General features: G+C 35.4%; 1 protein-coding gene and 1 long non-coding RNA gene across 2 annotated transcripts; both read left to right on the forward strand.

Annotated features, from left to right (window-relative positions):
• Positions 1 to 31062: 31062 nt before the first annotated feature.
• On the forward strand, positions 31063 to 32673 carry LOC102804225 (neuropeptide FF receptor 2-like). The gene has a single exon (XM_006812122.3). The coding sequence runs from the start codon at positions 31063 to 31065 to the stop codon at positions 32224 to 32226; it is 1164 nt and encodes a 387-aa protein (XP_006812185.1). The 3' UTR covers positions 32227 to 32673.
• A 20868-nt stretch (positions 32674 to 53541) lies between these two features.
• On the forward strand, positions 53542 to 57459 carry LOC146745873 (uncharacterized). The gene is made up of 3 exons (XR_014929540.1): positions 53542 to 53583; positions 53864 to 54009; positions 57321 to 57459. It is a non-coding gene; the product is annotated as an uncharacterized LOC146745873 (long non-coding RNA).
• Positions 57460 to 58343: the final 884 nt, after the last annotated feature.

Here is a 58343-nt window from a genome sequence, read left to right on the forward strand (position 1 = left end):
ATTTTCAGATACTTAATTTGTTTGCAAGATATTGTTCTTATGTCAGGTAATATTATATTTCTATTGTAAAAGAGCGAGTTAATAGAAACATCGTATTACGAAATAAGTAATTTACTATGCTGAATGAATGCCAATCTGTTATGTTCTAAAACAGCACAATTTCCTGTTCGTAAAATAAGAATGACTCTGTACTGTAATAGGTGGCAATTAATCATCAACAAATATATACACGGTGTAATTCATGTGTGACTGCCAGCTTTAAAGACATAACTGAATGTCTTGCAAGTCTCCTGACTATGCGTCATTTCACGTCATTGAATACGGAATAAGTGTATTCGACTCAAACGCAGGTGGTGTAAATACAATGATAACATCTGACGCGACTTCGGGTTTTTAGAAGCTGCGTCGACGTAGCAATGGACAACCTAAAGTAAAGGATATGTCGTATGTAAGTTAGCAAATTATAATCAGTATGCGTCCGTCAACATTAAGTGTACGACCATGTAAAACTCTGTGTAACGACTTGCTGATCAATATGTACTAACTAATATCCTTGTGGATGATATTGCATTAAAACGAGCCTATGGTGTGATAGGTAGCTGTGTTTGTATTAGGTGATTGCTGGTTTTCGGCGTATGCTTCACAACAGTCGATGATTTCAATACCACGTGTTCACAATTAATAATGTTCAGCGTTGTTGTTCGTGCATCTAAACACGTTTGTATAAACCTCATGCAGTTAAACTGAGTAGCACGTTTATCGTTATCGCTTGGCGGTCCACATAAAATATGCGTTTGTATTTCTTTTCGTAAATTGCCAAATTGAACCCTGCTAAATATATTGTAAACCTTTTCAAACTCTTCTGGCTTTCAGTTTAAATGACAATGGCGAAAGCCACATTCTTTCATCGTCATTTTCAAATCTTTTAATGCCTGGGAGTTGAATTTGTTAAATTTTGTTGACAGTGTTCGATGTAAGAAATTGTGAAGTACATAAACCTTTTTTCTTTAAATAGACATGCTTGGTAAAAATATATATTAAGGTCTCAGTTTTACTGATTACATTTTTATTGGTGAGCTATTTTCTTTTTTTTTCTTCGTTTGTGCCATTTTTTTAAAATATCGTATAGTCGCCAGATGCAGATAATTTCATGTCAAAAACTCAAATTTGTACAAAGTTGATTTCGAAGTTAATGAGTTGCAATCATGTTTTGTCGTTAGAAGTTACAAAAAATGTTTAATTGAATAATTATGTCAGCGATGGTTGTAGCATGTTGTTTTGTTATAGTCAGTATCATTATTGTCGACACGCTGTGTTGCTCGTTAAAAGGTCCTGAAGGTTTACCCATGTATATTTTTATGAGCTAGGAAAAAATCATTAAAAATATAGTTTTTTCATTGAAACAGATTCAGTTATTTAGTATTTAGGAAGGGGAAGATGAATTCGGAATTTTCTACGAGTTTACTTACATATACGTCAATAGTCGTCGGTTGTTGTGTCTAGGTACATGCCCTGGGCATGCGCAATATAGTCACTTGCCCTATTTCTTATTGGATGATATACACTGCCACTCTCTAGATATGTTATTTGTTCGCTTATCAGTAGCCAAGATTTGTGACGAGCTCATGACTCATAAACAAATTGGCTGACTATTTGCGAGATTGTCTAAGCAACTTAGCTTTATAAATATTTAATAAATATTACTATGAGTATAATTAGTTTTAGAAGATTATATTACTCGTTGCACACCATTGGCGATGATGTGAAGATATATTTATCATACCAGTTGTTACGTCGCCGTAATTACATGCAACGCTTCACAACTCGACAAAATTAAAAGGTTATGGACATAACGACCCTATTATCGCATTTGGTTTCACTGATTTGCTATGGAAAAACTGAAAACGACTTTGGGGAAAATAAAAATAAATAGTTGTAAAAAACGCAATGTTATACACTTTCAACAGTTGTGACTGCCATTATTTCTTCTAATTATGATAGTTTAGTAACACATGTCACGATTTAATTTTATATATGTCTGAAATAATGCTGCACGTACGTCATTTGACATGTACAATCGATGTCTCGTTGAGATCAAGCGATCTGCGAGAATTTATTACAATCTTCACATTCTTTTCTATAATACCCCGTCATCGACTGCTCAAAATACCATGCTTATACAGTTCATGAAAACTGTGAACGCAATGACGACAATGAATGTAACACTAACTCGGTGGAAGTCATGTATCATGACACTCCCGTTCCCAGCGAGATCTTAGCAGCCATTTGCATCCTATGATGAATGAAATGGTAGAAAAATGTGGCTCACTAGATTGAGGTACACCGGCATAAAGTCTGTCAGTAGCCACATATTAGATAAACATTTCAAAACCATATAATGTACAGCGTGTGCAGTGATACTAAATATAATAGTTCCGGACACACAGTTAAATCATCGAGGTATTATACGCAGTGTGAGATCAAGGGAACCGCACGACAATGGGAACGATTCATCTGTGATAAATACGTGGTGTAGGTTAGGGAGCAAAGTCTTTGATGACATATGTTTTGTTCACATCTTTATAGTGTTGTCCTTGACATGTTTTATTGTGATGCATATATGGACTATAATATACAGTAGGATCGATTTCGATAATGATGAAACAATGCTCAGTGAAATGTTGCCGCCTTGCAGACCTATAACAGCACGTAACACAGTGTATATGTTGTATGATAACATTGAAATACAGAAGTGTCCAGCTATTGTACTCGACCCCGCTGACATATGAGTTATCCATAAACGTATGCCAACATGATGTCCTCACTAATGCGATGATGGAGACGTGCTGTAAGTTTCAAAGTGACAGGCGTACTCGAAAGGTGGGGTAAGTGTTATCAAACTCCAAATTCACCGGATGCATGCCAGTTGTTGCATGGAGTCACGGTTAATCATATTTGTCATGTGTCAACACAAGTAGGATGAATAACTGCTCACTTCTATCTCTATTCCACCATCATTAATTGTACAACTATCGGATGATGGAAGTATCAGCATCATTTGGTATGCTACATGCATTCAACTGGACAGGTATTGTGGTTGTTCTCGTTCTCAGTGTGGGATACGCTCGGTTATAGACATTTGTTTGATGGAGGATGTCAATGGCCGATTGGGAGTAGTCACACTGGGCGTGCAGCTAGACGATTTAATTTCGTCGTCGCTAATTCAAAGCACAGATATGGTACTTACTCATATACATACATCATCAGGTTTTCTGTCAGCTATTTACTTTTTTAATTGTAATTACTCTTTGTGTTCTTGGATCGCATTGTTAATAATTGTTTGTCGCTGATGCTAGTGTACCAATATTATACATGCTATGTTTGCTAAGCGTGTGGCGATTGACTTTGTTCAAAGAATAATATATCTAATCAATTTATAATTATTGTCGAAAAAGATTTTTTATCGACAGATGCTGGTCTCACAGAAAATAAACGGTTCATCCAATGACATAAAAATAGTTTTTGGCTAATTGGAACTTTCTATCAAATACCAGGGTATGTTTGTCTAGTCACCCGGACTACGGGCAAAGTCACGGCAGGTATGCATGATAAATACCTTCGAAACTAGTAACATTACTCGACCTGTTTACCATGCCCATCATGCAATCGTTTAACAGTTTGTCTAATAACATGATCAAAAACATCTGGGAAATGCTATTATAAAACAGTCAGTGCTAATCGATTAATGCTAATTAAATTCTCTGAAGAGCTGTTACGATTCTTTTCGCACCATCTGCCACGACCTTAGGTGATTTGTTTTAACGATCCACATAACTCATTGTCGATTGTTTTCCAACGACCAATATGTTATGATCCGACACGTATACTAGGTTATTACGTTGATAACTGCCACTTTGAATGCGAAATTATATACAAAACAATAATACTTACCAAAATATTACTTGAGGGCAATATCAATTTGATTACCTTAAACCAGAGCCGAAACGTATATAACTTACCGTGAAGTAAAAATCAAATCTCACTCAATCGAACTTTCATTACACAAGCCTGGGAATTGCAGTAGAAAATGCAAAAGATACACGTTACTAAACAAAAATAACTATAACAACTACAACTACGGCTTACATCCGTATAATACAGCGTCGTCAAAACAATGCGTGACACGTATATGTAATTGGAGGTCTCATTCAAGAAGTAATTTTAGATCTGTTGAAAACATAATCAAGTAACGTGTCGTCTACGTCAGACACTATTGTCAGTTTTATTGTACTTCTTACAACACAAATGCCTTCATGGGAAACTACGAATGCATGAAAATCGAACATAATTATGAGATTGCGTATGAGTAATTTACAAAAGAATCAGGGTCGACGTTTCAGTAGGAATTGCTTTGACCTTTATTTGATTACTTTTTTTTATTCCAACATCACGTAAATCGCCCGCTCTTTCCCCGGCTTTGAAAATGTAGTTATTACCTAATCACAATAAGTAGGCGTACGTTTTTCTCACACATGCGACTTAATTTTAATTATGCACTAGAATTTTTTTTTTTTGGTCCGCAGATGCGAAAGAAACATTGTAACCACTAACAGTACTAAAATCATGTCAAGTCAGTATGTCGATTGCTCTGTGACTATATGAGAATGTTTTTTTGTTTTTTTTTCAAAATTATTTTTGAATTAATATGGCGTCAACGACTCGCTGGTGATTTAGCATAACCAGCTGTCACCCTGTGATCATGTATAACAATATATGACAGTTTGGTCATTTACACAGGCTCAAAGTGATGGTTTACCACTTCTGTTTCCGGTACTTGATTATGTTGCGAAACTGTTTTACTGACACCAGTGAAGGCCGAACATCTACGGTCGTGGTGGCACTTATATCTGACAACTTAATAGACAGAACGCTGCACTGTCTAATACAGTCGTCTTTCACAACGCGTCGAAAGCTACAGCAATACTTCATGTATCTTACGTAACCGAGTCTTGACGTCATTTATAGCCTGCACATCAAAATACCATCAGCTCCGGGCTTTAACATATATAGAAAATAGTGAATATATAATATACTTATTATTTCTGAATATCTATTATCCAATTTAGGCCGCAAAATATTTCGCCCAACATTCTCATACGATATAAATACATTTATATATCTTTCACTTTTCCCTGAGTTGGAATATTATGGTTCTTGCTAAGAGGGGTTTTGTTTATATTCATCAATCATGACGGAATAATGTTGAAATAATCAAATCAAATAATGTAGTCAAAAAAGAATTATGCAATAATGACGACTAATTAGTTACACACGACTAATTTAAAATGAAAGTGATCCAAAAATAATAAAATAATGACATAGCAATGTCTATATAATGAGATTATGGCAATATTGATGAAATACACGTTACACTGGTTAAATATTAGAAACAAAACATGAACACATTTAATAACTTTAATAATTTGAATAGATAATAATATTATGAATAATGAAAACATATTACTGATGTAACAATGAAATAGAAATGTTCAGTTAATATAAATAAGGCATAATAATGTTGAAATAATAACATAATTGTGAAATACACATATAATATTGGTGAATATTATAATTATGACAAAATAATTACAAAATACATAAAGATGAAACGTAATATAGTAATTATGATGAAATAATAAATATTACTGATGAATATTACAAAAAAACGCATACTAATGATGAAATAAAGACATATTTTAATGAACTTTCAATTTTGGCATTAATTTAAAGCCCTATACCCAGAGCGTTATTAATATTATTTAATGCTAATATTTACGTGAAATAATACTCATTGTATTCGTGTATGAGTTCATAAACGTGCATCTTCGACTTATGCAATTTCCAATTTGAATTACATAATTCGTTCAGTACACATTTCGACATGAATGGCAATGGAAGATATCAATGAAAGCACAACTTTTACTAAAAAAGAGATTTACATTATTCAACCAAATCACATTATCTCATAACAATTTGAAAAAATGTGTACACTTTCTATTTAGCAATTTCAGGCTAGTGCGTTCGTATAATAAACAAATAAATAAAATGAAAAAAAAATAATTGTGTACATGGACTCAAACCAAATCTCATGGTAACGCCGCTAATTTACGTTGTTGAATATTCGAATTTGTCTGCATTTTATTGCAAAAACAGTTTTGTTCACCTCTCACTTCAAGTACAGCAGATCATGGTAAATTGGCAAATTTGAGGCTTGTTATCAAGAAACAAGTTGGATCGAATCACAATCGCAGTTGATTCTTATTTACTTACCATAAGGTAATGTAATGTTGGTTCGTATTGTCACATGGGATTAGAACTGTAAATTAACTCACCCTGTACACACTATATTATCTGCAGACATGTTATTTGTAAATCGATGTAATTAGTTGTTATCTTTACATGCGTACTCTGCTTTGTTCACGTTGCTGCATCCCTGAAAACCAAAGTGGTATTACCACTACCGATATGGAAATGAGCAAAAACCTAAACATAACCCCACACTTTTATTTTAATAGTGTAATGTATTATTCATTGGGATTCCTTCATGTGTGTGTGTTTAAAAACACTTCGGAGTGAATATTATAACACATCAGGAAATGTTTCAAATTAATTTGTTACTCATTCGGAAATTACATCATCCGACACTCTGGATATTTTTTTGTAAAGTAGGACACTACTTTTGCGCGCACGTGTATAGGCCATGGACGCTATTTTAACTCATACTGAGCTATGATTTATTCTGTATTCTCACTCGCCTCGCCCGGGAAAACAGGATTCCTCGTAAAAATATTTCAAACGACTCAAAAACGTCAGCGTCATAGTGTCCTATTATACTATGTAAATCCATTAAAATATTCATGCTATATATCGTTGTGATGAATGACAGTGAATACACTTACATAGTATTAGCGTCCTGTATAATGGGGTGTCTGATCAAGTAATCGATTGTTGTAAACACATTTACAGCCAGAGACCGGGACAATGTTTTAACCTGTAATCAATTGATCACACTACATCTCGTTACGTCAGTCAGTGGGGCGTAGTAATCATGAAATGCATGAGATAATATATGTTGTACCCGAGTAACCTAACTGGGATTTATAAAAAAAAATACATGTGTTGCCATGCTTCTAACAATACGACATCGACATCGACATATAAAGAGATATGATGATACTTACATGCCACACGAGTTATTCATTGTATCTTCATATTTGTCTACAGAACTCAATATCATTTCTTTAGCTCAATTATAAATCAATTATGCCAACTTTGTGAGTACTGTTGCTTTTAAAAAGAAAGTTATCGAGTATAAACTAAGGTGTAATGAATCGCTGTCAAGCACGATGGCCGTTCCGAATGCCATATCTACTTCTCAACACCAATCTTCGAAACAATACTAACAAATAAACATTCTGCCTCGGGGTTGCGAATTCCACAATTGAAGATTCTGTACACAGGAAATAGTAAGATTATAAAATTAATGTCATTATAAACACCAAAGCTATTTTGGTCTGTTGTGGCAAAGCATTGTGGCCCTTCTTCTAATTATATATACTATAAAGTATGTCCTATAGTCAATGCATGTAAAGCATACACTTAATAATAGTCACATGAAGATTTTAATTTTAACTTCATACCCATGTATTACTCATCGCACTTGTGTTCATCCAAACAGAATTAATAGTTGTCACAGTAAAACATGTACTTGAACATCCTTGTATCATGGTCTAAAGAACAGAACAGAACTGATATGAATTGTTTCTTTTTGATGTGTTTCGCTCAATTTGTGAATCATGTTAAACCTTTTAGTTTTTAATTCCCAAAAGGCAAACCGTGAATGGAAGCTAGACGTGTTTTAACTAGATTTGTCTTTCCATATTTACTTGTATGGCCCATTTCATGTATGGCAATCTTATAAATATGTTTTTGTTTCTGTAAAAGTTTCGGAGGGTCAGGGATGGCGTTGTTGAATGTTACGTTTTTTGCAAAATAAATCAATAATCTGTCTGAATTATTTAAGGTAGCGAGACTATTATTTGTGTTGAAAATTACGATTTTCACATTTATTTATTAATTGATGAAATGCACTATAAACTTTCGTGTGATAAAGTCAACATAACATAGAATGTCATGTAAGTTGGTTAAAATGTAGATTTTCTGAAGGGAAGCAAGGCAGCCTCAGTAGTGTTTTCCAAAATCAACAACACAGGTTTAATCTGTGTGCCTATAAGTTTCAAAGATACACTCAAGACAAAGCAATGTTAGGATGTGTTATCAGTAGCTATCTGACACACAATTAGTGTTTCCAAACATTTGAGTGGTTTGTCTCCGCCCCTATTTGTTTCACAGATTAGTCATTTGCATATGAATGTGTCAGACACAAGGTCACACAGCCACTGAAAAAAATCATTGATTTTGGTGTTTTCATCTGCCGATTTTATTCAATTATAGCTATCCCATTCCTTTATTTTTTGGTTTCCAATAGCCTTACACATTTGGATGTCCCTACACATGTTAAAACAGACCTTGATGGGAAAACTAATTGATTGTGCCGATACACAAGCTTGAAAATCTTTGCTGTTACTTCATGGACGTTTTCTAGGAGTTTATGTTTTTTCAAAATACAAGGTCTTTAACAAAAAATAACGTATACTTATTGTCGTCGGATTAACACCAAATTTTCACAGCTTTATGGTGACAGTGAGAGGAACTTGAATGTGTTCAGACAAACTATTTCATAGATTATTTACCAACGAGTTGTGGTTTGAGTTGGGGCAATGCGACTAAAACAGTAATTGAAATTCAGCACACTATTTTTTAAAACGCGTTGCTTGAATAAAACTGACCAAACACATTCAATTTACCAGACTATTGAACAACTAGGAAAAGTGAAAAAAAAATACTTCTTATCGCCAGCATAAATGCGTAATTATTTTTTTTACAGAAAAAGTAATTTTTCACCTTTGGTTGAGTAACGCGTCGTAGAATGCAGATACGGGCATGCAAAATACACTTGTGAAAAGCTTGAAGTCTGGCGATTCTAAAAATATATACTTTCCTGGGTCTATTTGTAGTCATTTAGTCACAATTAGAAGATGAAAACAAGTATGCAAATAATAGTCCCGCTACCTTAACATCACTTTTATTCATGGAACCAATCTGCCAGTATTTCTGTACTTGTACAAATATATCCATTATCCACCCTGTTCGCTTAATATTTTATTATAGAATGTGGCTTTACATTTATTGTGGAAAAAGCCACTTAAATCCTTTTATTATTTACAGGGAAGGCAGCAAGCCTGTTAAACAGATATTGTAGTGCGAGTGTGAACACCAAGTGTAATGAGATATTCTGGTCATGAACCTCCTACTATCTGATTGTAAAATGGATGTCGTTATAGACTTATTTGAGTTCAACAATGCCTAACTTGAAAGCTAAAAAAAAATTAATGACATATAGCTACAGTATGATACTATCAAATTGTGTATAATACACACTAGGCAACAAAATACACTGCATATTTTAAACATCGCACATCAATTGTCAAAAATATAAATTACAAAATACTCTAATGATATTCGGATGCACAGATGTGAAAAGATAATTACAATTGATATTCCTATTTATAGTCAATTAAAAACAATTCTAGTATGTTATTAATAATAAGTTAAACGTATGAATATTTTATAATTGAAAATTTGTTTAAAGAATATCCAGAGCAGTCTCTAAATCATTCGTGTATCATGTTGTAATATAGTGTGTGTTCGTTTTCTTATAACATGATTATAATAATTCAGCTGTTGTCTCTCCTGGTAGACGGAATTGTCTCTCGACGGCAATCGTAGCTGAGTAAGTTTATGCTGAGCCACGAATACATGGCTTTATACGTTGTTTGTAATGTCCAAAGTTCGGTTTGTGGATTACCATTTAGTCACCGTGTAGAGGAGCACACTACACGCCATTTCCCACTGAGTTGTTGGTTCAATGGCAGTTGCTTGGTAGGTAGCGCGTCTGTGATCAGTGGCGAGGCGCTTGTCGTGTTTGCAGTTGTGAAGCGCCTGCTGTAGGCATGACTTCGAATCCCGTGTTTTATATTGTAATACATGTGTGTTTGTTTGTATGCAAGATTATTATATCAGTAACGGTGGCACATATGGTCAGATATTGGTAAACATGATCTATATAAAACACCCATTAGTAGAAACATACGCGAAAATGCGTGATCACTTTCACCAGTAGAGTAACAATAAATCGTTCGCGCATCGTTACAACGCGGGATATTAAGAAATTGCAAACCACATTATCTTGGCAATTTACGATGCACACACTCATTACAATAGTGATTGTGGGACGTCATATATATATTACAATACTATTCAATGGATCTGATAAATTACTTCCTGTTATCTACGTGGGCGTTAAAACATTGCTAGTCGTTGTTGAATATTAGCATAGACAGACCAAACGGATCTCACCCTACGGACTCAAAGAACATCGCAGCTCTTCAATAACAAGGTATGTTATTCATGCAAGTGGTTTTCTGACTGTGTTATGTATTCATTTATTGTGGTACAGAATAAGAGCGATCAGTATTACGTTTCCGTCAAATTAAATCAGCAACGTCTTCATAACAATTTGTATTCAAGCTCAACGCTCTACGGTCCGCATGCGATGCGGTTTACATACTATAAGTACTTTTTTATGTATGTGTTAAAGTGCGCATTTAAATTTTCGGATGTAATTGTTGAGAAAGTTCCCGTTTTATATATACTAAAAACATCAAAGAAATAATGTAAAATGTACATTTCCTAAATTTATGTGACAACATTAACAACGCTGGTGAGGAATAATTATGTTCCTGACGACAAACCTTTTTTGTTTTATAACCTTTGTCTGAGTCCGATATAAACGTATCGTTTGTTAGTTAATACACCCTATGTTGATTATTAACACGACTATTAAAGCGGAGGAGTCGTCACCTGCGCATGCGTCCGATGGCCATAACGTACCATTGTTTACAAATAAGCGTCCACCCATGAGTCTTTGCGTTTTTAGCGTGTGTTGTTATCGTCGCTTGAGACTCAATTCCCGCGCGTGCGCAGGTGACGACCCTCCTGCTTTAAGCAGACGCTCAGCCGTGCGTAATGGTATCGACCACTATATATCGATCTCTGATAATCGTTTGGTTTGTATACGTTGTATCTAAATTAATTAAGTTTTCAAATAATCTGAAGCTTGGGACTTGATGCTAATGAATGGGCCGAATAGACTTTGCCGAGTCACGGCAGTATATTTATATTACAAGATTCTTCCATAGTATAGTAGTGAATTTTACTTTTTCAGGGATAGTGTTACTTACAGAAAATTATCAATTAATTATTCGCCACTATCCCGCGCGTATGACGTATTCAAATTTAAATAGAATTAAAACATTATTTGTGGACACTATAGTCCCGAAATTCTCTTCTAACTCAGTTACCGATATATTATCTGTGATGTTGGCTCTACTATATTTTCAAAGTGTCGTTATGTACCACGACGTATGCGTCTATGTACATGGTGCAACATGTAACGCGATTCCATAAAAACAATATAGTTGCATTGAAATTTATTTGTTTGTTTTTTCAAACCCCTATATCTATTACATATATGTGTCTTCATGTTACAATGCTGTTTTATTGTCTTTAGTATATACATATACATATACGCCGTATTGTTGTTACTTGGCAGGTTGATACCATTGGACATGATTTATAAGATGTATGTAATTCGTACTGATTAACAGTATATTGCTAACAAAATCAGCGACTATTGTAAAAACAGCGAGATGTCTGCTTATAGCTTACTCTCGACAGTATTTTGTAACATATTGTCAATGTACTTTAGTTTCATTTGTATTTTATATTTTTATTCAATTATCTGCGATCAACGGTGTCACTTGCACTTTTCTTCCCATTGGAAACGGTATATCGAATGGTATAAATTAACTCAGACAGCCTTTAGTAAACACATAACTTGATTGACTTTGTCCTTCAGAAACCATGCCATGCGTTCTCGAATTCAATACAGCCAGCGGAATGTGATCGGAATAGACATGCGTAGACTGGTCTGCTCAACAACTATTTGTCGATTCCTATTTCGTAATACTGAAGTTTATCATGTGATAAGATTGGTAGTACACAGTGATATATTCGACTTATTAGAGATATTGTTTTATGTTCTTAAAAGTGTATGTTGTGATATACAAAAATGGGGCTGAACGGAATATTAAATAAAACGTCCGGTACTGATATCTGAAAGCACACACACACACACACACACACCAACACACATTTTGATAAAGGACGTACGTACAGTTCGTTAAAATGGCACACAGCTGTATATGACGCCCGTACCCGCAGTGTAACATGTAACAAATAGGAATTTATACTTTGTCTAAACGAATATCGATTTTTTTATAATTGATAATATCCATTTAGGCAAATACTCGTCGCTACCTGCCGGCGACATGCCAGTACGATCGTGTGTACAGATAAAGCTAATTAATAATGTATATGATTTTTAATTACAGACTTATAGTTTAATAAAGTTATAAAATTAACAATTCTTTAAAATAAGTTTAATACAACAATCTCCGTTTGTGGTTGTCTCTCCTTATTTGCAAAACAAAATCGACCATTGTCAAGTTATTGCGAGACAAATGACTGATGAAAACTATCTATTGTATTTATAAAGGTGATACTATTAGCACATTTGCATTTGACCAGTTACTGTCCCACTCGAGGGAAATATATCCGTTGTGTTTAAATCACGCAAACGACGAACCGAACCCTGGACGATTTCCTGCGATAGATTTATGTTACCAATCAAATAACAGTGTCTATTCTGTGTATAAAATTCACAAACGGAATATAGTGGAATTGCATTTCAGTTTGGTTAAGTACTGAGAAAGTCTTTGTAAGCGGATGTTCATCATGATCGTAATTCATCACCACGACCCGTGGTGTTGAATACACACGACCCGTGGTGTTGAATACACGTATTTTACAGCTGCAGAGCCTATGCCCTAATTACATGCACAATTTTCCAAAAGGATTGCTGCATATACATATCTATGAGTTTTTCGATTAACCGTGTTGTTTTATTTCTCAACTTTCCCCTGCGGCCACAAGAGCAAATACGCATTGGATAAACTACGGAGAGTCTTTCAAGTGTAAAATAAGGGATCAATAATTTATCCGGGTGTTAAACTATTTTTCCGTCGCGGTGATCCAGCAGAGTTCAAAAACATGTACTTGTTCTTATTTTTCGCATCAGGACAAACATCAGATTCATGTTTGTAAGAAATGTACATTGGCAATTTTTTTCGCGTATATTAAACAATATTATATTTCATGATGATTGGAAATGAATAAAAATATAGCCGTACAATGGCATCTTAGTGTTTCTTTTCGGTAGACCTCAAGCGTAGTCTGTGCAGGTTACCGTAGTTTCTACCATACATTGAAAATATCAGCTTTCATGGAGCGATTTCATTAGCTTGACAAACTTCAACTTCTATTCTACTAACCATATTAGTTCTCCACTCACGATTAAGGAACTCGACATGCCACACTACACGGTTAACACCATTTCATGTTTCATTACTTTGCCTTGAACAATACACCTCCATTGAATTTCCAAGTTAGTTAGATGACCATGAGTGCACATATTATCGTTTCCAGTGATTCTAGCCTTAACGAACAATTCTACAAACATTCAATTCACTTTATTTTTACCTAGACTACATCACTGATTCGATGTTAACAATATTCGAAAATACGTCAGGGGAGTGTATATTGGAAACTGTAATTTGCATATTTATAAGTAGACGTCATGACAACATTTAATCAATTAGCTTTGGATATATAACGAGAGCTCAGATTGAGTGGTTAAATCACTTCGATGTGAAACAAGAAACACCCTCCATCATGATTTCAATTGGCTCAAATTTTAATATAATCTACATGGTCAACTGTCAACGTGTAACAGCGATGCGCTCACTAGCTTACGAGCTACTGTGAATAATAACATGTTTTTCCTGGGTACTTGTGCATTCTGTTTGGTAATAGCATTTGCCGCAACAAGACTGTTGTTTATTACGATGATTATTTGGGCCAATGGCAATGCTATTATATGCGACCATTAGTATTCAGTGTTCAGCTTAATACTGTGAGTACGTACTGATTAGTACAGGAATATGTACACTACATGAAATAGTCAGTTGATGAGGTGTTAGGAAATTGTGCGTGGCGCCAATGAAACGACACGATCGCTGTTTGACACGAATTACATTAAAAATGTCAGTGACATTAATTACTTCAAACATCACGTTCTTAGCATGATACTAGACAAATTCCATATCAATCTATTAATCAATCAATTAATCATTAACAAAAATATACTAAAGTACTTGATAATTGAGTATGCCATATAATTACGTTCATGAATCACATAAATCAGAAATGTATTGATTGATTCACGGATGTCTATCAATATTTATTCTAATAATTCCCAGAAAGAGGTTTTCGATCACGTCTGGCAACTGCAATGAACCGTACATAATAACATCGATCTGTCTGTGAAGCCGTGATAAAGTATCATTTATTCTCGATTCCGTGACACATATAAATAATATTAGACTTTCTAGCGGAACCACTTATCAATTGGTCTGACATTCGGGTGTTCAGAATAATAATAACATAGAATTAGACACGTACGCTATTTATTGGTACCAAATTGAATATGTGATACTAGGTTTCAATATCTTTGATGACTTACTGTTTCTTGATAAAACAAATCCGATTGTCAACGCGTGTAAATTATTTTCTAACTTAATTGGTTGACTAGCAAATAGCAATCTGGAAGGCATTTGCTCATGCAAAATAGATAAACACAGACACAATGTTAGACAATTATCTGCTGTTCAACAAGACGAAGCTGCCAATTCTTTTAGTACACAATATGTGTCTACTCATACTATTCATACTATTCAATTATATCGGATGCACATAGAAACGTATTTTACGACAGAAGAGTTGATCTACGGCAGGCTTTGTGCGCGCTCACATAGTGTAAATTTCCTTATTATTCTGTACTCATTGCAATCACGAGTGTACACACAGCGAGTTACAATGACAGTGTGTGCAACCAAGGCTAGACTGTTTTTATGAAAAAAGTCAAAATTAACATGTTTGTGTATGACGGGACACTGATATGAAATAGAATGTTATTGGTAGTGCTTTCTTTCGTGTCAACATAATTCTGTTTTAGTAATGATGCCTTCATTATAGCACTGGCAGTATGTCACTATCTGCAGCATTAGAGTTGTGGATACTACGAAAAACACATGAAACTAATAACAGGTAATTATTATGCGTGGATTTCAACTAACAACTAATTAATATGTAAAATATGTAATTAATATGCACGAATTTCAACTGAAAAAAATGATCAACAAACAAATTATCAGGTCTTATCTTAGAGCATCTATGTGCCAAGCTTCATTAAAATCTGATAATTGGTTTTCAAAATATAAGTAGAAAAGACACACACAGACGATATACACACAAACGCACTAACCGTAAATACGGTTATTTCGAGCCTCGTATGAACAGTCAAATGCGAAACGTGATCCTACAAATGCGAACACAAATGGCATTAAATAGGTTAGTCCGCGTATAATGGTTTAATGGATACTGAAAACAGACCCATCTGTTAGTTGTACCTACATAGAGTGTATACGTATGCATCTGTGCACTCATGCTCAGTGAGTTCGTTAGCGTCGATCGTATCCGGTCCATCAATTATTCTAAAAATCACAGGATCGTAATGGGAACTGTGACTAGAATGAGATAAATAGCGATGAGGTTATAACATTTTGAGAACACGAGTATGCCATAGTTCAATATGTAATACGGTCGCTTTAGTTGAAGTAGCAAGTGCATAATTTGCTCCATCAAAGTGTAGGACTTAAATATCCCGAGGTAGAAACTTTTGGAGTACATTCAACATATAATGACAAATTGATCAAAAACCTTTATATTTATGTTAAGTAGCCCACATAATGGAACTCAGGTTATTCACCGACGACAGTCAATGCGGCATTTAATCCCGTGATTATCACATGAGTAAAGGGAGCATTCCTAAAAAAATGTGTCCTTCAGTGATATGTGAGAAGGCAATGAAAAATGTCTCAACAAACTTCAAAAATATATATAATCTTCATTGTTAAATGAATACAGCTTAAAACAAATATCGACCATTTAAACGGCTTTGTGTCACCAATCCGATTGAAATTGGTCATTAAAGCGCTTCGATACTTGAAGGCTCGATTAACCAGAAAGGTGTATTGTCGCGCAATATGAATGAATAACCTAAAACTAAAATGTAGTAAATTTTATTTATAATTACTCACGCCTGTCTGTCTAAAGAGAGCAAAATAATAAAACACGTTATCGACCTACCTTCAAATCACATCAACCGGATGTGAAGAGAAAGTTTAAGAGATTTATTATCACGGTTTTAAGTTTCAACATAATAAATCACCATTGTATAATATTATGGTCGTACTATTGTACCGTCTCCTTATTCAAACTACCAGGTAGATACTGTTTTCCATATTTTATTGCCCATAAGCGAGATTATGTTGAAAAATTATGACTTGTTATGTCCACTTATGTATTTGAAAAAAAAAATACAAATTACAAAATATCTGAAAGACTGCTAACGTTTCTTACGACTTTAATATTAAGTAAAACTATGTTTAATAACGTTACATTTGGGTCAATTATTCTTATTTTGATCATAAATCAGTGTCGGTAGATGTGTTATTAGCAATAAATGTCAAAGTTATGGGAAAACTGAATAAAATAGAAAGAAACATACATATACTTTCAGATGATAAATGTGGGATTGACACTCGCGCATGGGACAACTCACTTTTATACGAAAACCGACGAAAGAATAGGTAATTTATTCGCAATTAACTATTCAAGTAATTATTTAATTTATTAATTCCACGATAACTAATTATAAAAAAAAATATATTTATTAATTAAATTTGTATCTATCTCATCACGTGTATTTATAATGCACAGAGGTAATTGAAAATATATGTCTTCGATATTATAAAAGTGCATGCCAGGTTCTCTCTATGTTATGCAGCACATGTTATTTATAGTTGGTTGCCAACCAGTATATGCCAGTAAGCTGTACGTGATGCTTTTTTATTCCCCGGGGTATAATGAAGAACAACTACTAGAAAGTTTATGCAATGCTAACATGTAAGTTTTATTCCCATAACTACCTATGTAAAGACGGGAAAGCGCTCAGGTAGAACGTTGCAAAACCTGACCTGAATTTAAGTGCGATCCGTAAAACCTGGATGCAATTACGGATGATAAAGCCAAAGGTTTAGCTCCAAGTGTGTGTTTATGTATGTTCAGTATTGAATGGCAAGGCGAATAGCCAGTGGTTTTTAAACTTGCCATACTTTTTATAGTATTGTCTAGTAATCCTGTATGTATGTTAAAATATAGCTTTGAAAATTGCTACAGCCTTCAAACTAAACACGTATGTTAGGGAAATAGGTCAAAAGTTTCTTCAAGAAAAAAATAAGTACCGCCTATAAACTTTACACACATGCCCCATGTAAAACGTAAGGCCGAGTATTATTTTAACGTCAAAGGAAGTATCACAGTAAGGGTCACTTGTAACAACGTTTCAGCCCAAAACTACACAGGAAACCGTGCGCTGTCAACAGTGTTGTCTAATGTTTTTATTTCACTGTCCAAGCCTTTACTTTGTTTTGTTCTTGTGCGTCCAAGTTGACTTTTCATATTGAATGTTACAGAATAGTAAATTTCTGTTAAGTAGTGTGTAAACTGTACATTTTGCTACATGCAATTTGTTAACTGATTTTTACATTTATATGTATATTCTGTATGACCAATACCGGAAACATTTTAAGATTGCACACACCTTTTTATGCAAAATGCACCATATTTTTTCTTGTTTAGTTTTTTCAGTCAATTTAATGCACTCAATATTATGTATCCCAACTTTTACCTCGAGCCTTAACCGTACAATCCAAAAGGTTAATATAATATGTCTGTATTGCAGTGATACGACATAACCAAGTAGTTACATGCGACTGAACCATTGCACGCGTCAGTCATGAGCATTTATTGAAAGGTTTGTCGTGTTCATGTAAAGAACGCGTTTTGTGCGATTCAATGCTCTCTAGTGAGCAACATATAAGATTACATTCATAATAACTGTTTTCCATTGGCAAAATGAAATATCCTAAAACCATCAATCAAGTAACGTAGACGCTATCAAAGTCCTGACGTCATTTGTTTAACCATTTGGGTAACCCAGGAGAACTTAACATACGTCAGAACCAAGACGTCGAATACATCACAAATTTATGATCCTTAAATGGGCGTAAATTACACGTCAATCCATGAATTAAGAATAAAGTTTTCCATTGACAAAATATTAACGAGGGACGACGTTTACTGTTTAATTCATCTTATATAATGTTAGCGATTAGTGAAGGATACGTTACGTGACCTCACCAACGTTTTTCAAATTAAAAATAGATTTAGGTTAATAGGATAATGGTATCCAGAGATTACAGATATATTTGTGATTACTTGCAAGTTAGATATATTTTATAGGTCTATGTGACATACGTTGTTTGCTTGTTTGATCTGTTATGTCAGTGCTCAAATTTCATCGACATTACAACGACATTTCTTGTTTTCATCGATAACCTCAGTTTTACTATATATGCTAGGCGTATATGTTATAACAGTTACAGGATTACGGCATTAATGGCATACAGAATATTGCCGAAAATGATAAAAATGTTACAGTTTAACAATTCATCGTTATAGTACCATAGTAAGTTATCCCTTGCATCGAGATTTGCTGCTTCGCTGCCAGTTGGTCGACTGGTTGGTGAATATAATAAGCATATCGGTCCTGCAAACTGATGATAACAAGTGCAAATCCCGCACTAGGTGAATTCACTTTTCTTCATTTCATATTTATTAAAATGAAAGTATTTTATCGCAATACGTGAATACAATACTCTCCTTATTGCTAAGAAATTATGATCACTTTTGTGTGTTTTGTAGTTATATGCGATATGTCCTGGGTCATGACGACCAGACATTGGTTCGAGATCAATACATCGCGTTTACTTAATATACTAATCTATTAAGGTTTTAGATCTTAATTGACAGACTAATTTGTGGGTGAACTAATCTTGCGTGATTACCGAATGATTATGTAGTCCTTTGTAATACCTGTTTTGGGAAATCATTTTATTTCAGCAAGGACACTAACGCCATTGCCGCTTTTGTTAGTACAAACTAGTTCAATAGTAACTATGTATTGACTCTTGGGTCCAATGGTCCGATTTCTCCAGTACACACATATTGTCGTTTAGCAATAAACGTGTCAATACAGAGTTTTCAAATTTAATTACGGAAATTTGCTTAAACAAACATTTAAATAAATATAATCCACCATGTTAGTCAATTAAATATATTTTTAGTCGAATTTGAATAGTTTGTGTTGTTTCTGTCATTATGTATGTATTCAATATTATACGGATTACAGCATAGCTTCCTGCAGTTTTGTAGCAGCTAAGAGCTTCCCAAAGCAAGGAAAAAAGACAAAACATACGAATATGTGTACATTGTCGTCGTTTACTGCTTTCCACCCGAGTGATCCCATGTTAAAGTATTGTAATTAAATTTAATTAGTCCCAGGAAGTCCATTCTATAAGTGTGACTGACCTCAGATGTTTAATAATGTAGCTGCATGTTCCCTGACGTTGGCGACCTTTATTACCAATATAGTCGAATCGATGGGATATTTCTAAGCATTACTTCAGTAATACATAGATGAATTCGTGCCAATTGATCTTATTCGCCATTTTTCGCCGAGGTCTTCCTGAGAGAGAGAGAGAGAGAGAGAGAGAGAGAGAGAGAGAGAGAGAGAGAGAGAGAGAGAGAAGAAAGAGTCAGGTGACTTGCATCCACTCCGTATTGCCTTTGTTGGTACAAATACCACGGTTCCAAGACCTTATAATATGTAATAATAATTGGGTCGCAAGTCCCGCGGCGCTCTTGCTCTCGGTGGCCGTTTATGAATAATATAGCATGTCGGGAAATTAAGATTGTTTAATCTATGTATGATAACAATAACAACTACTCGAGCTAGATATATATTTTCTTTTACTTGAATATTTTTTTTAAACCAGGCGCATTGTTTTTGTATGTTTGGAACGAACAAGTCAACCTTACGTGAGATCGATATAATCAATAGCCGCAATGTAAACAAACGAAATAGTGCAGTGTATTTAACCGTATATAAACATTTCTGTCTTAAAAGCGTTTTTTGAATTAATATGTTGTCAGTATGTCACTTTTCAACGCAGTCTTGGGGGGGCTTGTGAGTAGTTTACAGCACAAGTTACGCGTAACTACGTATATCATTGCTTGAGGTGTTAACACCGTTTAGTTTATATTGATGTCGTCAGTTGTTTGGCGTGATTGTGTACCCCCGCATGACTAACAAAATAGGTGTTATTCAACAGAAATAATGTTATTTTAACAACACACAATGTTTGTTTATATGTATGCTAAAAGTGAATCTGGTTAAGGTCACGTACTGCTGTATAATTATTTATCATGGGTGCTAATGTTGAGAACAAACTTAATATTGCGGTGTTATAATTAACATTTTAACTACGCCATGGACTTTTATTATACTTAAAATAAATATATCGGTAGATTTTAAGTTGTCTGTATGCGTGAGTCAACTTCTTAGTCGAATGACAATTTAGTGCATTTGTTTTAATTTTTTTATCTATGTTTTGTAAGTGAAATGTTTTGTTTTTGTTGTTGTTTTTTTCAGAATTGACGCGTGTGTCTGATTATAGTATATATGCTAATTGACCAACAGTACACGCTAACGTCATCGTGTGACTGAATGTGTGAACCAATCAGGCATGTAGCTTTATACATTCCGTTTCCTCGGCAACCACTTACTTATCGTGTTAGTTTATACAAAGGAATGCGAGTCATTCAGAACGCTCCATTGCAACGCGCCGCACCGTAGAGTTGACAAACGATTGAGCATTAGAAAACCTTAACTCAAAAAAAACGGGTAAGTAGACTTATGCTATGATATATATTGATATCGAACAAAGGCTAGAATATCATTAGTAATTTACTTTAATTGATAAAATATTAGGTTCTCGTTTCAAAATATTATACTACGTATATTCGTCTATAAACTATCTAATTTGGATATAAACATTATAAATTAGGCAAAACATTTCCACAAATAAACGAACGTTAACACTCGTACTTGAATGATTCAAAAGACGGTTATTTCACTTGTTATAACGAAAGGTAAAAGACATTCCATATTAAATATGGATGAGGTTTCTCGCAGACGATGCACGGTTATTGAATGCATGGCTTGACGTGTTTTCATTAGTAACAATGTTAGTAATCATCATTTCTGCTCAGCAATAATGAGAAATTGCAAATTAAACCTTCCTCAATCAACATCTAAAATTAACGAGGATATTAAATTATCTACATATTAGGACAAAATAACGACTTTAGCGGAAAGCTATACTGTTGAATTGACATGACTAAACAGTGAAATAACAATTTCAAAAATTTGTTATAATTGCTTAAGAGGGGGATAATAGTACATAGTGGTTTTATCTGTGAAATGCGGATAGATCGGTGTTATCGAGTCAACGAATGTAAATTCGTATATCGCTGAACAAACACTTTACTAATTATGTAAATCCGATATCATCGCTGAACTGGCATGTACACATTATTGAAGCCCATCTGTACAAAACAACCAGTTACACAATTGAACTCTAATGCCATAATAAAAGCACTAAGTGTCGCTACAGTATGCTCTGGTAAAGGCCATAATCCAACTATAAAATAAGAAGTAATATAACAAACAATTGAATGGGAATATATGATATAAGAATCACTATACATTATATTTGCTGAACTAAAAACATCTTTGACCTAATTTGGCTTTGAAATAACCAGATGAACGCGAACTCAACAGCCCCAAATCGAATTTCGCGTAAACATTATATTTGCACGTGTTTTATACGTAGCTTGAGCCCAATATTTACAGTATTGCGACTGTATAGATTGATTACATACGTCATTGTTACAGTCGTAGGTTTGCGCATGTTGTCGGGCATAGTACAACACAGCATGTCATATACATTATCACAAGCCAGGGTTCTTCTGATTCTGGAATGTAACATCCTGTTTTTTCCATAATATAATGTTCTTACGTAGATACCCCCAAAAGCACAAAAGCGACTCAGAGACGCTATCGATCGACGGGCTGCAGTGAATCGATGCGACCGCATACTGCCTAAGACTCATATTACCAACACACGTGTCTTGAATGAATACAATAAATTAGTTCATTTTAAAACTTTTTTAAAATATAAAACTTCAGACGTTTTCAAGTTTTTATTTTCAGAACACATCTTGGAATTTATACGCTTCAACGCGGAGATGAATTGCAGAATTCATATGAAAGTGAAATAATTATTCCTGAATTCGCTTTTTTTTTTCATAGTTGCACACATCTTCCGGTATACATTAAACATCTTCCGGTAAGCAAACCATGACGGGGTAAATTGTTTACAAAGAAAGAATAACTGTTAGCCATTCAAACCTTTTCAGTACGGCTCTAATCTGGAAAAACAAATGCTTCACCCTTCCCGATTTTTTGTTAAAATAAAGTAGCATGAAGGCAGTGGTTTACACAAAACAAAATGAATAGGGAAACTTTGTGTTGTATAGTAGTTCACACTGAGATGTAAATATAATAAATATTTAAGAATAAATATCAAACATATTAACATATTACTGTTCCAACAAAATATTAGTTTTATAGTCACTGGTTCTCATATTTCATTTTACGTAATACTGAGACATGTTAACATTTTGGGAGCAAAATGGATGCACATAGAAAAGTGTGATACGATGTCCAAGTATTAGATATGCAGCTCCTAGACAATATATGATTTTCTATTTAATGCGAGATCCCGCGTTATGCCTAACTCGAGGCAAGAAGAGAAGAAACAAAGGCGTCGAAACAACGCGTGAGATTCGACAATCGCAAAAGTATTTTTCGGGGGCATTTCCATTCTTAATAATTTGCTATATGCATTTGATGATGTTTTATTTTGCTAAAGAAACTTGCGGCAGAACTTCGTTCCGCGCCTCTGACGCAATACGCGAGATCTCGTAGTTAAAGAGAATATCACTTATTGAATATTGAATCAATCAATTTCCCTGCTATTTGAGTGACAATATCATTCCTAGTTTGCTATCACAATGGATAGGGCCAGTGATGCCTATATTATGAAATAAGAACAAATTGGCAATTGACGCAGCCTGGGGTGATGTAAATAAAATTGCAATTGGCGTTTAGCGTGGATGTACACATGAAATGACGTATACATGAATATATATCTTCAACGTCATGCAAACACTTGTCTGATGATTATGGCCAATAGTGTACTACATACGCAATGTAAAATACATGAATTCGATCTAAGATTTAGTGCACGCAACTTCAAGACTTTTTTCCCGAGTTACCTTTGATGAAATTGCCGATTCAATGCGTACCAACATATCTATCAATTCCAGTAACATCTTACATTTGTTTCTTAATTACGTTATTGTCCTAGGCATTTCAGTTCCCAATAACAATCGCCTGCAGTGGTGTAATTATCAAGACAGGCATATTACGTATTTCCGTTCAACATTGTTGATGCTACGTATGTGTTATTGAGAATGAATTAAACGGTGGCCTTGCGACTGAGTGACAACCCACTGTGTGAGAATGGATTTACTTACAGGGCGTATGAATATTTTTCATTAAAGTTCAATAACATCGAAAACAATCGAAAAAATTAAGGAAAGAGAAATTACTAGATACGTTCAAATTAGTTTTCTAACATGGACATAATTGCCAACATTGCTAGAAATTCTAATTCAAATCAGTGTAGCAGTAGTTTATTTGATTTACGATAATTAACGTTAGTAAATTATATTTTAATAAACATGTATTCAGAATCGTGTTATAGGGCATTGTATAATAATTAAATTCTCTGTAACCAAAAAAAGCCTCTGAGATTAATTAACTATCTATTTGAATGCATCATTCAGGCGCCATTATTGCCAACCTTTAATTTTAAAAACCATCTTTACATGTAATAATTGGTTATGCATTGAAATAAATATTCGTGCGTAACGAAACAATTCAATGTATAAAAGTCGATGAAAAATAATTCAGTGATAATAAACAATGTCGTGTAAATTCATCACGAAGCATTCAGGCGTCCATTATTGACAAGATTTAATTTACAAGTCATTGTCACATATGGTAATTGGCTGCGCATAACAATAAATTCTAGCTTAATGAATTGTGTAGAAAAAATCAATACATACTCTTCTTCTAAAATTCTTGAGAAAACAATAACAACCGCTTTTGAAATAAAGAAACATAAAGCCAGTTTCTTTATATATGAAATACACTAGTCACATGCTGCTTATGAGTGATATATATATAATATACGAATATATTAACACATGAGTTCATAATATGTGCGTTGATAAAGTATTCGAAATGCACAGATATGCCTGTCATAACGCTTTTGTAGCACAGATTCATCATATTATCACTTGAACAGGAAGTCAGTCTCTACTGGATCAAGGTATTAATTTCTGAATGTTTCAGAGTTGATGACATAGATCATCCCGTACTGAGAACCTTAAAATTCGAGAACTTGTGGCGACACTGTAACGCAGTCGAGCTTGTAATTCGCCCAAGCATGTTACATCAAGAGCTCAGCAGAACACACAAACCGAAAATGCGCGTCTGAATTATAACCTGAGCTCGATGAATATTGCGAAATCAAAACATTTCGAAATGAATTTACTGATCAATTTATCACTAATCGATTTTTTCTTTTGCAAATCAACAATAATTCGAATGTCAAACGTCGCTAGTTAGATAATTACTAGTAATATTATGTTTGGCAATCTGAATGCTTAACGTACAGCGTACGCTGTTCGGCGTGATTACTTTCTGGGAATGTTGTACTAAGGGAATTCAAGTAGGTAAAATATATTAGTTCGACGACAACTAGACAAATATGTTATACGTATTTGAGGTAAAATGCACCTTAATACAATCAGCGGAAAGAGTTTTGTTTGCGTCTGGTCTTTGCAAAAGGGGCCATGTCTCGAAACATGAGAGCGACTTTCACTCTTGAAATTACAAAGAGCAGGAAGGCATATTCTGTGTGCAAACTGTAGTATTTACCCAAAATGCAACTGCGCAGCGGAGTGTAAAGTAACGCCAGTAACGATTACCCTTGTCTTGTGTACAGGCGTGAAGGAAAAATCCGATTAGTTTACCTCAGTCTGTAATATTGATGAAAAAATAAGATAACACTATAAACTTCGTCCCTTGGTGATTACCCTACTTGTCTATATACTTGGAATGTTGATTCCCGGTGTGATATTACAATTTATGTATGAAAATTATGCTAGCGTTGCCTGGGAAAATCAGACGTGATTGGCATTTTAATTTACTCTCATCGTATGTGTAACGTTTATGTTCATATTTCTCGACAGTGACAATATGTAAGTTTGTTAACAAAATAACACAATGGCAATTATTTGTTTACATCGAATTGAAATATGTTTGCTTATAGACCAAAAGAAATTCATCCATATTGACAATTGAGCCATACTTTCAATGTTATAATATTATATAATGTACATCAATGCGAGATCGATTCATATATATATGTCCATTTCAATATAACGTGAATTGTGTAACCTGCTAAATACACATTTAGTCTTTTATCCAAAAATACATTTATTACATGATGCCGATTATTTTTGTTCAAATTATTCATCCAATATAAAATTATCGTCACAGTGTTTTAATAACCATTGTATGCATGATCAGACTATTATTTTTCAATGTACATAAATTGATTTTATACATTTGTAAATCCCGCATATCTTATGACTTCTCGCGTTTTATTTCTTTTAACGCTACTTTTCATCACGTGAACATTACGTCTTTAACTATTTGAAAAAGAACGCCATATTTTGCGGTGCACTCATTTTTATTCTGAGATATATAACCACAAAAATATAATGTGTACATTGTCGCGTATAATATGGCGCTTTGTTGGTGTTGAAGTTTTTTGAAACTTATTTTTCACCACATTGACACTTATAAAATTGAAAAATAAACAAATGAGTAAATACAAGTTAAATAAGTGTATTATTTAGAATTTTAAATAAATATTGTCAGATATTATATTAACATAAATTACTTATAGTGAGGATCACAGATATAGTTCCCTATAACTAGTCGAGTCTGTGACCCTTAAAAAACAGTAATAATAATATCAATAAATTAAATTGAAATCGGTTCTGTTGAACGAAAGTGTTTTTATAAGTTTGTTTTGATCATATATAGAATTTTATTTTCAACTCGTGTCTCGTATCTAAACATTCACAAGATGTCACCTATAACTATTGGTGTTCTTACCAAACATTGCCGTATTTTTTTTATAAAGCATGTTCTGAACATAGATCCATCTAAATATACTGTGTCCTTGATTTTCCAATGAGGATGTTTCATTCACAGCAATTTGAATGTGAATAGTCACATGGCATACTAAAAAAATGGAATTTGAGTAAAATATATATTGAATTGCCATTTGTTATTCTTTTAAAGCGGCGGGGGTCGTCACCTACGCATGCGCGGGAATTGAGTTCCAAGCAATGATAATAACACACGCTAAAAACAAAAAAGCTCATGGGTAGACGCTTGTATGTAAACAATGGCATTTGGCCAATTGACGCATGCGCAGATGACGACCCACATGCTTTAACTAAGAAAGGAATGCATATTTCAAAGACGAAGTGATATTACCAAGATGGCGGACGTTTCATAACTCTCTCCACTGTTTTACAGACGCCTTGTCCCACCTCAATACTCTGAATGACCTTTTTACACAACTCAATTTGATCGGAAAGATGTCTAGCGATAATAGTATTTACTGATATTACTTCTGAAAGCATGTGGTTGCGTAGGTCGATATCATCGTAATAGCCTCATAATATATACGTAAACGAATTTTCCCTAGCAAAAATCTTGCAACCATAAGATCGAGTGTCTATAACAAAATCAAAGTTTGTACTATTTACACGCCAATAGTCGTTAGTTAGCAGTCAGCTTCATCGAGTACTCCATGTTTACGCATACGTTGCTAGACAGAGTACAGTGAATGATCAAACATTGTTATCAGTTGCATAAACAAGTATTATATACGTTATAATGTAATGTTGACCTCCACATCAGAGCTTAGTATATTTGTGCGCGTAGTGTTGCACAGCATATTATATGTCATTATGAATACATGGATGTAATACTATGAGAACAGGGGTATGCTGTCTACCATAAGAGCGGCGACTTCATAGTACCTTTATTATTGTACTTCTCTGTTAAGTTGCGCATAATATTTCGCGGTGATAAATATAGGATAGTTCTCGCTATGTCCCTTGTTTCGACAGAAATGCCCGTAAATTTACGTAATTTCTAAAAACAAGTGTGGAGCAAAATGCCACAATCTTATTTAGGGCACACTTTAAGTTACAACGACAACCTGGGAAATGATATTTCAAACAAGAAAGGTATGGTTTTGTCATAGCAATGTACAATGTCTGTTCCGAAGTGCATATTGCTGATAAATGCCCGATGACCTTCTAAATAATTTAATTTGTGACCTATGTTTAATTATTGCTTCAGCTTCCACGGAAATGTATTAATAAGTTACTCTGGCTGACGTCTTCTATTACGACTATGGTTATCAGTACTCGCAAATCTGACGTATGTCATATTCACTAAAGCATGGTTATTACGTAAAGAAACACCTAACATTGACTAAAAATAGGAATTGAATATTCGTCATTATCTACAAATTAGTTTATTGTCAGTTCTGTCAGTGTTTTGGGCGATAGGATAATTGAAATTGACAGAGTAATAGGATCATGCATTATTAAACTGAACGAATATTAGTGAAAAGCATCAACGTATCGCATCTGTCATCTAATCAAACAATTGGGTTCAGTCTACGATGCGTCTAATCTTTTGAGCTCAATATGTTAGTCCCTAAGGCCGTCGATCTCGCAAAAAAATGTAATGCGGATAATCACTCATGTGTCATCTTTCTCAAGGTCTGATGCCGTTAAAAAGAAACATGAAATAAATTCTGTACGCAGTATAATATTATGACTTAAAAAGATAGAAACAGTATAATTATTTAAATCCCAAAAAAATGCATAACTATCATAGTAACTGTGCTCGTTCTCTGTGCAAAGAAAACATATCTGTTTACATCTAAGCAATATTCATATTATAACCGGCTTTAGGGTAGAAATAAATCAGCAATTCTATAATCGATGCCATATGTCACGCATTAGATTAAATTATTAAATTCTACTTAACAGATGAGCTAGACGATCCAATCTTTTAGTTAATGATTTCTCGACCTTCAAGCAATTTAAACAGCAGGTTATTTTACTGCTTTTTCTAAGTCTCCATATAAAGATGGAGTGGCTTTTTTTAGCCAGGCGTATTTCCCCGAGCTTGGTACCTCTATAATTTTGAAAACAAAATATGGTTGTTGTGTTTAACAAGTGCTTGTTCATGTTCAGTGGCAGATATTGCGCAACACTGATTTTTATAACACGTTAAATTTTTTTTATATTTAGCTTACAAATATAGATTACAAATTGTAGTAGATAACTAATAGATTTGATTTTGTATACTATTTGTGTAATCTCGCACTGAGTGTCAACTCCCTAACCTCTATTTTGGTGATAGGACTATTGTGATGAATATTTGAAAATTTGATTTCGCGCGAATTGGGAGAACTAGTTTTACTAGACGTTGATATATTATCTTAAATATTATTATTTTTTTTCTGTTCGATTCCATCTAGTTGATTAAATACATTAAGTTGTAATAAATCCGTACAATCACGAATCGGTACTAACACTAATATATATTATTATTATATTTATAATATCAAAAATGTCATTTTATTTTATGTTACACAGTTTATTAATACCTGTTTAGGTCACGTGAAAATGTCCGAATTGAGATTGCACTAGGATAGCATTCGTGCATTAAACTCGATTCACATCGACCTCCTTTAATATATTCGTATATATTATTATGTACCGCGCAGTCAATATGCCAGTGACATTACCATTGTAAGAGTTAAAGATACAGTACAACGTTTAATATCTAAGATTTGTAAAGCTTTACAAAATGTCCATGAATCATTGTTAGTTGCAATCAATGTGTATGTGGCGATGACGAATCATAATCTCGAATTCACCGCGCATGCGCACGTATGATATAAATGAGCTAATATTCTCGTACAATTGCGAGCACGGTATGTTTAACCACCACTTTGAAACCGTGGACGACAATTAGAAAAAAATCACCAGGGTTTTAGATTTATCTTCACGTAGGGACGCGTCTAAAATGTAATTACTTTTAATGGTTTGTAAATCTGCTTTTTCCGGGACAAATCACAAGGGGGTATTTTTTTGTGACACCGAATATATCCAATGTTTGATAGTGGCCTTCGAGTCGGATATTAGGAAAAAACTGTCGGCATCATTAGTGGGTTTATTTAAGTGCACAAAAATGTTCCGATTAGGATTAGCAAAATATATACTTGAATGAAATTCAAAGGTGATGTGTAGTCAAACTATAAAATTGAAAAACTCAGTGAAACCATTGAATTGAATAGTTGCTAACTAACTCACGAAATATACAACACTACATCGGCTGAATGATTAACAAATTAGCGCAAATTACTCAATAGCGTTCAGTATCTGCGATGCCACAACCCACTTGTTTCTAATTGATCACATAAGTAGCGATATGATCAATAGAGGAAAATGTAAACTCTCGTTATAATTAATATGTTTTCAATTCTATTATGAATAATTCTCTCTGAATATAAAATAGCTTCGTTTTTACAGCAGTGAAATTTCGTAACAGCGTGTTTTTCTGTGTATTAGATTATACATTCAGTCACGTTTATCATGACGATGGTATGCCCATAAGCACGGCATTCTCGGATTTCAAACAGTTGTGGGTATATTAACATCCCACATATAACGTCATTATATGCGTGATGCTGCAAATTTACTACGACAAAAACATATCACGTTATTCGGAGACCGTTTGGATTTGATTCTGAAGATCCAATTAGTATTCCGAACGTACACATTGTATAAGTATATGGACTAACGGTGATTATACTCGCCACATCGGTTGGAAAATCATATCTATACATACGTCTGCAATTACGCTGACTACATTCGTGCTATAGACGGTAGTTATCTCTGATTTCTTAATCTTTGGCACTAGCTGAGGGTTTTGAATTCAAACTAAGACGCCTTTCTGAGATAACGGGGAAAACGTCTTTCTGTCGTTTCACTCACGTGTCAGTCATAGACGGCGGTATTATATCATCCACCAATTACCGAAATAATCATTATATTTTCGTTCTCCAAAACATATTATTCATGTAGCCGCTCATAATCTTGCAGGTTGCTGTGATCATAGCTGCTTTTGGAGGTCGTCTATGTGCAGGCATCGTCACAAGATATACAGACAGTGATACACATTTGAGGTAATATTTTTTACATGGAATTTTAGTCACGCGTTCGGTTGTGTGTCACCTTTCAAATGATACTTACTCCCAGCACGTTGTAGTCAGCTAACCAAACACATATTGGCCATTGTCTTGCAGGAAAATGGTGGTATTCAACGCAACTGCCATAAACGTGAGCGACTCAATTGATACAGTGATTAATGAGGGATTTGTCCCCGATGCCGTCATTTACGCGATGTACGGTATCTGCATCTTTTTAATTGTCTTCGGCAACTTACTGGTTATCGTCGCTGTCATTCTTGAACCAAAGCTGCGGGTGTCGTCGACTAATATACTAATCGTGTCGCTAGCATTCTCGGATCTTCTTGTTGGCTCCTACTACATCCCGTCATTAATCATGTGGTCGGAAGCGTTGTACTTGATGGTAAACCCAGTCATATGCAACATAGATGGATTGATTCAACTCACCAGTACGGGATCTAGCGTTTTCACTTTGATAGCTATCGCGGCCGATCGCTTCAGAGCGATCGTCACGCCTTTGAAGCCGAAAATCACACGGACACAGGCTGTTATAATGGTAGCTGTAGCGTGGACTTGCGCGATTACGTACGCGTTGTATATACCAATTACTTGGGAGTATCAAATTTACGTATACCACGTTGGGAACGTAACACACGAGATTCCGTTCTGTTTTTTCCTCAAAAAATACGAACCACTGTTTAAACCGCTCCGTTTATGCGATTTCGTAGTTTTGTTCCTGATTCCTCTGTGTATTCTTATTTGTCTATATGTACCTATGATCTACAAACTATGGTTCGATAAACAACCCACCAGTACAACCGGTGGTAGAAAAAAACGAGCCATAAAGATGCTTTCGATAGTTGTTATCGTGTTCTTTTTATTGTGGTTACCATTCTATAGTCTGTACTTTTATTCTTTCTATGGGAACTTGGACCACCCAACGATCAACATTCGTGCGTTCGGACTGGCCGCTATATGTCTGAATTTCTCAAACAGCTGGGTCAACCCTATAATATACGGATGTTTCAATGAGAATTTCCGAAACGCCTACAAGAATACGGTTCTGTGTCGAATATGGAGCATTTCAAGGAGGATTCATCCAAGCATGGCGGACAATACTGATCGAAGTTCAGACTCCCGATCACGCGGTCACGTGCCTATAGCGACACGAAACACGTTACTAACTGTTGGCAAACAGACGACATCGGCCAATAGTTCCATGGCACCGGCAGCTTCGCAGGTACCCTGCAGTTTTGTCATGCACGCTGGATCGACAAATGCGTAGCCGGCTGTTGTGAACAACGAATCTGGTTGTGTATAATCATTCGTCTGAGGAGTTCATTATGATAAGAAGACTGACTGTAAAACTAAGAATATCAATACACACTTTGAGACTGAGTTAGTGTCAGATGATAATTCAATCCCACCATGCCATGCATCTCATCATTGTGTTCATCCATGTTCACAGCTTGTCGGACGACATGTGTAATAAAAACATTATTAGTTGTAACATGCACACGTGAAACCAACAAATGGTACGTCGTATACAAGTTGGCATGAACGACTCAAAGTCGCCGACAACGGAATTGTAGATTGGGTGGACTGAGTTGTAAACGTGTAATAATAATTGAACACTCACACGAGCAAAGGGCAGAATGCGTGGTACACTGAGAAAATCAATGTATATTAAACAGATGAAAAGCAATTATAGTAATTCATATTTTCATAGTTACTCACCTAGTCGTTGTTTTAACAATTGTGGTTAAGACTAAACTACATGAGTGGTTTTATGTGAGAATACCGCCAAAATTAGCTTGGTGTCATTATTTGAACATTGTTTAGTTGTTTGATCTTTATTTGGAAACTTATTTGGTTATTATTCGGTCATTATTCGGTTATTTGGTCTTTATTTAAACATTATTTTGTGCTTATTCCATTAGTGTGTTATTACTGCAGCATCCTATTGCCATTGTTTCATTATTCCAACTTTATTTCTTAATTATTTCATTATTGTGTAATTGTTACAATATTATTTTGTCATTGTTTCATTCTATTACAATTGTGTCGTTATTTTGACATTATCTTGACAATCAATTGTCATAAGATTCGGTTATTTTCACGTCCAAATGTCTTGACATTCGGTTCGCTTGACTTGTGATTACCTCAACATTCGGTTCGCTTGACTTGCGATTACCTCAACATTCGATTACCTGACCTACATTAGCTGACCCCGCTATACATTCAATCCATAGTCCCGGGCCGCCTCCGATAAAGCGTTGCGCATGATGGCAATGTAGCCTTTGTAAAAGTTAGCGGGAATTTCTGAGGGAACTGACTGAGGTCGTCAGAGCCTGTCGTGACGAAATATCAAATGCCGCAAAACTTGTTATTGACACGACGCACTCCTAGTGAAATTCGCGAGAGATGATCGGACTTGATCATTATGTGATGACCAGAATGTGCTAAGAACCGTTCACAAGACTCGTTACCGTGTCGTGAACTAGCGAAATTTGAAAGAGCAACTAATATTCTTCAAGCTGGTATTTTTTTATAGATTTTAGTTTTCATTCTTTTCGCCTATTTTTTCCAGTTTAAAAATGTGAGCTGACTGGAGCCTTTATCCCTTGTCTATATCTAATACACTAGATACCAGCCGATAACGCCTCCTCCCCTTGCCCATAGGTACCGCGTACAGTTTATTATAGTTCCTGGGCTCCCTGTGGTCTAAGCTGTGAAAAGTGAAATTAACAATTCGTTTCTAATGACGAGGCAGCTTGTTGGAACTGGCGCCGGCATTACTAATGTATTACAATCATGCAGGACTGTGTACAATCAGGTGCAGCCAATGGAGCTGTTCATTGGAAAAGCTGGTCCAAGGGATTTTTGTTGAGGGTAGGGGATTTTTTCTATTTTTTGTAGGTGGCGGGAAATATCAGTACCCCCCCCCAGTGGGCAGGGCAGATTTCTTTAAAAAATGGACAGGGGAACTTTTTTTTAGTGGATAGGATACTTACAGCCAAAACAAGGTCAGCTTGGACGTTCAGTTACGAGACATAACAAAAAAAACGCAGCCAGTGTTACATTTCGAAAATAAAAATACAAAATAAACTCAATCAGAGGCGTCGACCACGCGCGTTGGAAATAAATATTACACATTGTGACACAGTCTCACCAGCCTCTTTCACTCAGGCAATATAATTATGCCATTCCCCAACGCACTTATATTTAATACCTTGACAAAAACACAACAAGAAAAATGTAAATCAGGCTTGTAATTACTTATTAACTCAACTCGAACGCAATATTCATCACTGTAAAAGTGGATAAATTCGAACCAGCAAGCTCATGACAGGAGACGTACAGTCGTCTTCGTTGAAAACTCGCCAATTCACCATAATCGTGGTGGTGAACTGTTTAGCTGATTTTTCAAAAGATCTTATGGATATTCAATTCATATTTATCACAACTTGATTGAATATATCCTTTCGGGAATTTGAGACATTGTTCAAACGATCCTGTGCAGGGTTATGTCTGATGTCAACTAATAATACGCAATTATCCAGACAGTACTAGAAACTATTGCTGATACTAATCATGTTTTGTAAGCTGGGAAGTTGGATACTTGAACGTGTGTAGTCCCCGGGCGTGTATTCCATTCAAAAGATTTAGGGACACGGAAAAAAACACGCAGAAATATGTTTTCCTTGTTTATACTCCACACAAAGTAATTTGTCAGTCGTGGCGAGTATGTGTGACAGTTTATTACTTCTGTGTGAATATAATTAAATTATGTAATTTTCGGTATGGTATCACTCTTTTGGGAAGATAATGGTGGCTCTGAAAAGGATAGTTTAGTTTAGTTTCGTTAGAAAACGATATGAATTAACTCCAATCTATGACCCGCGAATGTGTGTGTGTGTGTGGGGGGGGGTCGATCTTCTTAGCAGTGAAACTGAAACGGGCACGTGAAAATTACAACTCAACCTCGATTTATTCTTCAATAGCATACATACACAGTGGCAGCGGCAGCGGTCGCCCCACGAAGAAAATGTTGGGGCGTCGCCCCTCCAAAATTAATTGGAAACCCTTTGTGTCAGCAAAATTTCCCCCTAATGCAGGAAATAGCGTTTTAGATTGTCTAGATTTCAAATTTGTGCATGCCCCCGGACCCCCTAGATACTAAATAGCAAATTACTAGTCAACTACAGAATTGGGTTTTGTACACCGTCGGAATAAGTTACTTTGGCCAGTAATATATGGGGGAATTTGACGGAGGAGACATTCACAGCAATCGAATCAAAACAAAATTGAAACTGTGAAACTGCTTTGCGAGCGGAAGTCAACATTTACGAAAACCTCGAATACAGCATAACTATGATTACTGCAGATGCGAGGCATGGCTGGCGAAAAACTGTCGTGACACTGACGTGATTGCTATTGGCAATGAAACCCACAAATTCATTGCCAATGAAGTTGTTACCACGAAGACATCCGATTTCGTAGCGCCATGAAATGAATGGCGCGCTACAAATCAGCCGTACAAGTATATCGGCATTTTGACAATAACGGAGTGAAGTTCAACGTAAAAAAAAATCACGCCCATAACAGGAATATGTCTGTCAATAAGTACGTAAGATAAGAGAGGCCGGGGAATGAGAATCAGAATGATACATGGGTCAACTTTTACTAAAAAAAAAGAACCGTGATGGCACTACCAAGTCCGCTGAAATGCCGGTTATTGACCGTGTCATCCGTGTCACGATCTACTGTGTAATAATTCCTCCTCACTTCAGTCATCGCATTTGGAAAAGTAATATTCTCTAACCAACAGGCTCTGACGACCTCAGTTAGTTCCATGGATGTTGGCGAAACGACCATTATTTAGAAATTCCCGCTAATTTTTACAAAGGCCGCATTGCCATCTTGTGCAATGCTTTATCGGAGGCGGCCTGGGACTATGGATTGAATACTACATGTATAGCGGGGTCAGCTAATGTAGGTCAGGTAATCGAATGTTGAGGTAATCGCAAGTCAAGCGAACCGAATGTTGAGGTAATCGCAAGTTAAGCGAACCGAATATCAAGACATTTGGACGTGAAAATAACCGAATCTTATAACAATTGAATGTCAAGATAATGTCTAAATAACGACACAATTGTAAAATTATGAAACAATGACAAAATAATATTGTAACAATTACACAATAATGAAATAATTAAGAAATAAAGTTGAAATAATGAAACAATAGCAATACGATGCTGCAGTAATAACACAATAATGGAATAAGCGCAAAATAATTTTTAAATAAAGACCAAATAACCGAATAATGACTAAATAATAACCAAACAAGTTTCCATATAATGACACCAAGCTAATTTTGGCGGTATTCTCACCCCATATGATTTGTGTACGCGATGCGAAGAAAAGTTATCGAACGCAAGAGACGGATGAAATAAGCTTACCGAGCATGTATTGTAAGTTTATTTGTTGTTTATTTGTGTAAATTTGATTGTAGAACATTTGAAAGTACAAGCAATATAATTAGAGAATGATGTGAAATGCTTTCAACTGTTTAAATTGACAAACTCTAGATATGAAGATAATATCGTTTTGAGTTGAGTATACAAAAATAAGAGATCATCAATATATTCCGGTTTGAGTACGTCAATATTCTAAACATTTTTAATATTAAGTTGTGCGCAATTTTTAATGACATATTCGCCTGGTGACAGTTATAAAGTTATTATACATATAATGATATCATGTTTATGTTTATGTTGTTGTTCTTTTTTGTAGTCTATGTAGTCTATATTACATTTATATTTCAGATATGTAAGTGGGTTTCTGTTCATTTTAGTTTAATTGAATTAACTCAAATTAAATACGAATAGGCATATATGAAAGTAGGGAGTAAATGGAGTGAACGGAAAACATGACATAAGTATATAAAGATATATTACTATTAAATATGCGCGAACGATTTCCTGAATATTATTAACTATTATTTCAAGGACTTACGCACTATTTGGTTACGGCAATTTAAAACGACGGTCTACTTTCTATTCGTTCTGACATTGTAAATACGGCGAAATTACTTTTTATTCTTATTGAAAATAAAAATTGAGGAACGATTTCAGCACGATATAAACGGTGTAATATTATGAAAGATAGGTATTGGGTGCATGTCTAGGTTGAATACATAGTCAGTGACGCAATGCATGAGGTGCTAAGTAAGGTACCGTGTCATTATAAAATATAATACAGTGGCCCCTCGCTAAGTCGCGGGTGTCGGGATCCAAGCAAAATCCGCGACTTATCGAGGGTCTTCGTGAAAGAGGGGGTCGTGCATTGAATTTATAGTGTCGCTGGCGTCAACTGCATGAGATGATATGAGCAGTGATGCTATCAGGCGCTTAGCTGGGCTTGTGGTAATTATACATGCTTATTGAAATGAAAAAAAGTCGAACGTATTAAATATTTACATTATACATATGTTACTATGGTTCGTATTATCAATTCGATATATCGATTTCTTGTAACATCAGAAGGTTATTATTTCTACTTTTATTTTCCAAACGCATTTTTATTGGTTCAATCAAAATACTTTGTTCTACATTATATACTGAAATTACGACCACGTTACCTGCTTGCTTATTAAATATTTGTGTCAAATATTATCTACAATGGTCATCTTGTTTTACTGTACACTTTTCAGAGCTGTCTCAACTGGGTTTATTTCCTGGATGGTATATTTAGTTGTGGCCAATAAACAAAGTGTTTATATATTATCGTACATCTTCTGGTCTGTTCTAAATTAGTTCGAGTGTTGTCGCTTACAATTATTTAAATTACAGTCGTAATTAGTTATGGGAAGCCATTATTAATTCTCTTTTAACTTCCATTCACTGTTTAAAAGTTTAATGATTATTATATTTAATAAAATATATCAACAAACGTTCAAACGTATTTGAAACTTATTTATATGCATTTTTAATAGCGTTAGGAATGGGAATTATGCTAATTGTATCCACGGATACTGTGTTCATACAGGCATTCCGGTTTGACCCTTACAACACATCAATGAATAAAAATACCTGATTTGTGTCTAGTACTTTAATGGAAGCAGTAATTTCAATCTTTCCCTTGTACATCACCCGTATTTATGAAATAACGTAATCTTTAAATTGTTATTACTCTCCACGCTTTGTATCATTAAAATAACACTCCTTGTCACGCTACGTTTAAACGACAACTGGAAGGAACGGATTGTTCAGCCACTACTCTTCCTATAACCCGCTACAACAGCAATGGAATATTTCGAAAAGCAGTTTCAAAATTATTAAATAGTTCAAAAATAAAATTGTGGACATTATTTATTCAGAAAATATTATACGTTTAAAAAAATTATTTTAGACTGTCAAGAAACTGAACACAATGCATGTTTCATCGGTATTGTTATGAAACGTCGATTGCAAATAACTTTGGCAAATGCAACATCCTTATAATCGATTTACAAGCCTACACGTGATAAGAGCATAGTTTCTAATTACCCAAGCAAACACGTGTTTCTAATTGATATGGGCAACCAAAGCCCATGTGTGCAGTTTTATGTTTGCATAAACTGATTCAGGAGGGATATCTGAATTCGAAATCACGATTCTGTCGGATACGATTACTCAAGAACTGTAACAACTCAAATCCGTAACGAATATTACAGGAGTCGATAAGAGGCTTACTACAGAACATACGAAGTGAGAGTCTTACTAACAGCACATTCGAAGTGGCGCAAACCTGGTATGTTTACAATTCTGAAAATTTCAGTGGCGAGAATTTAGTAATTAAGGACTTTAGAATATTATCGACGGTTATGGAGATTTTATGTCAACGATCCGTCATTATACACGGGAACTCGTTAGAAGCATGGCATTGGCATATGCAGACCCATCACGCAGATCTCCAAATAATTGGTCCTTCATTAAAAAGTTATAATGTGTATATACACGAACATCCAATTACTGAATCTATCATAAACTAACTTTATGATATGTCAGCAGTGGTTACGCAGGAAATCTGAATATGGCGGTCTGTATATATTATGATAATGTCCCGTATTTTTGTTTCAGGTATATTGTGACCACCTTTATCGTACGTAGTCGACGTTACTACACACTGTAATGACTGAGGTTTAAATTGTTGGTAGTTTGTTTTCAATACTAAGCGTTCCAGAAATGATGGGAATTCGAACAAGGAGATGATATTTGGCCATGTATGTGTGTAATATTATTGTCTTTATAAGAGAATAGGTAGTTTTCGTCTAGTAAATTTTCACCTTATTACCAATTATCTCTGTCATTTCCCGATCTAGACTGATGTTATAATTACGCGGGGGAAAAGGTAAATCAAACTGTGCAGGGAATAAAAGCAAAGAAACTATCAGCACATGTCGTATTATGTGACGTGGCTCGTGAGGCTTTCCTAGCATTTTGCGGTGTCAGGCGAAAACGAAAAAACTAATCAGCAGTTGTTGTTGATCGATTCGCTAAATGTAACGCATGTACTACCTTGATTTAGAAGAAGCAAATTCACAGACGGTAACGTAGCATTTTCACATTTTGTTTCAAACAGCGAAAATTATTTCACAGGGCGCGATGTTTAATATGCTGATCAACTTATATGCTACGAAATGGAAGTTAAACGTACGTTATTTTCTTATCCATATAAATCTGGCAAACGACATCCACTGCCATGGTGAGGTATGTTTATAAAGCCTGTGAATTATTCCCCAGGGCACTCCGATCTGGGTAGGTTTTTCTGATCATGTACTACTTGACTGAGTTGTGAGAAAAAATATATTCTGCATTTTGATTGTAATGTCATCTTGGCTGTGTAGCTTTTTTGTTCATCACACTATTTTTTAGGCCGATTCTTTAGGGGGAGGTGTTCCTGTAACCTGTTTACACTAACGATGGTTGTGTTCGGGAATTCCTTGCTTAAGGGTTCGTAATGTTTCTGTAATTTATATTCGCAATGCGCGAAATCGCTCATGTGATATATTTCAACACAACTATGGCTTGCAAGTTCATATGAATGTGTTATCGGCGATCTTTGCCGATAATCAAAACATGAAAACATGTATATATACTGAAATATTTATAAGCACATTATGCAAACGATAGGAGGTAGGAACGCCGATATTAGTGTCAATTTTGTAGTTTATAGTATACGCATAGAAGACACACTAAAGCATCGACCATTTATGTCAGCATACTTTTTAGCAATAACCGGAATATAAAGTTAAATTAGTTGCAATAATCATTGCATATCGAGTTTAGTATGCAAGCTATATATGTTGCTGGTACGTATATTGACTGGGTAAAACATTTATTTTATTGCCAACATTCGTCATTTAATCAATTAAATGAAACGATTTCCTGTTTGTTAAACCGTGACTGAAGTTAGTTTAAGAAATCACAGATCTAGATGTGTTTCTTTTTAAATTTATGGTAATTTATATCAGTTGGCCGTCATATATTACTTATAGTCAACTGTCTTACGAAATATGCACATATAGAATCCCGAGGTGATATCAGGTACACCGTGCAAGTATTATAACAGTGCCATCATTATTGTATATTTTGGTTCCCACCTAGTCATATTACAACAGGCGTATTTCAATAAACTTGTCGTCATATGTATCTATACTGTTGCTCACATAATACAAATGAAAATAAAAACACTAAGATAAGGACGTTTATGAAATTGTTAAATTCGGAAAGGAGATCATGCATGTATTTTTCTGGGACAACTATTCAAAAAGTGGCTATAAACAACGTAAAAACGTCTATATTAATTTATGATCTAATCCAACTTTAAATTCAAGCAGTATGTTTCGTTTTGCGAAAGGTACCCAACATTGCGTGACTCGGTAATTGCTTTGCGCGTATTATTGGCTGCTTTATGTCGTGCAAGAGCACATTTAATACTGCTTTTCGTAAAGCAAAATGAATTTCAATTTGCAATAAAACTGTTATTACTTTATTATTATCAAAAATCGGCTCCTATAAGCTAGTTAATGTGTTTTTTTCTCGTCACTCTGTAGTTTTGCATGAGAAGTGCGACTACGTTCATTTTCGCGTTTAAAGTTATTTATTTAATCACCTGCCATGTGATGTGGAAATAAGGCGATCAATCACTACGGTTATTCTGGCGTGGATTTGACTTGCTTCAACCGTGTAAATTAGACAGACATTCACGTCATTTTATGATTTTCGTTCAAGTTTTGATTAGTGAGTCACAGATCAAAGGAAATTGCACAACGCCAATCGAATAAGTATACATCACCATCGTATTTGCAATAGACATGTGATAGTCAGTGATACACAGCGCCTTTCATATTAAAAGTTTACGCGAGAAGAGATTGTTATGGTAATTGCAAATAATTACTGAGAAAGATGTGCAGACAGATTTTAGGTGTAACTTTTCAAGACGTAATCAAAAATTCATCCTCAAAAAATATACATCTTCATATACATTGCTATTTATTTTACGTAATTTAATGTACACCACATAATTATTTTTTAAATCAGTACTAGAATGATACAAACAACATATAAGTGTAGATTTATTACAGACAACCACCTAAACCAATAGCTTGTAGTTTTCTGTCCATTCCCAGGGGCAATCATTCGTTTGTTTTTAATTAAACATATTAATTAGTCTATGGTACAAAAAATATGAGATTAAATGCTGCATAAATCACCATGCGTATCAAAATGGATACCGAGTAAATGACAGACCGCGGACTTGTGTCTGTCTATGTTGGTTGAAACACACTTGGTGGATATGTCAACGCAGTGCAGGGGCAGATAATTCGAGGCGTCATAGTACAGGCTTCACGTTGTCACAGGTAAGATCTTATACCAACATCCCAAGAGATACGAGCTCATGGTGCATTGATATGTATGGTGTGTACGTGATAGTATATTTATTTTTTATTTGTTAAATTGCTTTCACACGTAAATCGATTTGCCTGAATTGGTGGCATCGTTTCTCCAGGAAACAAAGTTCAATCACAATGTCGTTAACTATGTTAAATTGGTTATTTAGTCTGGTGGGAATACAACACGGGTGAGTTCTATACTGTGAGGTGATAGGACGGCTATACATCATGTTTATATTGCCTAGCATCGACTTATGTAGGTCATTGATACTATTGATCAAATCCCATCATTAAATCATTGAGGATTAGAAAGCAGAAAAACACGATTGTCGTACTTTTCGTCTAGTTATATGTTATTACACTAGGATTGCGAATTGGTGCAAACTGAATTTTTAATGTTGCAATTCCCACTGGTAGCGAACAGTCACGCTTCAATACCGTAATTGCCTGTATACAAGAAATGTAATACACCAGTGAGGAATCTTTAGTAGAATTTAGTAGAATGTTTAGTATCTTTAGTAGAATGATATTTATGTGGATGGGCGTAATTTATTGTAGGGAAAGGTGAACGCACAGTAGGCGATCGTGTTTATGTGTCAACGAGGCCAATTCTGAAGAGAGTGAATGACCCGGGATCGCCAGTAGATTTTATCACATACAATTCGAAAAGAAAATTAAGAAGAGATAAAATTGATGTTTTGGTTACGGTTGGTTACCCATCCATAAGCAATCATTGAAACAAACAACTGGTAAATTTAGGTCAAGTAATAATATGAATTCATAGAAGTAATCAGATGCATATCTGCCGACGCGATTTAAATAATAGAAAACATATATCCATCTATGCAAACGTATGTAATAGTTTGAGAAATGTTTTACCCAACGAATAAAACTATTCAGTAAATTGGTTCATTAAAATAAACATCTCACTCTACGTATTTTTGAAATTTAAAGATGACGCTAAAACTGTGAGATTTCATACAAATGACGAGCGGTGATAATACCAATAAATATTTTGTGTAAAAATGATAGCAAATAATCGTATTCATTAGTATACTTTTAATATAATCTGATGTTTCGGGTATTACATCAAATGTTCTATAATTCTAGTTTGTTAAAATGTGTTTAATGTTTTCTGTATGCTAGTATCTCTCACTTCAGAGATTACACGAAGAATGGCCTTTGTCCGAAATACCTGGCTGTATTGAATACTTGCCAAAGACTAACCATTAGATTACCCACTATCATTTTGCATATATTAACTGGAGGAGTTGATGGAAGGATAACCACGGGAGAGGTCATCTGTCTATTCCGTTTTCAATATAAATAACCTAAGATCATAGTAAGAACTATTTTACACGCCAGATAACTCGTTAATTTCCTGTTAGTGCTTCACATCTACACTTGCATTTACAGCTTTGACTTATGTGTGATATATTTTAACGCAAGGATGCTTTTCTAAAATTAAAATGGGTCATGCAGTAAGCTTGTGGGTAAGGATGGTTCATTTCGTTTACTCGCAAGCGCATACGGTTTTAAATGCGTATATTGATATATTTTTTAGATTGAGACTCTTGTTGAATGGTGCAAATCTTGTTGCGCAAAGTGATTTTAACTGCATATCTTAAGACAACGCTACTTCCGTTAGTTCATTCAGGTAGATCAGCTAAGGTTCAATATCGCCGGTGCAAACCACATACAGTTTGATATAAAGGTAGCAACAAAAGTGTATTGTAACAGATTATTGAATTGAAATGCTATCGAAGAATTCGGTATGATTCACTGAACAGAAATTCAAGACAAACCAGTGTGTACATGGAAAGCGTAATATTTTCTTCTTTTTCCAAACATGTTAATACTTCTTATGAATGCAGACATTACGTATAACTGCTACAGTTCATCGCTATAAACAATGACATGAACGTTTTTGTGTGAATTCGGAAAGAAATTGAAATTTGAAGAACATGCAGCATATTCACTTACCAAATACCCTTATAGATGATTGTATTTTGTACTGTTAATTTTATATTGACAACAGTGCTTTTTGAGTTGTGTGTTTCTTACTATACAGATAACGTACTTATGTATGGATATAGATAAAAACGTCTGTGATTTATACGCCCATCATTCAATATTTATTCCGTAATATATAAAGCCGATTGAAAGAAAAAGTCTATCAGTTTATAAAATTAATTACTGAAAAATTTGATCCAATATGTTCGACAGAATATGTTCATTGTGTCAAACCATTCCAGATGAACTATTTAAATATCAATGTGCCGTACGAAGAAGGTAAGTCAATAGTAAGTTATATGTTAGTTGTTGTTTATTGTAATGTAATTTTACAAACTAGAAGTAACAATTGAATAAGGTGTAACTGTCTCCATGAACATTCATTTTTTTAACTCCCTGTTATGTATGTATTCAGATGTATAACTTAAGGACCAAGCCTATTCTAAATTATTGGGAAAGTTATTACATGACGATGTTCATTTTTTTATTATGTACAGTTATGTACCTAATGTTCAAAGCATTTTGTTATGTGTTGGAGTGTCTTACTTTGAAATATTTGACTAACTTTTATTTGAAAATGTTAATATTAAAACAGATCTATAGAACATTGCACAAAACGTGTACAATTAGTCATCATATATATATTTGTTCACTTTATATCCATGACGCCTCAAAGTATCTACCCCCGCATTGCGTTGCAATATCCACCAAGTGTGTTCGAACCAAAATAGAAGAATACAATCCACGCGGTCAGTCAATGCATGTTGCGTTTTTTTCGCTGTATATGGCATCCTCCTTGTGCAATACATTATTTAATATTTAATTAAAACCAAATAAACTAATAATTGCCCCAACAAATTTACAGAAATCTACAAGCTACAAGGTGTACCTGGTTGCCTGTAATACAAGAAATGTACACACTACACTTATATGCAGCTGTTTATATTGAAAACCGAATTCATTGGCATAAGTCCACCCAATTATTCACACATACTGGAGTTGTCCGACAGAAAGCGTTTAATTCCATAAAAACTACATACATATAAACATGAAATACGAGATTCGAACTCACAATTCGGCAAATGCGTCTCGTCACTTTTAGCAAAATCGCGCCCCGTTACGCGCTGTTCTAAAAATAAGACGTGAAGTAGCGTGTAGTGAATGCGCACATACCCAATTACTTACATTTCTATTAAGTATAGTATGCCCTTGAACAGCCGAATCTGATTCCATGTCAAAATAATTTACACAAACATATGTTTGTGAAGTATTATAATTCTACAGTCTACAGACCTGAATTTGAAATATAGCAAATGCGTTGCCAGTATGGCGATTATCTCGCTTTAATCTCTGAAACAATCAGCATATGGGATTATAAGTTCAATTGACAATTGACATTTCAAAGCAACAATCAGCGATAGTGATGTACCTTATCGTATTTCCTGTAGTGAACTAGGATTATAACAACAGTATTAACCCCATTCCATCTTTGATTGAGCACTAATTTGCATTTTAATACCCTAGACTTCTGATCCCATACGACATGTAAAAACAAGTAATCACATGTTGGTTTAATCTCGAATACATTAAACTTCAATAATAGTATGATATAAATTGAATATACAAAATGAAGTCACACTGGTATCAGTTGTAATTTCATTCACATTCATTTCCGAGCAAGGTTTCAACTGTTTCATAACTTTGAATTTTAGTTTTGTCTGCAACAGCAAGTTTTTATCTGAGCTTCACTGATTTCAATCGGGTCTATCAAAGAAAAAGTTTCATTTTTCAAGATTTATTCAGCAGACGCCACGAATCGTTAATTTAGTGATTATCAAGTACCTGTCATGGGTGATGTTCCAAGAATGGCAATAAAGGTCAAACTAAGATCAACTGACGTGGAGCTAGATGACTTTGGAGTGTATCATGATGCAGTAATCTGTTAGAAAAAGTCACAGGCAAGTGTGGACAGACAGACATAGATTCACAGTTTCGATCAGAGTCGAGTAAATTGTACGAGAAAGCTATATACCACGAAAATAAAAATCCGTTAATTTTCCCATATACAGAAGATGTAATATACCATTTGTTATTGCGTTAGTAATGTTCATAGCTGCCTGAACAATGGATATCATGGCATCGAGTGGTATAATTATTAACAGAAAGGATGGGTTACTGGATATTAAAGATTCTGGCTAAAGGTATGGCGTTATATGAGGTAACCCACAGTTTCGAGTGAATGTTTCCTAATTATACCACGATATTAGAATTAATATTAAGCAATGCAATCGGTTGTATTATCTTGAATATTTATCAATTTACATAGAAACAATTGAGGTATATATTTATAATTTAACATCGATATCAAATATTGAATGTGATTTGTAAATACATATACGTCTCAACCGAGTCTCGGCATTCAGAGAATGGTAAATTTTTATTCATTTTCTTTAGTTTTTATCTTAATTTTCAAGACTTCAAAAGATTTGTTGATTTAGCGCTCATTTTGTGCAGATAAAAACAACACAGAATATGCTTCACTACTTAGGGCACACTGGTTTGGCTGTACGGTCCCTTAATGTGAAAGCCGTGAAATGGCAACAATCATCAATTAACATGGACACGTGACTGATTTGCATAGTTATTTCATATCTCCTGCTAATAGTATTCGTTGGGGAATGTAACTTCAGAAATTATAACAAAACAAAACAATATGAATGGAGTGTTACAATAAAAAATGTATAGAAAACTCAACTTCAGATAAGAATACTTATTTTGTTGTGTGTGCATATGCATGCGGTATTGACTGAATACTGCAGTACTTAAGTAGTAGCTACTATATATTACAATATCCGTCGCGGTGATTAGCCACAATGAGAACAAAAATAATTTTAATTCTAAGGAAACTGAATAAAATTAAAAATATTATAGTAACTAGGCAAAATTAAATACAAATGAATAAAATAAACAACGCCAGTTAATCTACTTATTTGCCGTGTCATTTCGGTTGAATGTTTATTACATTTACGTGTGTCTTGGTCACAAATAACGATGTAATTTGCACGGTATAATGGTGAAAAACAACATGATCATTTATTTCAGTTTAATATACCAACAGACAATTTTGTCTAAATTTTTTTAACACTGCGCTACAATATCGTTTCTCATGCGCATTTATCTTCAGAGATATCCAAGTGCATACGTATATAAGCATGCTATCAGTTTATTACCACGGGCAATGTATTAATGGTCACTCGATATAGTGTATTTGGCATCAATTACCGGGAAGTGTTACTTTACCTGCACGTTTTTTAGACTAACATCATGATTAACTTTCAATGAAAAGAACACATAGATAATGTTGCCACCCCATTATTTTAGGTCACATTGAACATAATAACATATATAAATAACTCAGAATTGAGTATTTCGATACTACCTCGGGCAGTTATTCCTGTTAGTGAAAGGTCAATACATTTAGTCCCAATTAAAGAGTCGTCGTTGTTCCATATTACTATAAGTGCGTGATAACAAACATATTGTCTGTTAGCTTAACGTCATTTTCGGCAAAGTTCAAAACATTATTTTAATGGGTTGGGAAACGGACCAATTACCTGACAACAGCAGGCCACCATTATGATAAATAACACGATATCCATTTGAGGGAAATTGAAGATTCAATAAGGATAATGTCGTTGAAAGTGTTCCAGATATAGACTGAAGTCGTGCCAACTAAATAATGTGATTTAGAGCGCGGAGGTTTAGTGGAGACCATGTTTGTTTTCACTATAATGTTATCGAAGTGAAGAAAAGATATTCATTGTTGTTTTATTTTGTGATTTGTATTACAATTATCTGTAGTCATCTTCAATTGTTTGTATGGGTTTTAGCATTAGCTTTAAAGAGTATACACCTGCCGTGTAAACATATACCACAATTGTTAAATCGACAGCAGCGCTCGATTAAGCTAGTGGCCGTGGAAATGCCATTAACGGATATCCCTTCCCAATAAATTGCGCCATCTAGCAACCACGCGCGACAACATATTTCCGGGCGCTTGATTTACGAATGCATTTAATAAAGGTGTATTGTTCACGTTCAGCCGAGACGATGAACAATTCCCGTAATTACAATATATATATATACTAGTTTTCGACATACAACATAGCAAGTAAACGCAAAACACAGAATTTCAACCTTAAAATCGAACGTAATTCCGGTATGCAATGTTCTGTGTTTCAGTCATACAATCTGTCAAGCAAACGAAAAACATGTCTCATTCATATTTACATATTGAGAAATTGACATGATGTAACTTTATAAGCAATATATTATGACTACATTCTATGTTCGTAGCCAGAGTTTTAAAATCAAAGTGACACACAGTCTTTCTAATGTAACATTTTACCAAGAAGTTTTGGTATGGTCTCTCTCGTTTTGCCCGTTGTTGTTAAATTCTTATTTAATTTAGGGCTAAACAAGGAGCTATGCTATGAACAGCGCGCCACCTAAAAAAGTGTGGGCTGATCTCTTGTTCTCACTCATTTGCTGCTACACAACGCCCTCTTTTGACAAATTTATAAAACCTGCAACATTTGTGCTCCATAAGTGTTTTAGCCCCCAAATCAATTCGCATCACCGCTCCCTTTTTTAGCGTGACCTTATAATATACGCATGCGTATTTGAATATATACTGGTTATATGGGGCCGTATATAGTAGACGATGTTGAACAATGAACAAAAATAAGTCGAATTATTGTTTTATATTTTAAAATATATGTATTTCATTTGCATAGATTTGTCTCTAGAAGATAACACTTGTTGGTTGTATGTCGTTTCGACAGATGTTAATTTTCTAAACATTATGAAAGTAGAATGGCTTTTGTTGCCATTATTTTGCAGGGGTTTTAAGAAAAATAAAAAAACCGTGCTTTGGCCGGTCATTATTTTACAAATGAAATAATAATGAAAATGACGGACTTATTATTATAGAGTATGGAAATTCGGTCTGAACTATCAAGGGAAATATGCCCATATACGGAATTATATACAGAGATGGAAGTAGTTTGGAATATAAATAGCGCCCTCACGCTTACAATTTTTTCTATTGTAAGCATATGTTAGGCAAATAAGTTCTGCTTGTGTCAAGTATCGTCCTATTTATAATGAGACATTCACCGGTATGGACATACTAGCGCTACGATCCAACTTTCAGTGCAGAACTTGGACTGTTAGGGTGTGAATACTTAAAGAGTGGTGATCGTCGCGCCCTCATGAGGGCGCGAGATATGGATCTCATATAAACAAAGACGGCGATTTTGAATGATGTTGCACAGAAAGACGAATACAAACTGAAAGGTTACCAAGCTTTAATTAGGGGATTTTGGTGATTAAAATATATCGAAAGAGTCGCCGGCGGTAATCAGTGCAAGTGGCGCCCAGGTCAAAATCCGTGCTCGTGATTCCATTTGAAAAGCGCATTGGATTATAGGAAAATAAACGTTTATCAACACAAATGTCACACATGCGCGGCGTGACGAGCACTGCCCTTTAATTTGTATTTAAACCAGTGACCGAATTCCGGTAATTCGCATATACAGTCATATTGACAGGAGTTATATCAGTTTCGTAACATTAGCCCATACAGCTGGTGCAATGAATGTAACGTAGTTACACATGATTGTATCTCTGAGTACCCTGGCATTTTTATTCATATTTGCTTGTCTCTGAATGAAATCCAAGTTCAAAAATCATTGCATTTTTTATACTAAATTTGTACGAATAAATGGTCAATATTTGATATCGTCGCAGAAAAAATCTTATCTCTCGCACCATGTCGAAGTCAAACGTAGATATGGGACTCATATAGCGACGCATGGAACGAGAATAAAATACTGTGTTTATTAACATGAAATTCGTACACGCGCTGCGCGACGACCACCGTGCTTTAATAAGTTAAAACAGTTGTTTTGGAGATTGTATGGCAGTATGTGTTAGTTTTTATTTTTTTTTTGTTCAATAAGTTTATTCTTATAAAACACAATGGCAATATGGAGAATGTGCTATATGTGCATAGGTGGACAGTTCTAATTTACAAAGAACAAACAAATTCATTAACACTGTCGTATTCATTCGTTTTACTGGTTTGCAAACATAATAAACACTGGATTGTCAAATTCATCACGGGGCGTCCTCCAGTCTCAGTGGGTATAACTTCCTCGTCGTGTTAGTATTCGTCGTCCGATTCGCACTGTTTCGTTGAAACCGATTCATTCATGGCCGTCTTCACGAACCCGAGCACGATCTTGTTAGGAAATACTGTATTTGGCCGCAGTTAAATTTAATTAAATGATTTTATCGGGTGTGCTAAAGAGCTGGATCCTGTAACAACAAGTCGCATTAATTTCAAATTTAACAGCGTAGCTCTAAATAAAAGAGTGGATATGTTTAACATTACCTAATTTTCACCTACTGAAAATAAAACGCTGACCGTCTGTGCTTATGCACTTATAAAAGGTAAAACATTGCCAGTATTCAATTTAAATTTATTTAGTGTTTTTTTTCATCAGAAATGTAAAAGTCGTTGAAACTGGTTAACAGAATAAACCATGTTTGTTTAATTGTTTTAATTAGTTAACGTAGTAATCATAGTGTGGGTATACAATCATAAATCCGCAACATGTTACACTGTAAGACTACAAGTCACACGTGGAACAATGGAATAACCACCCCCAGAAGCGAGTATATCATAGTATTTTGACCAGCGTTAAAACACACATGCGATAGGAGTGTGTTTATAAAGTACTCTGGTCAATATTGAGATGTGCACGCGCGCCCGCGGAACAGAAATATCCTTAAAACACTGAAATCCATGTTTAAATGTGATGGAGCATCTGAAACGTAGAACTTGCAAACGCGGTATACAGTGAGTATAGAAACATCGATCGGTGACGCAAATTCGTTCTCGTATTTCGGCGATGCGAACTTTATTCGAGTAGTTTCTTGCGTTGATATATGTGAAATAATAACGTCGTGAAAACATAATTATAATTAAATACATATGCCGATCGACGCCGTACGAAAATTTGCGTTTTTAGACTCCCCCCCCAAAAAAAAACGTTTTTGCGTCGTCAGTGTAATTCTGCAAAATAACCTTTGACATACTAAACATACCATGCATTGACACGCAGATCGCCGTAAACCAACCGATCTGACACATACCGCGCGTGGAACTCTGGGAAAAGTGGTCGGAACTATTTCCACATTGTGCCAACACAGGTGGCGCTATTTGATTGGTTTGCGGCGATCTGCTTGTCAATACAATATTGAGAAACATTAGACCTTTAACCTCGCAATTTACATGCATTTTAATGTTACTAGGATAAGACATGCTGATGAGTGTTGTGCGTTATTTTAATTAATCAACTCATTAAAGATTCAATCTTGCTAAAAAATAAGGAGAGAATGTGTTCAAAACATGAAAAAAATACTTGTATATAGTTCCGCGGAAGAAACGCTGACTAAAATGGTGGCTGATTGATATTTAGCCTTCAGAGGCTAGTTATGCGTCATAAGACACAGGTCTGTGCTGAATAGCGCCACCTGTGTTGACACAATGCATACCATGGAATCGCAAAACTTAGTCTTTAAAACTTTATAATTTTAAAAATGTAATCTGACATTCTATAGTTGTGTGCATCTATGCTAGGCAAGTGATATTTGCATAGAGTTAACATGATGGACAATATAAAAATTGGATCATTTGAAATATATATGTATTGACTATGTGAGTGAATTACTGTCGACCGTGCAGCACATTTTCATTTGTGGCCACATGGGGGCGCATTTCCATTATTTTACTGGAGTCAAAATATTGTACCTTTATCGGTATATTGAGATTTACGGGACATTTTATCAAAAATATTCAATGAGTATTTATTACCGAGGCATTCATACATGATATTTTAGTCTATAGCGTAGTTTGTAACACTTGTAGTGCAATAGTTTGAAGAATTTTTTTCAGTCTTATATCAGAATCCCAGTGTGAAAAATAAGACTTCCCACTTCTCAAATCTGCACTATTATACACAAAAACTAATAAGCTGGGAAACATATACACACATCCATACATACATTTGAATCTTTTATTCTCGAGTAATAAACAATCAGTTAACAATCACTGTTTAAATACAAGAATTGGACATATAGCGGTAAGTATAAATCAAAGGCGAATACAAGTGATACAGTACAGAAAAGTATACAATATAATATGTTTGAATATAAAACGATGAAAATTAATTACACATGATAATGCAACGAAATATAAAGTAATTGTACAGGTAGGTATAAAACAATATCGGATACAGTACAAATTATAGTCGAATATGTACAAACAGAAACAGTAAAATAATCCTGAGAATAAAATCAAAGTGTTCATTTTATTATAAAAATAGTTCAATTTATTATTTACATAATATAATCTGGATGGACGAAGTCTTCGCCGATGACCGATGCTACTGCGTCGTTGATACACCAAAGTTGGATGAAAACGAAGGCTGCCATAGTACCAGTCAGCTTGTGGTAGTTGTATTCATCCCGTAATCTTGATTTCAGTCGTGCTTTGAAGCAATGGGTGACATCAGTACCAGGTAAGTTCTTCATTTTTCTTTATCCGGGTAATGTGTATTGAAGCTTTTACCCGGATGTGATGATGAACACCAGCAATATGTGAAGCACTAATGGTTTCTTCCTAGGTGGTCCAAGTAAGTAATGGGACTATCAGGGGGAAAATCTTTCTACTCTCGGGTTCTCCACACTTGCCAGGGGGGAAACTCGTCTCGTCTCTCTATCGCGTCCCCTTGAGGTACGGGATCGGGAAAGTCACTTTAACTTTACAGTCAAATAAGACACACACAACGAAATACGTTTCAGCTCTCGTCTTAGTCGGTCAATCGAGCACTCTATAAGACACAGCGCCCTGGGGAAAAATCCCCAAGACTCTCACAAGGCTGAACCAAGACTCGCCCAAGACTGGACTGCCTCAAGGCTCGCCCCAAGTCTCTCCAGGACTGCTCTCGACTCTGACTCGTCTAGGACTGCACTCTCTCTCTACTGCGTCTATCGTGTTGTGCTCCCCAAGACCAACTCAAACTCTCTTTATTCATTTTCACAACTCTAACCAATTACAAAACAGTAAAGAGACTCTAGGGCGTAACCTTCAATCATAAAGCCAATCACACTAAGTACTGAATACGTCATATCTTTTGATTAATCGTTCACTACATTAATAACTATGGATATAAACTGTCAAAATGGCGACGATTATCTGGTAATTAGTTCCAAATCACTGAGCCAAGTTCCGTCCAAAACTTCAAATAGACCTAAACGATGACAGACATAACACAGCCGTTCGCTAATAATCAGCTAATTAAGTCGGTCAACAGATACGCGTAAACAAATTCATGACAGGACAGTGGGATGGACCCAATGTCTAACAGATTGTGAATAACTTTATCAAAAGTTACAAACAACGGACCCAGCCTGGTGCACTCTATGAATACGTGCATTAAGTCATCTTTTTCTTTGCAGAAAGTACAAGTGTCCGATTCTCTCAGCCCAGACTTGAATAAGAAACCTCCAGTGGGGTAAGCGCCATGAAGAAGACGCCACTGGAGGTCGCCATCTTTTTTGGTGAGTGGATGGAGGTAACATTCCTTAAAATTCGGTTTCTGAGTATCAATCGATAGCAAGTCACACCACACAGTGCCTGCCTGTGTGGCGTCCTTGGAGGGTTTGTTAACAGACACCAGAAAGTTGTAAATGCTACCTTTCTTTAGTGTGTACAAGGGACAATTGAGCAAAATATCATTATCATCATCTTTATACAATAATTCAAGCGAATATCTTGGATGTGTAATATTTGTGGAATCTGTGGTGTTTTCATTATTTACAATATCTTTCATACTCGTAGGGATAGCATTGTGAACAATATCTAGAGCGATACCTAGCAGGCGTGCTGAGTATATACTAATGCGTGGATGTAACGATTGAACTGACAGCCATTTTCCATCAGTCAATAAATCGCCAATCCTAGTCACACCGGATTCAATAAAATGAGTAAGTTTGAGAGGTGTCTGTCTTAAAGGATGTAAAATGAGTTTATTATAAAATACCGGTTCCAGACAAACGCTGTGGTAAGTAGATGGTACGTCCTTACGCACAAAAGTAGTGCTAGACCAAATTTTTAACAAACTACAATAAAAACTGGGAACATTAAAATCAGACTTCGGAATATCAATAATAAACAACTGTTTATTATAATTCAGATTTTGAAATTGTCTTAAAAAGTAATCAGCGAAAAAGAAGCACGGATGACTTGAGTTAAAATAAAAATACCGTTGTACATATTGTACGCGGTATGAGGCTATAGGGGTTGGCAAGTGTGCTAATCCCTGTCCTCCTTCACTGGGAGGCAAATACACCTATTCGGCAGGAATCCAATATCTTCCCAACCAAAAGAAGTCAACAAACATTTTTTGAATCGCATTAATTACTCGATCGGGAGGAGAGAGACAAATTAGTTTGTGCAAGAGTTTGGATACAACAAGATTGTTAATAATCAGAGAACGCCCTCTGTAGGACAGAGCAGGTGCATATTTTGACCAGTGACCTATTTTCGTCTCGACCTCGTCGATGACATTAGACCAATTACGATCCGTAAAAGCGGTGTTATTCCCAACAAAAACGCCGAGAACTTTGAGGCCGTCAGAGGTCCAGCCTATATTTAGTGGCTTATCAGGTCTATTTTTCCAGGCACCTACCCATAGCCCTTGCGACTTGGTATAGTTAATGCGAGAATTACTGGCATTCTCGTAAACAGATAGCCATTCTCTGAGTTTAATAAAGTCAGAGTTCTTGGTGACAAAGAAACTGACATCGTCAGCATAAGCAGAAAGTTTAACACCTCGATCAGGAGAGTCATCAACCTGAACACCAAGGATACCACTCTGGGTTCGGATCTTGTGCAAAAGGGGCTCGATAGCTAGCGTGTACAGTTGCCCTGATAGGGAACATCCTTGACGAATACCCCTAATAAACTGGATAGGGCTGATGAGGGCGCTATTGACGCGGACCAGACTTTCAGTGTTAGAATAGACAAGTTTAATATAGTCACAGAACCGATTACCGAATCCAAACGCCTGTAGCGTTTTTAATAAATATCCGTGGTGAACTCTATCGAAAGCTTTCTCCTGGTCGAGAGAGACAATTCCTAGTGTTATGTTTTTTTCTGTTTGCGTACGTGATGACATCACGTATCAAGTGTATGTTGTCATAAATTTGTCTTTCTGGGATAGAGTAGCATTGATCGATATGAACTATACTGGCAAGGACGGATTTTAATCTTAGAGAAAGCGCTTTGGTCAAGATCTTGTAATCCGCGCATAGTAAGCTTACAGGTCTCCAATTCTTCAGTAGTCCATTGTTACCTTTTTTGACAGTAGAGTGATAACAGCCCGTCTACACGACAAAGGCATCTGGCCCTCTTCGATTGAGGCAGTAATGACGTCGTGAAGATCAGAGCCTAAAATCGACCAAAAATGTTTATAAAATTCGCCGGGAATACCATCTATGCCTGGGGATCTATTGGTGGAAATTAATTTGACTGCGTTGGTAAGATTTTCATGCGTTATTGGCGCATCACAATCTTCCCTGATAGCGTCGTCCAGTTGAGGCAACCCGGAAAGCAGTTTATTTTGAGCTTCAATGGAAATGGGACCGGGAGAAAACAAGTCGCTGTAAAACTCTTTAGCCATTCAACTCATTTCAGCTTGTGACCCAGTCAGCGATCCATGAAACGCTGTAAGTGTAACATTACTTTACGCGACCCCCTTTGTTTCTCACAGTCAAAGAAAAAGGATGTAGGGGCATCGTTTTCATTTAAAATTTTATGCCGAGATCTTATGGCAGCACCCTTACATTCCGTTTTTGTTAGATTTTCCAATAAAGTTTGTTTCTCTTCGAGTATCCCTTTTAGTGAAGGATCGTCCTTTAAGCGGTCTTCAATATTTTTAATGTCCTTGCGTAATCCAGCTTGATTATTCCTGTATGTACAGGACAACTTGGCACTGTACTGCTTTGTGAGTACTTTAATATTCAGCTTGCCAATGTCCCACCACATTTGAATTTTACTGAAGCGTGATTTCTCACTGCGCCACTTCAACCAATAATCTGTGAATATTTCACAAAAATCTTCATCCTGCAGGAGGCTTAAATTAAAGCACCAAACAGGATTACGTGCATTAATGGAGTTAAAAGACAGACGGATATCGACAGGAAAATGATCAGAAAAATCATAACGAGGCAGTATAGACGATAATTTAATTCTGGATACGATGGATTTAGATATATAAAACGTATCAATTCGTGATTTGCTCTCATTTCTACTCCAGGTATACTGCCTGACAGTAGGATTGTGATGGCGCCACGCATCAACAAGTTTGAAGCGCAACAAAATTTGTGATAGAAACCTAGAAGAAGAAAGATGTGGCTCTGGGCTGTCCACCCGGTCAATACTCGCATCCATTGTACAATTAAAATCGCCGCCAGCGACGACTGGGTCATTGTTTATATTATTTAAATGATGTTTCAACACCTTAAAAACCCCCAACAGTTCCGGCCCATTGGTTGGGGCATATGCGTTTATCAAGTGCAGCGGGAACCCATCGATTTCGACATGAATATGCAAAAGACGACCCGGTACTACATCATTGATATTCAGAATTTTAATATTTGCATTAGGTTTAAAAAGTATAGCAACGCCTGCCGAATTCGTTGATTCGTGAGAAAAAAATGTAGGCGCCCTCCAGACCACACGCCAGTTCGGCTCATCAGACGGAACAGAGTGTGTTTCCTGAAGAAAACAAAAATCCTTAGAATAATTACTTTTAATGTATTCAAACAGCTGGTATCGTTTTAAAGAATCTCTGCAACCATGTACATTCCAAGTAATTCCAGCTACGTTTGCCATAATTAGAAGAGATAAAAAGCAACCAAGCCAGTGACGCATATCCATGGAGTGTTGATACATAATTAACATACAATTCAATCAGTTGAAACAATGACAGATTGCGAGGAAATGCCTCGTTTTTTACTCAAGATACTTGATCTTAAATTCCCATCTCCTTCAGCACTGGATTTTAATGAACGTTTAACATGTTTCGAAATACGCATTGTCATTCGCTGTACGCGTATCTTTTCTTTGCTCGGGAAATTGGCACTCTTACGAAGACTGTTTAAGGACCTCACTAAAAGTCGGAGGTCGGATCAGAAAGAACTCGCCTGCTCGATTAATTTGCTCGAGTTAAAAGACTCTTCTAGAAAAAACAACAATGATTCTTTAGATAATTTTTTTTTATTTTCATTTTCAGACATCCCGACGTCTTCCAAAGAAGCGACACTCATGTCCGACATATCTGACATTACAGACTCATTATCGTCTCCGTCATAGGACGCCACAATTGACTTCGAATCAAACACATCCACACTTTTAGAACTGTGTAATTCACCTGGATCAGGTGGATGTAAATTGTGTGAAGAAGATGGTGTGTCTCCCGTGGGAGGGGGTACTGAGTAAGGGGTTCGTACCCTTTCCTCGCCAATTTCTATAGCAGATGATCTTGAAAAGTCATCACTGGAAACAACAGAACCTGGTTTATTATCATCACAATGATCAGTACGCGTGCCATCTAATTGACATTCAGATATGCCACGCGTGACAACAGCTGCATGTTCTTTAACACCAGTAACCGTAGTTGTGATCAATTCATCAGTGTTATTAGTGTTTCCAAAGTTTGTAGTGTTTATAGCGTCGATGTCGTTTTTTTCAAATGGAGCAATATTTGTATTTATATCATCAGTATCATCGTGTGTATTATCAATAATAGTATCGGCAGTTATAATTGTATCAGTGTGTTCATCAGTATCATTTGCAATTATGTCATTTATATCATTTGTATTATTATCATGTTTAGAAGTTGTGTCAGTTTTATCATTTTCAATATTACCAGTTGTAGAAGCGGATGTAGATGGAGATATTTCCATATCAGTGGTGTTGTCATTGTCGCCATTAACAGTATCCTGTACAGGGATATTTCCGGGACAATTTCTTTGAATATGGCCTTTCTGTTTACATTTATGACATGTCACCTCATCCGTCGACAGGTATACACGATAGTTACGCTGTTCGTGGATGATGGTTATAACGCCGTTGATTGATTTTTCATCGCACAACATGTACACCTGACGACGGAAAGACTTGATATGTCTCAATTCTGGACTTTTGCAGCCAAGAGGAATCAGGCGTATGCGTGAAACCACTTTACCATAGAGAGAAAGTTCACGCTCGAGCACGTCGTTTTTTATAAAGGGCGGAACCCCAGAGAGAATGACCT

This window comes from Saccoglossus kowalevskii, chromosome 5, assembly GCF_978046115.1.
Source record: "Saccoglossus kowalevskii chromosome 5, keSacKowa6.1, whole genome shotgun sequence".
NCBI classification, from domain to species: domain Eukaryota; kingdom Metazoa; phylum Hemichordata; class Enteropneusta; family Harrimaniidae; genus Saccoglossus; species Saccoglossus kowalevskii.

Excerpts from the sequence above, each read along its gene's own strand:
- LOC102804225 (XM_006812122.3), top strand. The coding sequence starts at position 31,063 with ATGGTGGTATTCAACGCAACTGCCATAAACGTGAGCGACTCAATTGAT.